Source organism: Stegostoma tigrinum, unplaced genomic scaffold (genome assembly GCF_030684315.1).
Source record: "Stegostoma tigrinum isolate sSteTig4 unplaced genomic scaffold, sSteTig4.hap1 scaffold_66, whole genome shotgun sequence".
NCBI classification, from domain to species: domain Eukaryota; kingdom Metazoa; phylum Chordata; class Chondrichthyes; order Orectolobiformes; family Stegostomatidae; genus Stegostoma; species Stegostoma tigrinum.
This window is the reverse complement of record NW_026728600.1, coordinates 408257-480345: the sequence shown is the minus strand read 5'-3', so window position 1 is coordinate 480345 and position 72089 is coordinate 408257. Positions and strand designations below refer to the sequence as shown.

The following is a 72089-nucleotide window of genomic DNA, read 5'->3' as shown; positions in this document are numbered from 1 at the left end:
ACATTACCTGGGGGCCATGGCAGTGGCGGATCTACTGGTCATTATCCTCGACCTGATACTGAGACACATTCCCATTGTTTATCCGGAACAGTTTGATTTCCTGCGGTACATCCCCGTGTGTAATATCCACGCCGTCCTGCTTTATGCAGCCACTGACTGTTCTGTCTGGTTCACCGTCAATTTCACCTTTGATCGATTTGTGGCCATTTGTTGCCAGAAGCTGAAAAGTAAATATTGCAGTGAGAAAACGGCGGCTGTGGTTCTGGGAACAGTGACTGTGCTGAGCTGTTTAAAGAACATTTTCTGGTATTTTATGCTCACAGCTCACTATTGGCTGCAGAACGTCCCCTGGTTTTGTGAGGGAACAGACGGTGTTTATGACTCTCGTGCCTGGGTCACAATCGAGTTCCTCCACCACATTCTAACCCCGACTCTCCCATTTCTCCTGATTCTGCTGCTCAATGTTTTCACCGTCAGACACATTTTAGTGACCAGCAGAGCCCGCAGGAGACTCCGGGCTCACACCAATGGGGACGGTCAGTGTGACACAGAAATGAGAAATCGAAAAAAATCCATCATTTTACTGTTTGTGATCTCGGCCAATTTCATTCTGTTATGGTCAACGTTAATGGTGTTTTCTATTTGGGCCCGGATGTGGGATTTTGGGTATTGGTCTGTGCATCTACATGACTTTATGCAGGAATTGGGCTTCATGCTGCAGCTCCTCAGTTGCTGCACAAACACCGCGATTTATGCCGTGACCCAGACTAAGTTCAGGCAGCAGCTGAAGAATGTGCTGAAATATCCCTTTACCCAAATTCATCAATCAATCAAATTCGCTCATTAATCAATCCATCCAGGATTCTCTCATTTCAGTTCAATGTTTCAGCAATGAAGCAGCCTGTCACTATGGTAACAGACTGGAGGTAGCGCTGGTCCAAACTCATCTCGCAGGGGGTTACAGGGAAACATTTTGATGTTTCTCTCAATTCAGTGGGCCAGTGAGTAAAGGCACCATTCCACTGACTGTAACTATTACTTCAATATGTAATTGATAAATATATACATTAAAGAGAGCCAAGCAGCAGAGTGAACTGTATTATTGTTGCTGTTCCTCCAGTTTCCAGGTGCCATCGATGTGGCGCTGGAGGAGGCCCAGGATGGGCATGTCGTCTGAGGAGTGGGAGGGAATGTTGAACTCGTTCGCTACGGGGAGGTGCAGTCGTTTGTCACAAACCGAGCGTAGGTACTCCACAAAAAGCGGTCTCTGGGCCTCCGTTTGGTTTCCCTGACATTGAGGAGCCCACATCGGGAACAGCGGATAAAATCAACCACATTTGGGCATGTGCAGGTGAACATCTGTTTAACGTGGACGGTATTTTGGGGCCTGCGATGGGGGTGAGGAGGAAGGTGCAGGGGCAGGTGTAGCACCTCCTGCGGTTGCAGGGAAATGTGCTGGAGTTGGTGGGGTTAGTGGGGGGTGTGGAGCGCACGAAGGAATCGCGGAGACAGCAGTTCCTCAAAAGGTAGATGGGGTGGAGAGGGAAGTATATCCCTCATATCCTCCACACTCCCCACTAGTTCTCATCCCAAGTCCAGCATCAACCCCCAATCACTGTCTCCTTGACCCATCCATCTTCCCTCTCACATATCCGCTCCTCCCACCTACCCGCTCCTCACACCTATCCACTCCCTCCATCTCACTGACCATCCCCACCAACCACACTCACCTCTCCTGGCTTCATCCACCCTCCTTGACCTGTCCGTCTTCTCTCCCACCGTATCCCTCTACTACGTACCTGCTATCACCGCCGCCCACTCTATTTATTTTAGAGCCTCCTTCCCCTTCCCCCATTTCTGAACAAGGGTCCCGACCCGAAACATCAGCATTCCTGTTCCTTTGATGCTGCCCGGCCTGCTGTGTCTCTCCAGCTCCACACTGTGTTATCTCAGACTCCAGCATCAGCAGCTCGTACTATCTCTGAGTGAGTCATCTTCAATGTTCACTGAAGTGATGGAAGGGAAGTGGACAGGGCTCTCAGGCATCACATTCTCAACAATAAGCTGCTCACTGACGCTCACTATCTTCTAATGTTCGCTGTCTTTGTTCGTTCATTGTCCCATTTTGCTTCTCAAATTAGATTTATCACCTTCCTTCCGCAATCTCTGGCAGGAAGGGGGCGTTCACCTACCATCACATCAAACATGAGCTTTCCTCATGGTGGGCCAAACTCCAGGGATGAGACAGAGAGAGAGAGAGAGGGAGAGAGCAAAGGAGGGAGGAGAGAGATGAAGTGAGAGAGCAGGAGAGGCAGAGAGAGAGGGGGCAGAAACAGAATGAGGTGGGGGACAGTGAGAGAGAGAGAAGGATCTGCATCTCATTCCCGACTGGTCCAGCATCTGCAGTTCCCATTATCTCTGATACAATTTTAACCTCACTGCGAAGCCTCTTCCAGGGATACCTAACCTGAAGAAGTTACCCTCCTCCCTCTGGACCAACTCAGGGAATCTCTCTCCCACTGCAATCCATCTTCGGTCCGCCTCCCCATCCCTCCCTATTTATTTCGGAATCCTCTCCCCATCCCCCTTTTCTGAAGAAGGGTCTAGGCCCGATACATCAGCTTTTGTGCTCCTCTGATGCTGCTTGGCCTGCTGTGTCTATCCAGCTCCACACTTTGTTGTCTCTGATCCCGATTGCTCCCTCGTGTTTAAAGTGAAACAATACTACCCCTTGCTGGCCTCCTCATGCCACTGCACAGGGATGGTAGATTGTGGAAGCCAGCAGGGACTCAGTCAAAGAGGGAGAGTCGCCCACAGCAGCGTCAATACACACACACACACACACACACACTTAGACACAGAGACATATGCACATATACGCACAGACATGGAGACATCCAGATACATTTATGCACACGTATGTACATGCAGACCCAGTCATGCAAGGACAGAAACACACAGATAGACACAGCCACACACAAACGCAGAAGCACACACCTCAAACACACAGAAACACAGACACAAAGAAACAAAATGACACATACAGATTCCGTGTGCAGTAGCAGACACAGCCCTGAGATTAACCAGCTTCAAGACAGTTCTTGTGAATCAGATATGGCCGAGCTTTTACAAATGAAATGCCAATGAGAAAGTGGGACAGTGCTGTGATGCCCCTTGGCTACTGTCAGGGAGAAAGTGAATGTGTTTAACAAACACATGAGCATTTGTGCAATGTACATACGCCCAATGGTACAACAGATCCATGTCATCACTTGATGTCCATCTGTGAAACTGATTGATGTTCATTCTCAGAAAATCATTAAAAGTAAACTCGCCAACTGTACTGGTTAATTTCAATCCCACTCACATCTTGTGTTTGTGTGAAAGTATTGTGTTCCCCTGTGGGATAAATCTGGGTTCCCTGGCTGCAGAAAATTCTGTTCCCTTGTCTGAATGAAAGGGCGTTGTAGCTAGTTTGAAACTGCAGCTTTGTCTCTGAGTGGATTTCAGGCCTGGGGAAATGTGTGTGTGTGTCTGTCTCTGTGTGTGTGAGAGAGAGAGAGAGAGAGAGAGAGAGAGAAGGAGTGTGAGAGAAAGGGAGTGACTGTTTTAGGGGGAAGGGAGAGACAGACAGGAGCCATTGGACAGAACATTTGAGTTGTTGCTTTCTCTCACACCACCTCACATCCTGCTTTAATCTCACAAAGAAGCCTCTTACTCTGCTCTGTGCCTGAGAGAGGTACATGTCAGGTAGAGACAGCTGGGAACTGACTGGGATCTGGGAGGACAGAAGGGATTGAGGCACGGGCCTGGGATAGAGACAGAGAGGGAGTAGAGAGCAAAAGAAACCAGCGAGAGAGACAAGACAAAACCCAAAGAAAGGAGCAGAGAGAGAAGAATAAAGCCACGGTGAGAGAGAGAAATTTCATTCAGAGCAAGGAAAAGGGCAAAGAGGTGAGAGTGGGGAATAAATCCAGAGTACAGAGAGAGAAGGACTGACAGAGAGAGAGAGAGAAATCCCAGGGAGAGAACAAGAAAGGACAGATACAGAGAGAAATCGAAGGAGAGGAGAGCAAATAGATACCATGGAGAGTGAGTGATGGAGAGACAGAGAGGGGTGGTCGCAGATAGAATGACCATCAGGCAGGAACAGTAAGATCCCACTGGGCAGAGAGAAAGGTGTGGAGAGAGGTGGACAGGGAAGTTCAGAAATGGGAAAGGCTGAACGTTAAAACAGTTCCTGCAAAAACTGGGGAAAGGGGTGAGAGAGTTGGAGGAGACTTGAGGAGGTGGGGTATTGGTGAACGGGGAGATGTGAAAGATGTGGGGGAGACAGAGATTTATAGAAAGCAGTGGGAGGTACAGGAAGCTGAGAGTATGGAGGCAGAGAGAGAGGGAGATAGTGAAATCTGTGGGATCAGACTGTGCAGCGACATCACATCATCCTGAGATTCAGCTCCCAAATCAAATCCCCTCAGGGGCAGGTGTGGAAAGGCAGAGAGAAATGAAAATTGAATAAATAAATAAAAGCATCAAAAGCACAGAAAGATCCCATTGCTGGTTGGACTTCACAACCTGACATCTTCCCACTCCCCCAGCAGAGCCCCTTATGTTAAACTGAGAGAACGGCGAACAGGAAGGTGTCTCAACCTGTCTCAGGCCTGTACCAGTGTTTCTGTTTGAGGGGAGGGGGAGCAGGAGAAATGTTTACTCCAGAGGCTGGGATTCACACCCCCATCCCCATTCCCAGACTCTGTCTCCCTCTGTCTGTGCCCAAGTTTCAGTCTCTCAGAAATCTCCCAGGGAGAGAGAGATGGAAATTGCTCCCATCAAAGCCAATATATTTTGAAACAAAAATAACGAGGATTGAAACGAGGTCCCATCACTGACTGACTTCCAAAATCTCCCCAATTTCTCAGCACTTCCCCCTGACTTTTAAATCCAGAGAATGGGAACAGATTTCATCTGGATTCAAGGAGCAAATGCTTTCTGACTGCCCCCAGGGTTTAATTTCTGAGAGGCTGGGCAATGACACAGTGGTAGGAGTGACCCCACAGGGCCTGTGTCTCTCCCTCCCTCCGTGTTTAACCTGCCCCCTCCAGCTGGTTCTCTGATATTATGGGGTGGGGGATGTTGAAAAACAAAACCAATACCCCTCCCCCCGGTCTACTCCCATTCACTGGGCTCAGCCCCCGTGTCCATTCTGTCTGGGATTGGTGCTGTTTCTACATGAAATATTAAAAATGAGCTTCCACTGGTACAGTCACCCCTCTCTCTCTCTCTCTCCCTTCTGCCCTGTGCTTTCTCTCTCTGTCCCTATCACTGTCTCCATCTCTGTTGAGCTTTCTCTTGCTCGATAATTGCTCAATGCCTCACTCTCTCCCTATTCCCTCTCTATTTGACAACAATGCCCTCTCCTGCCTCACATTTGCCACATGTTCCCATCTCCCCGCTGTGTCTGGGAGACATTCGCAATGTCACTGTCACATTTTGGAGGGTGAGGGGGTGACGAGAGGTGTTGGGGAGGGGAGTGTCTGACCTTGGGGGGGTAAAAGGAGGGATGATGCACCCTACCCACTATCAGACTGTCAGAAAACTCAGCCTGAGTTCCTGCAGACAGCCTGACGGTGACATGTTGCCAAAGGGGATACACAGCACGATCCCACAGACTACGGTATGCAGGACCTCCAATGGATTCCCTTAACAACCTGCAGGACCCCATCCCCCCACCCCCACAGCGCCCCACAAGGAGAGGAGCTGACATAGGAATGAAGGACATTCTGCACAGCAGGATCCCACCTGCTGTCCCCTGCAATGCCCTTACCCCACACTGAAGAAGCCTGAACGTTTCTGCATCATTTCCACCCACTTTCGGAAGCCCTCCCACCTCACCCGCCCCACCACATCTGAATTTGGAAAGTGTAGCCTCGCTACTGTAAAGAAACAGCTGCAGGCTGTCCCCACACAGCAAGATCCCACAGGCTGCAAAGTGCAAAAAGGGCCTCCCCCACCAGCAAACACTGAACTCTCCCATTTCAACTTGGAGCTGGGCTCGGCCTGAACACTGCAGTAACCTCCTCTCCCCTATCCCCCCACCCCAGATCCTGTACCTATCACCCCCCCCCCACCACACCCACCTCTCCCTCTTTCAGCTGTTTCCCTTTTCCCTCCTTCATCCCCATCCTCCCCTTACCCTACTCAGCTCAGTGAGATCCCACAAGTAGCTCCCTTCAAATATGCCACCCCCTCGAGTGTACCTCGAACATAGCACAGCACAGGCTCTTCGGCCCACGATGTTGTGCCAAACGTTTACCCGAAAACCAAGGCCTATCTAACCTCCAACCCTACCTGAGATTGTCATCCACATGCCTATCTAATAGCCACTCAAATGTCCCTACTGAGGCCGACTCCACTCTCTGCTCCAGAAATGCATTCCATGCCCCAACCACCCTCTGAGTAAAGAACCTCCCTCTGACATCTCCTCTATATCTGCCGCCACTCACTTTAAATCTATGCCCCCTTGTAACAGCTACCTCCACCCTAGGAAAAAGTCTCTGGCTGTCCACACTATCTATATCGCTCATCATTTTGTACACCTCTATCAAGTCACCTCTCATTCTCCTTCGTTCTAAAGAGAAAAGCCCTGGCTCTCTCAACCTTTCCTTGTCAGACTTTCCTTCCATTCCAGGCAACATCCTGGTAAATCTCCTCTGAACCTTTTCCAATGATTCCACATCTTTCCTGTAATGAGGCGACCAGAACTGGACACAATACTCCAGATGTGGCCGGACCAGGCTTTTGTACAGCTGGAGCATAACTTCACGGCTCTTGAACTCAATCCCTCTATTAATGAAAGCTAACACACTATGTGCCTTCTTAACAACTCTATCCACCTGGGTGGCAGCTCTCAGGGAGCTGTGGACATGAAGCCCAAGGTCCCTCTGCTCCTCCACACTGCCAACAATCTTTCTGTTAACCCTTTATTCTGCTTTCAAATTTGTCCTTCCAAAATGAATCACCTCAGACTTTCCAGGGTTCAACACCATCTGTCACTTTTCTGCCCAGCTCTGCATCCTATCAATGTCCCTTTGTAACCTAGAACCGTCCTCCACACTATCCACAACTCAACACCCCTTCATGTCGTCTGTGAACTTAATAATCCACCCTTTCACTCCTTCATCCAAATCATTCACAACAATCACAAATAGAAGAGGACCCAGAACAGGTCCTTGAGGTACACCACTTATAACTGAGCACCATGTTGAATATTTTCCATCCACTACCATTCTTTGTCTTCTAAGGGTCAGCCAATTCTGAATCCAATCTGCCACATTTCCCCCGATCCCATGCCCCCTTACTTTCTGCATGAGCCTACCATGGGGAACCTTATCAAACGCCTTCCTTAAATGTATGCTTCCCAATATGCTCCCCTAAAATGACCCCTGCCAAAAATGACCCCTAGAATTTTGTGGCATGCAATTTTGAGCCATCCTCATTTCACATTCTCCTCTCCTCCATTTTCTGCCTCCTGCCCAAATCTTCTGCCCAACATGTTTCACAGCCTCCACGTTTTGCCCCTTTTTACCTCCCCAGAAATGTGTCCTCCACTTTTTCCCTACCATCACAATATTGTACCCCATCTCCAAATCCTGTGCCTCCCCAAAACAATATTGCACTCCCCCCCTATAAGTAATTTGCCCCGACCTGTCAAATATTGTTCCCTCATATTGTTATTTCCCCCATTTCAGTTACTCTCCACAATATTGCCCCCAAAGCTTGCCCTCCTTCCCAATTTTGGGACTCCCCCACTTTGCACTCCTTCTAATATTGCCCCCTCAACAAATGTTTGCAACCCCTTTCAAAATGCCCCATCTTGAGTTTTACCCCACAAATATTTTGCCCTTCACAAAATGTTTCAACGCTCAGTTTGTAACTGCCACCCCGCCATAGAGCTTCTCTCCCCTCCCAGTTCCTTCGTGACCACAACTCCACTGTATATAAATGGCCCTCTGCATTTCCTTCTGTGGACAATTCCCCCCTCCACATCACCAAGTCGTTGCACCCACCCTGGGGGCAGAGGTCACAGGGCATAGGGCGAGACACTCAGGGGCCTTTTCACTGACTGCCTTACAGTGCAGCAAGATCCTGGTCCCCAGGCAGACCCTGCCCCCCTCATTGAGACAGGTAAGCCCCCACCCTTTCAGTTTAGAGAGAGCAGGCAAGGGTGAAACTCAGGTGGGGCAGGGAACAGGAAGATCAGAGGGTGAGACAAGTGATGGGGAGAGAAGGTCATTGATAGAAAGGGAGGGAGAGAACCTCAGAGGAGAAAAGAGGCACAGACAGGCCAAGGGAGAGACAAGACATGGGGAGTGAGAGGTGGGAATAGACAGAGGGAGGGAGAAGGGTGAGAGACAGGGCGAGAGAGACAGAGCGAGAGAGTGACAGAGAGAGAGAGAGAAGAGGCATAGAGAGACAGAAGAAGAATGAGGTCATGAGGAGGGGGGACAGACAAAGAGAGAGAGGGAGAGAGGAAAACAGGGAGGATCCCACTCCAACAACTATTCACCCCTCTGCTCTCTGGCACAAGGCCCAAATCCACCCTAGGGAGAGAGACAGAGAGATGCAGGCAGTCAGAGTGGCACACCCCCAGGGAGGGAGACAGACCAATGGGCAGGCAGGCAGATGAACCCAGGGAGGGAGGGAAAGTGAGAGAGTGACAGAGAGAAGCGGGGGGAGGGGGAAGGAGAGAAAGATACCAGGGTGTAGGACAGAGACAGAGGGAGATGGAAAGATAGGGAGAGAGAAACAGAGGGACAGAGAGACCCCAGAGAGAGACAGAAGGACAGACAAGCGAGAAAGAAACATGGACCGAGAGACAGTGAAACCTGAGGCTGGGAAAACAGGACACACAGAGAAAGATAGAGGAGAGAGACAGAGGAACAGAAAGGGAGAGAGACAGAGGGAGCCAAAAGATCCCAGGGAGGGAGACATAATGAGGAAACCCAGGGGCAGAGACAGAGCAAGAGAGAATAAAAATACCACAGGGAGAGACAGAAGGGCAGACAGGGAAGAGAGAGAAATCCCATTGAGAACAAGAAAAAGGGCAGAGAGAGAGTGGGAGAGAGGGGGAGAAATAAACTCAGGGAGAGAAACAGAAAGCAACTTAGAGTGAGAGAAAACCCAGGGATAGAATGGAAAAGGACAGGTAGGGAGGGAGAAATCCGAGGGAGAGAACAAGAAAAGACGGACAGAGAGAGAGAGAGAAATCCCAGGGAGAAAATAGGAAAGGATAGGGAGAGAGAGAGAGAGAGAGAGAGAGACAGAGGGACAGAGAGAAATCGAGTGAAAGAAGAGCAGGCAGAGAGATACCATCGAGAGTAGGTAATGGAGAGACAGTGAGGGAGCATGCAGATAGAATGACCGTCAGGCAGGAACAGCAAGATCCCATAGAACAGCGAGAGAGTGAAAGTATAGAGAGAGGTGAATGGGGAAGGTCAGAGTTCAGAAAGATTGAACGATGGAACTGGAAGAGAGCAAATGATTTGAAAAATGGATATCAGAGGGTCGGGGGAGAGCTGATGGGGGAGATTTGAAGGATGTGGCGGAGGTGGAGATTTATAGAAAGCTGTGAGAGATTTAAGAAGCTGTGAATATGGAGGCAGAGGAAGGCAGTGAAATCTGTGGGATCAGACTGTGCAGCAGCCCCATTTTTATCCCTTTGTCTCCCCCAAGCCCCAGCCCAGGTCTCACGCCCTTGTGGTCCAAACTCCAGAGACTGCCTGAACCCCATAATTCATTTCCCCCGTGAGCATGTGAGTGTGGAATTGAACGACAAGGACACGGGATGGTTTATTATAATTCTCTCGGTCTCGCTCTCTCTGGTCCCAGCTCCTGTCTGACGATTCCTCATGGCAGAATGCTTTGATTCTCTCTGTCTCTGCATCATCCCGAGTTTCAGCTCCTGAATAAAATCTCCTTGGGAGTGGAGGTAAGACAGAGAGAAATGAAAATGGACTAATATTTTTAAAAAGCACTGAAAGCACAGCAAAATCTCACCACTTGCTGACTTCAGCAATCTGAGACATTCCCCACCCAGCACAGCAAGATCCCACTGCTGAACATGCCTGAACACCCACAACCTCACACTCTCCTCACCTCACCCCACCCCGCCCTCCCCACCCTAACACCAGCACAGCTCCTGATTTTAAACCCAGAGAACGGGGAACAGGAAGATGTCTCAAACTGCCTCAGGACTGTCCCAGTGTTTCTGTTTGAGGGGAAGGGCAGGAGAGATATTTACTCCAGGGCTGAGATTCACAACCCCTCACACATCCGCCATCCCCACTCCCAGAATCTGTGTGCCTCACTCTGTCTGCAAGCTTCAGTGTCAGATATCTCCCCGCCTGCCCCAGCACAGAGACAGAGAGACAGAGACAGAGGTGCCCTGTTTTTTTGGGAGGGGATGTGGGGGAAGAGAGAGAGAAAAACAGACAGACAGAAATTGATCAAATTAAATGGAAATAAAAACAAACAGAAACAAAGGGAATCCCGCCACTGACTGACCTCCAACATTTCCCCATTTTATCAGCATTTCCCCTGGGTTTGAACCCAGAGAAATGGAAGAGATTTCAACTGAGATCAAGGGGCAGATGCTTTCTGACTGCCCCCAGGGTTTATTTCCTGAGAGGCTGGGCAGAGACTCAGTGGTGGGAGTCACTCCCCGGAGCCTGTGTCTCTGTCCATCTCCATCTCCCCACTCAGAGTTTAACCTGTCCCCACCAGCTTGTTCTCTGACACTCTGGCGAGGCAGTAAAAAAACACGAAGAAATGACCAATGCTCCCCTCTGCCCACTCCCATTAACCAGGCACAAACCTCTTGCCCACTCCACCTGGGATTGGTGCTGTTTCTACATGAAATATTAATGATGAACCTTTCAAAGTGTCCAGTCGCCTGTCTCTCTCCCTCCCCGTCTCTGTCTCTGCCCCTATCCATGGATCCATCTCTGTTGACTGTCTCCTGCTCGAGAATGATCAATGTCCCTCACTCCCCCCATTTCCTCGATGTTTCAGTAGCAATGCCCTCTCCTGCCTCACGTTTGCCATGTGTTCCCATCTCCCCGCTGTGTCTCATGGATATCTGCAATGTCAATGTCACATTTTGGAGGTTGAGGGGGTGATGGGAGATGGGGTGGGTCTCGGCTGAGGTAGTGGGGGTGATAGAGGGACAACACACCCACTCAGTACAGTCACTATCAGGCCATCAGCAGACTCAGCCCAGGGCCCTGTGGATAGCATTGCATCACATGTGAGGGTGACCTACAGGCTGCAGTGGTGCACAGTAAGATCCCACCGGCAGCTGTGTGTGGGACCGCTGAGGGATTCCCTCAACACTTTGTCGGAGCCAGGCCCACCCCCTCCACGGTCTGCAATGTGAAAACAGGCCTCTCCCCCACTGAACCCACCAACAAATATTACACTCCCCCATTTCAACTTGGAGCTGGCTCGGACTGAACACGGTAGTTAACCTCTCACCAGCACCTCCCTAGATCTTGTACCTAGCCCCCCTAAACATGCCCACCTCTACCTGGTTCAGCTGTATTCCTTTTCCCTCCAACACTCCCATCTTCATCCCAACCCCACCCCCACACTCCTTGCTGTGCAGGGTCCCACGAAGAGCAAAATGTGAAAATGGCCACATGTTGATGGAGAAGGTTAAGCTCATTCCGAGCACTGATGTAGAGGGAGTGGGGGTGGGATGTCATACCCTGCAGTTTCTACACCCTTGTAACGCTGAGCCCTTCCCCTGTCCCGGAGCCTGCAGTGACCCCCACTCCCTCACCCCCACCCCTCCCACATATCAGAATAAGGTCCCAGTCAATGGGAACAATTCCCTCCATTCACCCCCAAACCTCGCAGACAGGCCAAGACGGGCCAAGAGGTGGGATTGGGTCATGGGATAGTTGGGGGAGGTCGTGGGATCCTACTCTTCCTTCCCCACATCCTGGCATCCCCATCCTACCCCAAACTCTCCACTAAAATGGCAATAAGTCCCAGCAGAGTTTCTCCCAGATATTCCAAGATGAAATGCAGAAGAGAAAACAGTTTGATGGATGGACAGGAGTATCCAGCTCACCCCTCCCCTCCCCTCCCCTATTGCCTTCAGCTCAGCAATACACTTCATTCAAGTGGTGCCTGTACCTTCCATGTATTGCTTGCTGCCTCATGGCCCCATCTGAAACACAGAAATGACTCACAAAGCTTCATAGGTTTAGGATTCCTGATGTCCCCCCGCCCTCCCCTCTCCCCATCCCCATACACAACACCCAGATGTGGCTAAAATTGGAATGAACGAGCAACCACACAGCAAGATCCCAACACAGTCTCACTGCATTCCAGTAGAAACACATCACAAACACAGTTCGAAACCAGAGGCTGTAAAGGTTGAGACATTCATCCCCCTCCCCTCATGTCTGTGTATCTCTCCGACTTGTCTCTGTCTCATTCTCTCTATCTCAGGCTGCCATCTTACTCAGGTGTTGTGAACAATTTTCTCTGCATCTTAAATATTCAATGACTGGAGACCCCACCCCCGCCTCCCCCAGCCCTTGTATCTATTCCCTGCCTCTTGTACATCCCCACCTCCCCACTCCCACTGCCCTCCGATCTCACTCCCATCCCTGCCTTTCTAAGCTTTTCCTCTCTGTCTCCATCTCCCTTTCCCCCCAACACTGTCTCTGAATTATACCTCTGTGTCTGAAATGTTGTCACCCCTGCCATTTAGTAACCCTGGCCTGTCACACTGCGGCATTGACTGTCTAAAATGGTGGGACGGTCTGGAGAGAGTGGTGGGAGTGGGGAAGCCCTAAACTGAGGAATGGCAATGGAGAGAGGGAAAGGGGGAAGAGATAAAGTAAGAGAGAAAGAAAGAGCCAGAGTATGGTCAGAGAGAAGTGAGGAAGATCCCAGCCTGAGGAAGGTGCGTGGAGAAGGAGATGGACAGAGTGAGACAGAGAGACAAAGAAAATGTAATAGCAAAGGCTCTGTAAACACCATTTGGACACTGGGCATCTTGCTGCAATGTAGGCCACACTGCAGGTAATTTGACACACAGCAAGATCCCACAGGCAGCAGTGTGGCTGCTGACAGATTGTGTGTCTCACTGATGCTGGTTAAGGGTTCAATTCTGGCTCCAGGCTGACAAAGAGGGACCAATCTTGCCATTTACGAAGTTCAACACACTTCTCTCTTTCTTTCTCTGTCTCTCTCCCCTGCCCCTCTGATATCTCTCTCTCACTCTTTCTTTCCCACCTCTTTGTGTGTTGCGTTCTCTCTCTCCCTTCTAAATCTCTGATCTTTCTGTCTTTGTTCCTCTCTCATTTGTTCCCTCTCCCCTCCCCACATCTCTAATCTTTTTTTCTCTCTCTCCCAGGTTTAATCTTGAGCATTGTAATCTTTATCATTCAAAAAGTCTGTGACATTGATATTTGAGGATATTCTGTTTGATAAACGGGGGCACTGTTTCCTAGCATTCTGTGCCAGTAATGCTGCAGGTCATTGATACACAGTGTGATCCTACAGGTCACCCCTTCCTGCTCCAAAATGTGTTGAAATCACAATTTCCATTCAGGCAAGAGGCTATCAGTTTCTTCGGGACTCTTCTTTTTTGAAATAAAAATCACTGCCTCCATCCCAGGATGTAATTTGGTGGATAGCACTTTCTCAAACAAAGTGATTGGAGCTGGGCAGTGAAGAGATAATGGAGACCCCAGTTCTCTCCCCCACAACACGCCCCCTCCCCCAGATCCTGTCTCCTATCCCAGCTCAGGTACAAAGACACATCTTGTCCCTTTATCCCTCGCACCCTCCCACTCACTCTTTTTGTCTATGTCTGTGTTTTTAGTTTATAAACAAACTTTGTATTGCAAATTATTTCTAACTCCCCCATTTTCAAATAATGACGGGTCATGTTGCTGTGCGTGAGATGTTTCTATTTGTTTGACAAAAAATAACAATTAAAGGAAGCTGCAGAGGATTCAGGAATGGAGACAGAGAGAACTGTACAAAACGCGAGTGCGGCATCATTTGGAATATTGCGTGCAATTCTGGTCGCCCCATTACAGGAAGGATGTGGAAGCATTGGAAAAGGTGCAGAGGAGATTTACCAGGATGTTGCCTGGTCTGGAGAGCAGGCCCTATGAAGAATGGCTGAGGGACTTGGGTCTGTTCTCATTGGAGAGAAGGAGGCTAAGAGGGGATTTAATAGAGACATACAACATGATCAGAGGATTAAATAGGGTGGACAGTGAGTCTTTTTCCAAGGATGATGACTTCAGCTTGTACAAGGGGACATAGCGACAAATTGACGGGTGATAAATTTAAGACAGATGTCAGAGGCAGGTTCTTTACTCAGAGAGTGGTAAGGGCATGGAATGCCCTGCCTGCTATTGTAGTGAACTCAGCCACATTAGGGGCATTTAAACAGTCCTTGGATAAGCAAATGGATAATGATGGGAAAGTGTAGGGGGAGGGGCTTATATTAGTTCACAGATCGGCGCAACATCGAGGGCTGAAGGGCCTGTTCTGCGCTGTATTGTTCTATGTTCTATGAAAGACGGAGATGCCCTCGCAGATACTCAGGGGATTGAGGTAAAATGGCCAAACAATGTTTTATTTATGTGATTATCAATTTTTTTCATCCTGGCCTGCACACATCACACATTACTCTGACGTGAGAATGAGTCTGAGGAGAAACTTTCACATTTATGGTTTTAATTTCGTCCTTGGAGAGTCCTGTCTGTCAGACACTCACTGGGAGGAGACTTAATATGTTTGTGTCAAATCCCAAAGTCCCGCTTACTTTAACCCCAGGCTTCAAACTTGTTTTTAAAAGTTACCTGGAGGCTCCTAAAAGAAAACCAGGGTACACCAGAGGAATTCAAATCTTGAGGTAATAAACAAATACACATCACATGGGCCCCGCGGTGTGCAGCCTGTTGAACAGGCCTCTGGCCAATGCCTGCCCCCCCCACCCCTCCTCACTCTGGAGGAAACTTGTGTCCAAGGGAAGGATTACTTTTCCCCTTGTAGCTTCAAAATAAATGGATAGAACAAGAGGGGGAAAATTATTGGAACTGGAAAGGAAGGACATTGTTAAAGAAATCGCACAGCACCATTTGATGTCTCTCCTTCACACAAGCCATCCCTCATCAATGCCAGGCTCTGATCAAATTGAGGAAAACTTTGGGAAATTTCAATCCCAGACCAAGGAGGCAAGGTTAAAAGGAGGAGATTATCGAGACAGTCGCATTGCTGCCGGACAATGAGGCACAGCAAGATCCCACTGCCAGCAATGTGTCAGGAAAAAGATAAACTCAATTTTTGTGATAGCACGTTGGTTAAATGGTAAATAGTTTCTGTATCTCCAGGCACTACCATGATAGATACTTAAGAATGTCAAAAGCCTCTCACTCCCTCCCTCTCCCTTTTCTCCTGCCCCTCTCCCTGTTGCAAGTCTGTCTCTCACTCCCAATGTCAACTTCACATTCACACATTTTTACTCTGACAACAGAACCAGTCTTTTGTGAGATTTCACATTTACAGTTTTAATTTCCTCCCTGGGGAGTCCTGACACATGTTTGTGTCAAATCCCAAGGCCCTGCTTACTTTAACCCCAGGCTTCTAACCCTGGGGCGCAGCCTGTCCAATAAGCCTCAGGACGATATCCCCCTTTGGAGAAAGCCCTTGTTCTATGTCTTGTGGGCCCCAAACACTTCCCCTTTGGCTCTTCAAAAAATAACTGATCCCTTTGGAGAGGAAAAAAAAGAGACAGCATTAGTTGAAAGGCAAAGCAGAGACAGTGCAGCAAGATCCTGGGATTTCCTCTCTGTCACACGGACAATCTCTTGGCAACCTCTGAACACAAACATATCGGGTGATGCGTTGAGTTTCCATGCCAGTCCCTTTGTGAAGCTTTGAAATGGTGGGTTACCCGATTAAAACAGTCACAGCCTGTAACAATGACACTGGGACAAATAATACACAGCAAGATCCCACATGCAGCAGTGTACCAACAGCCAGATAATCTGATGTTCTTTCCCCTCCTGTGATGCTGGCTCAGTTTAATTATTTTCTGTAACCCCAGAAACTGACATACAGTTAATTCACAATCTCAAATGCTCTCCCTGGCTCTCCTGTTTTTCCTGCTCTCTCAATTCTTCAAATCTTTCTCTCACTGTCACATTTTATCATGCTGCCCTCCTCCATAACCCACCTTAAACCTCAGGGTCAGAAAGAGATACGACTGATGCGGGCCCCTCATGGGATGCAGTGGGAACAGGCATCAGGCCACTGTTGTCCCCCTCTGGAAGTAATTCTTTTTGAAAGCTTTCCCGGCCCCAGACATTTTGGATCTTCACATTGCAGCTTCCCAAACCAGAAATTCCTGGGGATAAAACAGAAAAGATTAGTTGAAAGGAGGATCTAGAGCATTTTGCAGTAAAATTACACAACCAGAGGCCAGGCCTATCTACTACCCCACTGCCATGGCATTACAAAACATCACAGCAACATCAAACTACCAAATAAATCATAAGCCGGTAATAAGCCAGAGGCTTAAAAGATTAATAAACACACATACACATGCACAATCTCAACCAAACAGGGAGAGCTGCTCCATCTCGCTTTTGTGCTCCTGAGATGCTGCTTGGCCTGCTGTGTTCATCCAGCTCCACACTTTGTTATCTTGGATTCTCCAGCATCTGCAGTTCCCATTATCACTGATACAATTTCCATCTCACAGTGTGTCAGGATGAATCTGACTCATTCCTCAGTGAGTCGTTTGCAATGTGTCGAGGTGGAGACTGCAATGTCCCTCAGTCTGCTCATAAGGAAGGCCTCTGTGTGATAGAGATGGTAATTTCCAGGATTGGAGTCTTTTGTTGGATTTTCCTGGCCATTGACATGTTAATTCTAGGGCAGCAAAGCTTTACCATTCCTTGTTCTTTGAAACTCTTTTTAAAGCCCTGTTCTCAAAGTGTGGGGCTGGATGAACACAGCAGGCCAAGCAGCAATGCAGCTTGAAAATATTTAACATCAGTCTCATAATAGCACCTGAGAACCTACAGCCCAAGAGACAGGAGCGGAAAGATAGTGGGGATATTTGCTGAGGATCTCTCAAGATTTTCCTGAGTTAGTTTGGCTCCCAGAATCAAACTCTCTTTCTCGCTCTCTTCTGCCCCTGTCTCTCCCTGGCCTGCACTACATACAGCCATTTCTACTTGACTTTCAAAACATTGTTTTTTCTCCTCCTCGAGAATACATCAGTAGACTTTGAGAATTTAAAGCGTTGATCATATTTCTGCCCTTCAAACACCCACAATTCCACCTCTCTGCTCCCAATTTGCCACCAGCACAGGACTGTGGAGAACATGGGAGCACTTTAGATAACAAAATGTGAAGCTGGTTGAACACAGCAGGCCAAGCAGCATCTCAGGAGCACAAAAGCTGACGTTTCGGACCTAGACCCTTCATCGGAAAAGGGGGATGGGGTGGGGGTTCTGGAATAAATAGGGAGAGAGGGGGAGGCGGACCGAAGAAGGACAAAGGAGAAGATGGGTGGAGAGGAGAGCATAGGTGGGGAGGTGGGGAGGGGATTGGTCAGTCCGGGGAGGACGGACAGGTCAAGGAGGCGGGATGAGGTTAGTAGGTGGTAAATGGAGGTGCGGTTTGAAGTGGGAGGAGGGGATAGATGACAGCAAGAACAGGTTAGGGAGGCGGGGACGAGCTGGGCTGGTTTTGGGATGCAGTGGGGGAGGGGACAAGCTGGGCTGGTTTTGGGATGCAGTGAGGTGTAGACTTGAAAGCTTGTGAAGTCCACATAGATACAATTGGGCTGCAGGGTTCCAAAGCGGAATATGAGTTGCTGTTCCTGCAGCCTTCGGGAGGCATCATTGTGGCATTGCAGGATGCAGTGATGGACGTGATGGACTTGATGGACATGTTGTCTAAGGAATGGGAGGGAGAGTTAAAGTGGTTCGCGACTGGGAGGTGCAGTTGTTTATTGCGAACCGAGCGGAGGTGTTCTGCAGAGTGGTCCCCAAGCCTCCCCTTTCCCTGCAACCGCAGAAAGTGCTACACTTGCCCCCACACCTCCTCCCACAACCCCATCCCAGGCCCCAAGATGACTTTCCACATTAAGCAGATGTTCACCTGCACATCTGCCAATGTAGTATACTGTATCCACTGTACCCGGTGTGGCTTCCTCTACATTGGGGAAACCAAGTGGAGGCTTGGGGACCGCTTTGCAGAACACCTCCGCTCAGTTCGCAACAAACAACTGCACCTCCCAGTTGCAAACCATTTCCACTCCCCCTCCCATTCCTCAGACGACATGTCCATCCTGGGCCTCCTGCAGTGCCACAATGATGCCACCTGAAGGTTGCAGGAACAGCAACTCATATTCCACTTGGGAACCCTGCAGCCCAATGGTATCAATGTGGACTTCACAAGCTTCAAAATCTCCATCTCCCCCACCGCATCCCAAAACCAGCCCAGTTCGACCCCTCCCCCCACTGCATCACACAACCAGCCCACCTTGGCCCCGCCTCCCTAACCTGTTCTTCCTGTCATCTATCCCCTCCTCCCACCTCAAGCCGCACCTCCATTTACCTGTGTCAGCAGCTTGGATGAGTGAGTGAATCCCTTCCCACATCAGAGCAAGTAAGTGGCTTTACCCCAGTGTGAATTCACTGGAGTCTCAGCAGGTTAATGATTGAATGAATCCTTCCCCACACACTGAGCAAGTGAGCGGTCTCTCCCCCATATGAATTCACTGGTGTCTCAGCAAGTGGGATGACCGAATGAATCCCTTCCCACATTGAGAACAGTTGAACGGTTTCTCTCCAGTGTGAACCAGCCAGTGTCTCAGCACTGGACGACTGTGTGAATACCTTCCCACACATGATACAAGTGTAGGAGTTTCTCCCCTGTGTGAACTCACCAGTGTCTCATCAGGTTGGATGCCCAAATGAATCCCTTCCCACATTGGGAGCAGCTGAACTGTTTCTCCCCAATGTGAACCAGCTGGTGTCTCAGCAGTGATAATGGGAACAGCAGATGCTGGAGAATCCAAGACAATAAAATGTGAGGCTGGATGAACACAGCAGGCCAAGCAGCATCTCAGGAGCACAAAAGCTGACGTTTCTGGCCTAGACCCTTCATCAGAGAGGAGGATCGGGTGAGGGTTCTGGGATAAATAGGGAGAGAGGGGGAGGCGGACCAAAGATGGAGAGAAAAGAAGATAGGTGGAGGGGAGAGTATAGGTGGGGAGGTAGGGAGGGGATAGGTCAGTCCAGGGAAGACGGACAGGTCAAGGAGGTGGGATGAGGTTAGTAGTTAGGAGATGGAGTTGCGACTTGGGGTGGGAGGAAGGGATGGGTGAGAGGAAGAACAGGTTAGGGAAGCAGACACAGGTTGGACTGGTTTTGGGATGCAGTGGGTGGAGGGGAAGAGCTGGGCCGGTTGTGTGGTGCAGTGGAGGGAGGGAACGAACTGGGCTGGTTTTGGGATGCAGTGGGGGAAGGGGAGATTTTGAAGCTGGTGAGGTCCACATTGATACCATTGGGCTGCAGGGTTCCCAGGCGGAATATGAGTTGCTGTTCCTGCAGCCTTCGGGTGGCATCATTGTGGCACTGCAGGAGACCCATTATGGACTTGTCATCTAAAGAATGGGAGGGGGAGTGGAAATGGTTTGCGACTGGGGGTGCAGTTGTTTATTGCGAACCGAGCGGAGGTGTCCTGCAAAGCGGTCCCCAAGCCTCCGCTTGGTTTCCCCAATATAGAGGAAGCCACACCGGGTACAATGGATGCAGTATACCACATTGGCAGATGTGCAGGTGAACCTCTGCTTAATGTGGAAAGTCATCTTGGGGCCTGGGATAGGGGTGAGGGAGAAGGTGTGGGGGCAAGTGTAGCATTTCCTGCAGTTGCAGGTGAAGGTGCCGGGTGTGGTGGGGTTGGAGGGCAGTGTGGGGCGAACAAGTGAGTCACGGAGAGAGTAGTCTCTCCGCAACGCAGACAAGGGTGGGGATGGAAAAATGTCTTGGGTGGTGGGGTCGGATTGTAGATGGAGGAAGTGTCGGAGGATGATGCGTTGTATCCAGAGGTTGGTGACCCCTATCCCAGGCCCCACGATGACTTTCCATATTAAGCAGAGGTTCACCTGCACATCTGCCAATGTGGTATACTGCATCCACTGTACCCGGTGTGGCTTCCTCTACATTGGGGAAACCAAGCGGAGGCTTGGGGACCACTTTGCAGAACACCTCCGCTCTGTTCTCAATAAACAACTGCACCTCCCAGTCGTGAACCATTTCAACTCTCCCTCCCATTTTTTTTAGATGACATGTCCATCATGGGCCTCCTGCAGTGCCACAATGATGCCACCCGAAGGTTGCAGGAACAGCAACTCATATTCCGTTTGGGAACCCTGCAGCCCAATGGTATCAATGTGGACATCACCAGCTTCAAAATCTCCCCCCAACGCATCCCAAAACCAGCCCAGTTCATCCCCTCCCCCCAATGCACCACACAACCAGCCCAGCTCTTCGCCTCCACCCACTGCATCCCAAAACCAGCCCAGCCTGTCTCTGCCTCCCTAACCTGTTCTTCCTCTCACCCATCCCTTCCTCCCACCCCCAGCCGCACCTCCATCTCCTACCTACTAACCTCATCCCACCTCCTTGACCTGTCCATCTTCCCTGGACTGACCTATCCCCTCCCTACCTCCCCACCTATACTCTCCTCTCCACCTATCTTCTTTTCTCTCCATCTTCGGTCCGCCTCCCCCTCTCTCCCTATTTATTCCAGAACCCTCACCCCATCCCCCTCTCTGATGAAGGGTCTAGGTCCGAAACGTCAGCTTTTGTGCTCCTGAGATGCTGCTGGTCCTGCTGTGTTCATCCAGCCTCACATTTTATTGTCTTGGTGTCTCAGCAGGTTGGATGTCCGTGTGAATCCTTTCCTACATTCAGACCAGGTGAATGGTTTCTTTCCAGTGTGAAATTTTTGATGTGCAAGTAAATGTCTTGACTGAGTGAATCCCTTTCCACATTCAGGACAGGAGAACAGCTTCTTACCAGTGTCACTGTATTGGTGAAGTTCCAATTGGGATGGGCAAACAGTCCCTTTCAGGCACTTCACATTTTTCCACAATCTCCTCCTGGTGTGACTGTGCTCATGTTCTGACATTTTAGGATAAATTCTTGCAGGCCATTGCACATACAGCTTAGGCGTGTTTCTGCCCTGTGTGAATGTCACTGTTTCCCGTTCAAAATCCTTTGATAATTAGGTCCGATAAACAGAATGACTGTCAAAGCTGGATGTATTTTCATCTGAATCCTTTAATTATAAATCAACATTTCCAACAGGAAATAAAAACAGCTATAAGAGAAAGAAAGCAGAATAACACACGCATTTTGTAAAATTGAGAGAAATTCACCCCAATACTTGGGGAGAAAAATTATGATCTAAACTGTTGGATTATCATTAAAACACAACAGTGTTTAACACAGCAAAACCAATCAGTGTTTGCACAAACTATAAATGGGAGGCAGAGCTGGACAATGAGGTATGAAAGTAGCATTATATGTGCCTGCAATTCGATTGTTCCCATTCTCTCCCCAGATGTTTTGATCCCTAAGAACAAGTGCAGAAGCAAAATACTGGGAATCTGAAGATAGAAAATGTTGAAATATTCAGCAGGTTAAGCAGCAGCTGAATTGTTCTTTTAATATATTACTGATCAAAACCTTAGGCTGTATGGTCTGCAATTCTCTCCATATACCTCACTGACTCTGTCTCCTTTTCAAGATTGTTCTTTCAGCAGACATCTTTAAAAAGCTCTTTGCTGATTGACTTTATGTTCCTCAGTGATAGTTTTGTGATGTAATATGTCTGTAAAATGCTGGTGAACTTGGGTGACATATTCATGCCACTTGTGATGTCACTTAGAAACGTATCATTCATCCCTGCACTGTAACAACCCTGAGAAAGAAAGCATCATGTCAGCACCTTCAGCACAGGGGTGGCAGTAATTCATGTGAACACTCTCCCCTGCTCAACAGGATTGACAACATCTGACAGTCTTGCTCTACCTTTGCTTGTCCACATCCAAAAACGGAGCTTTATTGAAAATAAAGACAGTTGGTGCAAATGGATTAAAAGGCCATGTCGAAATAAGTGTCACAAGAACAGTGTAATAAAAACTGATTCGACAATGTTCCTTTAAAATTCCAGTGCTCCCTACAATCTCCCTTCCTTGACAATCACAAAGTGGAAATAGCTGAATCTAGTTGGGATCAATGTTAAACCCATCAGCTTCTTCTCCATCTCCCCTCCAACTTAAACTGCTTCACAAAGAAACAAACTGCCAAGCAGCCCTCATCCCTATCAGATTGCCCAGAGCCTGCAAACTGGTTCTCAGATTGGTAGAAGGAAGGATGAGGAGAAACAAAATTATCTTACTCACAGCAAACACTTAGCCACATTCCAGGGATGGGGGTGACAAAGTTTGGAAATACTCACCAAGACTCCAGTGAAACGACCACAACCAAGAGGAGGAACAAAGTCCCCAACCCAACTCACAGATCTACCTACCAGCTGGCAGCTTCCTGAACCTTCACCCAGCTGCCCGCCACCTCCCTCGGAGTAGAACAGCCCAAGGGGAGTCTCTATGGAACCAGCAGCCAGGGGATTGATGATATCCTGCCTTGTGCTGTGTGGAAAATTGTCCTCACCACCTCACCATTGCAATGTAAATACTGAAATCATTTGCTTGATGGACCTTGGTGGGCATCACTGTTCTGGGCAGATATAGTGCAGTATGGCACCCATCTGTACTGTACCCATTCTCTGAATCTTTTCTTGTTACTCTCTTCTGGTGATTTGCACATTCTGCGGTAGTCTCTGGCTCCCTGTTTATCCTGGTCATTCCTCCCCATTTTCCTGGTCATCATAGCAACACTAGAAAACATGATGAGATAGCACGCACTGCTGATGCTGGAGTCAGAGATAACACGGCGTGGAGCTGGAGGAACACAGCAGGCCAGGCAACATCAGAGAAGCAGGAAAGCTGATGTTTCAGATCAGAACCCTTCTTCAGAAAAATGAAGATGCTGCCTGGCCTGCTGTGTTGGTGCAGCATGGTGGCTCAGTGGTTAGCACTGCTGCCCCATGGTGCCAGGGATCCCATTCCAATTTCACCCTGGGGCGACTGGCTTTGTGGAGTTTCTATGTTCTCCCCTTGTTTGTGTGGGTTTGCTCCAGTTTCTTCCCACAGTCCAAAGATGTGCAGGGTAGATGGATTGGTCCTGCTAAATTGCCCGTAGTGTCCAGGCACGTTTAGGTGAGGTGTGTTCGGCATGGGAAAAGCTAGGGGAGGCACAATGGGATGCTCTTCGGAGGGACAGTGTGGACTTGTTGGGCCGAATGGTCTGTTTCCACACTGTAGGGACTCTATGACCCTGTTATGCTGGACAACATGATACTGTCTGATCTGCTGTGATCTCCAGCATTTGTTGTTTTCAGTACAGACTCCAGCATCTGCAGTAATTGGTCCATACAGCATGTTAGGCCATGCGGCTCCACATGTCTGTTGCACCAATCAATACCCTGTTCCGGTTTTATCTGCATATCCTTTCATCCCTTCAGCCCTCGGAACGATATGTAACTCCTTCTCGGAAAAAAAATCAAAAGTTCTGGGCTCAGCTGCTTCCTGTTGCAACAAATTCCACAGGTTCCTCACTCTCTGGAGAAAACTCCTCCTCTCGGACAAAATGGTTTACGTCTGCTCCTTTTTTTGTATTTATCTCGCTGATTATGTTTACTCTGCATTCCCGATTACTAATGCCCCATTCACACCTCATCCAGACACTTCTTTTGTGTCTTTATTTCTTCATCACCACTCCCCTTGATTTCGCAACATGAAACCTTTTGTCAGTGAAACTCTCCCGCCCTCTCCCCGCTCATTCGCTTTGTTCACCGTCCCCCTCCCCTTGCTCACCGACCTGAACCTTTCACAGTTTCAGTGTCCACGATACAGAAAAAGGCCCTCGACCCATCGAATCGGTGGAGGTTAAATACAGCCCTCCAGCTATTCAAGTACCGTTTCCAGCACTTTGCCCGTAATAGCATCACAATTCAACAGAAATTTGCTGAAAAACTCAGCACGCCTGGCAGCATCTGCGGAGAGAATAGATCGAAGGAAGGGAAACTCGATCCGAAGCCTGAACTCTGGTTTCTCTGCACAGATGCTGCCAGACCTGCGGAACTTTGTCAACAATTTCTGTTTTGTTTCTGATTTACAGCATCCGTAGTTCTTTTGTGTTTAAATACATTTAGATCGTTCTGGAAATGTTATGATCGTTTCTACCTTGACCAGGCTGCCAGGCAGTGAGGTTCAGATTCCCTCCATTATCTGAATGAAAAAAAATCCTCTCATCTCATCAAAATCTCCCGCCGCTGACCATCAATCCATGTCCCCGATACTGATTCCACCACTAAGCAGAAAGATTTGTTCTTGTTTTCTCTATTTCCCTCATAAATTTATACATCTCAATCATGTTCCCCCCTTAGTCTACAACAAAACGGAAGTTGCTGGAAAAGTTCAGCAGGTCTGGCAGCATCTGGGAAGAAGAGATAGCGTTTCGGGTCCGATGACCCTTCCTCGGTCTGTTCTGCTGGAAAGAAACTAACCCCAGTCTGTGAGGGCTGTATGGTCCCTGCTGACAACATTAGAATCTGTCCTGCTGGGCAGAATGATCTGTCATTACCTCAAAAACTAAACCGTCTTCTGTGAACCGAAACCAGCGCCGAGATTGACCACAGCCCCGCATCCGCCAGAGCTCCCTGAGCCGGCAGCGTGTAACTGGGGATTGGGAGAAAGGGGATGAGAGAGGGTTGGCGATCTGATCTAACACACAGTGAGCTACAGTTCACCTACATTACCGGGAAACCGACAGAGTTCTAAACACTCACCAACTCGACTGCAGGGAAACATTCACCAAGGAAAGGCGGAGCAGAGGCTGTTTCTGGACTGAAAAACACCCTCTACCTGTCAATCACAACATTAGTCCCGCCCACTTCACAGAACTTGCAGTTTCCGGAAACTGAACTCAGACCTGCCCAAAAGCGGGGCAGTCCAAGGCGAGTACCACAGGGAGCCTCGCTGTGCTGTCCCCATTCTCTGACCCCGTTACGTGTCTTTATCCCGCGATTCCCAATCCAGTGACTCCCACTTTTCGCTGTTGACCCTGTATCCCGGTATAACCAACAAATTCCCTCCCCATTCCCCTGGTTATCTTGTAGTGTGTGTGTCAGACTGTGTCCCGCTTTGCTGAGTGTCTCTTGCATTTCACTGTTACTCTTTCAGCTTCGAACCATCAGCAGTGTTTTTTCGTTCTATAATCCTATCACACGGATTAAACATTATTAATAATTCAATTCATTGCTCCATATGTGTTTTATAGTTTCCTTGAAATTGTGTTCAATTTTCGAGGGATTTCTCAACTGGGGGAGGATTTAAATGTAATTGCAATGTAACCTGTTCCTCCGATTCGATCACGGCTGCTGGCACTGATGAAATCCTCACCAAACATCAACGGAAGGAAGGTGTGTGGAAGGTGGAAGACAGACGGAGAACAGATATCACGTGGTCAGTTTAGTTATCGATTTCAATGTTCCTCCAGGCTGGAAAGTGACGAAGTGGCGAAAAAAAAGAGATATGCAACCGGACAGCAGAGTGAGATCGAAAAAAACTTATTCGAAATGATGAAACATTAGGGGGTTGATACCCTGCTAATGGAGATAGATCTATTCTGACTTGTACGGAATTCTCGTTCGAATAACTGGGCACTATTATCGACATCTGATTAAAATATGAACTGGAGCAGAACTACGATTGTAATAAACAGAAATAAAGTCAGTTTGACAAGCGAGTCGCTGACCCTCCAACCCTGGCAACATCCACGTCGATGTTTTCTGAGCCCTTTCAAGTTTCACAACATCCTTCCTATAGCAGTGAGACCAGAACTGCACACCGTTCAGTCACGACGGAATGGCACAATTCTGTTCGGATGCATTATGGTCTTGTGATCTGAACACTCAGCAAAACCACCACAGTTTGAACTGACATATCAAACATGGGGAAAGGCATAGCAGCAAAGTAGTAGACTAATGGTCACTGTTTCAGGTCAATCTCTTCAGAATGAACATTTCCCAGCACCAATATAAACTGCCCATTTTCTGCGCACTGAACATTCCTTCAGCCACTCATCCACAATCACTCCCAGCCTGGACTGGCAAATAAGCATTGTCTTTTGTCATCTACACTTTTCAGGCAGGAGCAGGCTTGGCAGCAGAGCTGGGCTGTGAAGCAACAATCAACTTTATTGAGACAGAGTCAGTAGAAGGTGATCTGCTGTCAGGCAAACTGCAGTGATAAATGCAGACAACAACTTACACTCGAAAACAGTCGTACTGTTCCTGTCAGTGACTAAACAGCAGAGTGTTAAAAAGACTTTTGATAATTTTTGCAGCCTTGATCTTCAAAGTGTCTCTCTTGGGCCTTCATCTTCTGATTTTGGTTGTTCTCCACTGCACAGACACAGATCTATTACACAGGGACATGGTTGCAGGGAGCGCAGGACTGGCAGTTAAACATCCAAGGATTCACAACATATCGAAAAGACAGGGAGGTGGGCGGGAGGGGGGGAGGGGTTGCCTTGTTAGTTAAGAATGGAATTAAATCTACGGCACGAAATGACATAGGGTCAGAAGATGTGGAGTCTGTGTGGGTGGAATTGAGGAACCACAAAGGCAAAGAAAAACTATAATGGGAGTTTTGTACAGAACTCCGAACAGTGATTAGGACCAGGGGCGCAAGATGCACCGAGAAATCGATAGGGCATGTCGGAAAGGCAAGGTCACAGTGATCATGGGGGACTTCAATATGCGGGTGGATTGTCTGAATAATGTTGCTGGTGGATCCAAAGAAAGGAAATTCATGGGATGTTTGCAGGATGGCTTTTTGGAACAGCTTGTGATGGACCCCACAAGGGAGCAGGCTATTCTGGACTTAGTGCTATGTAATGAGCCAGACTTTATAAAAGACCTTAAAGTAAGAGAACACTTAGGAGGCAGCGATCATAATATGGTAGAGTTCAGTCTGCAGTTTGAAAGAGAGAAGGCAAAATCGGATGTAATGTTGTTACAGTTAAATAAAGATAATTATAGGGGCAGGAGAGAGGAATTGACGAAAATCGACTGGAAGCACAGCCTAGTGGGGAAGACAGTAGAGCAACAATGGCAGGAGTTTCTGGGTGTAATTGAGGACAGAGTACAGAGGTTCATCCCAAAGAAAAGAAAGATTATCCGGGGTGGGATTAGACAGCCATGGCTGACAAAGGAAGTCAGGAAATATATCAAAGAAAATGAGACAGCCTATAAAGTGGCCAAGAACACTGGGAAATCCGAAGATTGGGAAGGCTCCAAAAACAGACAGAGGATAACAAAGAGAGCAATAAGGAAGGAGAGGATCAAATATGAAGGCAGGCTAGCTAGTAATATTAGAAATGATAGTAAAAGCTTCTTTCAATACATAAGAAACAAACGAGAGGCAAAAGTAGATATTGGGCCGCTCCAAATTGATGCTGGAAGGCTAGTAATGGGAGATCAGGAAATCGCTGAAGAACTTAATATATAATTTGCGTCAGTCTTCACAGTGGAAGACATGAGTAGTATGCCAACAATTAGGGAGAGCCAGGGGGCAGAGTTGAGTATGGTAGGAATTACAAAAGAGAAAGTGCTAGAAAAGCTAAAGGGTCTAAAAATTGATAAATCTCCTGGCCCTGATGGGCTACATCCTAGAGTTCTGAGGGAGGTGGCTGAGGAAATCGCGGAGGCTTTGGTCGTGATCTTTCAAATGTCACTGGAGACAGGGAAAGTCCCAGATAACTGGAAAATTGCTGTTGTAACTCACTTGTTTAAGAAAGGATCAAGGCAAAAGATGGAAAATTCTGGGCCGATTAGCCGAACCTCGGTAGTTGGTAAAATTCTAGAATCCATTGTCAAGGATGAGATATCTAAATTCCTGGAAGTGCAGGGTCAGATTAAAACAAGTCAGCATGGTTTTAGGAAGGGGAGGTCATGCCTGACAAACCTGTTAGAATTCTTTGAAGAGGTAACAAGTATGTTAGACCAGGGAAACCCAGTAGATGTTATCTATGTAGACTTCCAAAAGGCCTTTGATACAGTGCCTCACGGGAGGCTCCTGAGCAAGGTGAGGGCCCATGGTGTTCGAGGTGAGCTCCTGGCTTGGATTGAGGATTGGCTGTCTGACAGAAGGCAAAGAGTTGGGATAAAAGGCTCTTTTTCGGAATGGCAACCGATGACGAGTGGTGTCCCGCAGGGTTCAGTGTTGAGGCCACAGCTCTTCACCTTATATATTAATGATCTGGATGAAGGGACTGGGGGCACTCTGGCGAAGTTTGATGATGATACGAAGATAGGTGGACAGGCAGGTAGTACTGAGGAGGTGGGGAAGCTGCAGAAAGATTTAGACAGTTTAGGACAGTGGTCCAGGAAATGGCTGATGAAATTCAATGTGAGTAAATGTGAGGTTTAGCACTTTGGAAAAAAGAATACAGGCATGGACTATATTCTAAACGGTGAGAAAATTCGCAAATCAGAAGTGCAAAGGGATCTGGGAGTGTTGGTCCAGGATTCTCTAAAGGTTAACTTGCAGGTAGAGTCCATAATTAAGAAAGCAAATGTAATGTTGTCGTTTATCTTGAGAGGGTTGGAATATAAAAGCAGCGATGTGCTTCTGAGGCTTTATAAGGCTCTAGTTAGGCCCCATTTAGAATACTGTGTCCAATTTTGGGCCCCACACCTCAGGAAGGACATACTAGCCCAGGAGCATGTCCAGCGGAGATTCACACGGATGATCTCTGGAATGGTAGGTTTAACGTATGATGAACGGCTAAGGATCCTGGGATTGTACTCATTCGAGTTTAGTCGGTTGAGGGGAGATCTAATAGAAACTTACAAGATAATGGATGGTTTAGAAGGGGTGGACGCTAGGAGGTTGTTTCCATTAGGCGGGGAGACTAGGACCCGTGGGCACAGCCTTAAAATTAGAGGGGGTAAATTTAAAACTGAAATGAGACGACATTTCTTCAGCCAGAGTGTGGTGGGCTTGTGGAATTCATTGCTGCAGAGTGCAGTGGAGGGCGGGACGTTGGAGGCCTTCAAGGCAGAGATCAACTAATTCTTGATCTCAAAAGGAATCAAGGGCTGCGGGGAGAGTGCAGGGAAGTGGTGTTGAAATGTCCATCAGCCATGATTTAAATGGCGGAGTGGACTTGATGGGCTGAATGGCCTTATTTCCACTCCTATGTCTTATGGTCTTACTTTATCCTTGTTCTTATCTGATTAACTCCCCACTGTGCCCAGTCACAGTTCATATAAGCAACACTGACCTTAGTCAACCTCGTGATCTTCTGCATATTCATGCTTGTTCTGTTTTCCTTTTAACTCAGGGCTGCTACATATATAATCCTTTATTTCACCAGCATTTCTCTATTCACTGACAAAAGAACTGCAAGAGCTTTCCTTAACTGTTAGCTGCACAAAACAGTTTCAAATCCGACTTAAAATCCCAGCATGTCTAACTTGGCATCTTTTTAAACTTTTTTTTATGTTTTGTTTATCTACTGTACTGCATGTCCATAAGGACCTCACCAACCTTTACAGATGCACCATACAAAGCATCCTATCGGGTGCATAATGGCCTGGTGCAACAACTGCTCAGCCCAAGGGCATAAGAAACTACAGAAAGTTGTGTGCACAGCACGAATCATCACAGAAGCCAAACTCTTATCCATAGAATAACAGGTGTAGAGCTGGATGAACACAGCAGGCCAAGCAGCATCATAGGAGCTCGAAAGCTGACATTTCGGGCCTAGATCCTTCTTCAGAAATGGGGGAGGGAAAGGGCGTTCTGAAATAAATAGGGAGAGAGGGGGAGGCGGATTGAAGATGGATAGAGGAGATGATAGGTGGAGAGCTGACAGGTCAAAGAGGCGGGGATGGAGCCTGTAAAGGTGAGTATAGGTGGGGAGATAGGGAGGAGATAAGTCAGTCCAGGGAGGATGGACAGGGCAAGGGGGCAGGATGAGGTTAGTAGTTCGGAGATGGGGGTGGGGTTTGAGGTGGGAGGAGGGGATAAGTGGGAGGAAGGACAGGTTAGGGAGGCAGGGACAAGCTGGGCTGGCTTTGGGATGCAGTGGGGGGGAGGGGAGATTTTGAAGCTTGTGAAATCCACATTGACATCATTGGGCTGCAGGGTTCCCAGGCAGAATATGAGATGCTGTTCCTGCAACCTTCGGGTGGCATCGTTGTGGTACTGCAGGAGGCCCAGGATGGATATGTCGTCTGAGGAATGGGAGGGTGAGTTAAAATGGTTCACAACTGGAAGGTGCAGTTGTTTTGTGCGAACCAAGCGTAGGTGTTCTGAAAAGCAGTCTTCAAGCCTCTGCTTGGTTTCCCCAATGTAGAGAAGGCCACAACGGCAACAGCCTCCTTTCCATGGACTTCATTTACACGTCTCGTTGCCACAGAAAGGCTGCCAACATCATCAATGACTCGTCCCATCTCGGTAATGCTCTCATCCAACTTCTTCCATGAGGCAGAAGATAGAACACACCCATGGTGTACCGCAAGGGTCGGTGTTGGGTCCACTGTTGTTTGTCATTTTTGGAAATGACTTGGATGAGGGCGTAGATGGATGGGTTAGTAAATTTGCAGACGACACGAAGGTTGGTCGAGTTGTGGATAGTGACGAAGGATGCTGTAGGTTGCAGAGAGACACAGATAAGCTGCAGAGCTGGGCTGAGAGGTGGCAAATGGAGTTTAATGCAGACAAGTGTGAGGTGATGCACTTTGGAGTAACCGGAAGGCAAAGTACTGGGCTAATGGTAAGACTCTTGGTAGTGTAGATGGACAGAGAGATCTCGGTGTCCATGTACACAGATCCTTGAAAGTTGCCACCCAGGTTGACAGGGCTGTTAAGAAGGCATACAGTGTTTTTAGCTTTTATTAATAGAGGGATCGAGTTCCGGAACCAAGCGGTTATGGTGAAGCTGTACAAAACTCTGGTGCGGCCGCACTTGGAGTATTGTGTACTGTTCTGGTCACCGCATTACAAGAAGGATGTGGAAGCTTTGGAAAGGGTGCGGAGGAGATTTACTAGGATGTTGCCTGGTATAGAGGGAAGGTCTCATGAGGAAAGGCTGAGGGACTTGAGGCTGTTTTCATTAGAGAGAAGAAGGTTGAGAGGTGACTTACTTGAAACATATAAAATAATCAGAGGGTTAGATCGGGTGGATAGGGAGAGCCTTTTTCCGAGGATGGTGACGGCGAGCATGAGGGGGCATAGCTTTAAATTGAGGGGTGAAAGATAAGGACAGCTGTCAGAGGTAGTTTCTTTACTCAGAGAGTAGTAAGGGAATGGAACGCTTTGCCTGCAACGGTAGTAGATTCGCCAACTTTAGGTACATTTAAGTCGTCATTGGATAAGCATATGGACATAAATGAAATAGTGTAGGTTAGATGGGCTTGAGATCAGTATGACAGGTCGGCACAACATCGAGGGCCGAAGGGCCTGTACTGTGCTGTAATGTTCTATGTTCTATCAAGGGGTTGAAGAACAGCTTCTTCTCTGCCATTATTAGACTGATGAATGGATTCTGTCACTCCAAATAGTGTTGATCTTGCTTTGCACACCTCCTGTGCAGGCATAACCTTGCATGCCTTGCTCTGTCTAAGCACACTTTGATCTGTAAATCATTGTTTGCTATGATCTGCCTGTGCCGCTCTCAAAAACACTTCACTGTACTTCGGTACACAAGACAACATAAATCAAAATCAAAACATTCTAATGGCAATCAATGTTAGCTTTTAATAATCTTCAAATTCAATGCTGAAACTCATCTTGTTGCTGACTTCATAAAATTGCAGGATGAAACCAGAGCAAGAGTGACCTGGCCCTCCAGATCGGAGCATGGATAAGGGTTAGAAGTGGTTCCAAAAAGGCATTTCAGGGGACTATTCAAAAAGGAAACTGAAAATTTTGTCAAGTGTCCCACACCCCCGGCCTGTCCAAATTTGTACAGACGCACACTTAATCAATTCCAGTTTGTATTCCGCATGCTGCCTATTGCTTTGACCTAGTGACCCTATAAGTTTCAGCAAAGGTGCAGACAGTCTTCTCAAATCTTTGCTCTCACCGCTCAGATGCTTTTGGTCTTCGCTCAGAGTTTCAGGGTACCACATGGTCCTGGAAAAGACTCCCACTTCTACTTGTGCAGGGGCAGACACAGTTATTGTGGGGCAAAGTGTTGTGACGGGAGATAGAGGTGATATGTTAGGTGCTCCCTTGGTTTTGCAGTGAAAATAGTGAGAAGAGGAGAGATCTTTGTGTGACATTCCTTGCTTCCTGTCTCCTCTTCTGTAGCAGCATCCCATCAACACCTTGACTCTGAGGTAGAGGAGATTACTGACATTTTACAAGCCCATTGATACAAATATTGGTCAGCCTGATTAAGGCAGCAGAAATCTTCTGTACCTCTGCGGTCATGACTTGCAATGGATTGAGTGCAGTGCCATGCCTTAAGCTCCATGAGACAACCGTACTCTCTAATGACAGTCTCTGAAATCTTTGCCATCCTTAAGGCCATATGTGTTTTTTTCACTCCTGCAATTCTCCTTCCCAGACGTTTTTCTGACCCACCCGACTTACAACCCTCCAGGAATGGAGCTGCTGACAACCCAAACTATGGAATTTCCTCCCTAAACCTCTCTCTCTCATTCTTTATGATACATCATAAAAATCGATATCTTTAATCGATGTTTTGCTCATCTGTGAAGCACCTAGAACATAGAACGTAGAACAATACAGCACAGAACAGACCTTTCGGCCCTTGACGTTGCGCCGACCTCTGAACCTATCTAAGCCCCTCGCCCTACACTATCCCATCATTATCCATATGCTTATCCAAGGACTGTTTAAATGCCCCTAATGTGGCTGAGTTAACGACACTGGCAGGCAGGGCGTTCCATACCCTTACCACTCTCTGAGTAAAGAACCTGCCTCTGACATCTGTCTTAAATCTACCACCCGTCAATTTGTAGCTATGTCCCCTTGTACAAGCTGACGTCATCATCCTCGGAAAAAGGCTCTCACTGTCCACCCTATTTAATCCTCTGAACATCTTGTATGTCTCTATTAAATCCCCTCTTAGCTTCCTTCTCTCCATTGAGAACAGACCCAAGTCCCTCAGCTTTTCTTCATAGGGCCTATTCTCCAGACCAGGCAACATCCTGGTAAATCTCCTCTGCACCTTTTCCAATGATTCCACATCCTTCCTGTAATGGGGCAACCAGAACTGCACGCAATATTCCAAATGAGGCCACACTAGCATTTTCTACAGTTGCAGCATGACATCATGGCTCCAGAACCCAGTCCCTCTCCCAATAAAACCTAACACACCGTAAGCCTTCTTAACAGCAGTATCAACCTGGGTGGCAACTTTCAGGGATCGATGTACATGGGCACCAAGATCCCTCTGCACATCCACACTACCAACAATCTTTCCATTTCTGCGTTCCTATTATTCTTCCCAAAGTGAATCACCTCACATTTAATCCATATTAAACTCCATTTTCCAACTTCCAGCCCAATTCTGCAGTTTATCCAAGTCTCCCTGCAACCTGCAACATTCTTCCACACTGTCCACCACTCCACCGACTTTAGTGTCATCTGCAAATTTACTAACCCATCCACCTATGCCTGCGTCCAAGTCATTTATAAAAATGACAAACAGCAGTGGTCCCAAAACAAATCCTTGAGGCACACCACTAGTAACTGGACTCCAGGCTGAATATTTTCCATCAACCACCACTCGTTGTCTTCTTACAGAAAGCCAGTTTCTAATCCAAACTGCTATTTCTCCCTCAATCCTGTGTCTCTGTATTCTCTTCAATAGCCTACCATGTGGAACCTTATCAAAGGCTTTACTGAAGTCCATGTACACCATGTCAACTGCCCTTCCCTCATCCACATGCTTGGTCACCTTCTCAAAAAACTCAATGAGGTTTGTGAGACACAACCTGCCCTTGACGAATCCATGCTGACTATCTCCAATCAAATTGTTGCTTGCTAGATGACTATAAATCCTATCTCTTATAATCCTTCCCAAAATGTTTCCTGCAACTGATGTAAGGCTCACAGGCCTATAATTACCTGGGTCAGCCCCACTGCCCTTCTTGAACAAGGGCACAACATTTGCAATCCTCCAGACCTCTGGTACTGAACCTGTAGACAATGAGGACTCAAAGATCAAGGCCAAATGCTCCGCTACCACCTCCCTAGCTTCCCAGACAATCCTCGGAAAAATCCCATCTGGCCCAGGGGATTTATCTAATTCATACCTTCTAGAATTGATCACACCTCCTCCTTACTAACCTTAATCCTTTCAATTCTAGTAGCCCATAACTCAGTCATCTCCTCTACAATATTCTCCTGTTCCTCAGTGAAAACAGATGAGAAATAATCATTTAGTACCTCTCCAATCTCCACAACTTCCCACTTCTGTCTTTGACTGGCCCTATATCTACCCGAGACATCATCTTATTCGTCACACACCTATAGAACGCTTTAGGGTTCTCCTTTATTCTACCTGCCAATGTCTGCTCTTGTCCCTTCCTTGCTCTTCTTAACTCTCTCTCTCTCTTTAAATCCTTCCTAGCTAATCTGTAACTCTCCATCGCCTCATCTGAACCATCTTGTCTCATCGTCACATAAGCCTCCCTCTTCTGCCTAACAAGAGATACAATTTTTTTCATAAACCACAGCTCCCTTACCTCAATCGCTTCCTCCCTGCCTGACAGGTACATACCTATCAAGGACAGCAATATCTGTTCCTTAAACCTGCTCCACATTTCGATTGTCTCCATCCCTTGCATTTTGCTAACCCATTCTCTGCCTCCTAAGTCTTGCCTAATCGCATTATAATTGCCCTTCCCCCATCTATAACTCTTGCCCTGGAGCATATTCCTAACCCTTTCCATTGCTAAAGTAAACATAACCGAATTATGGTCACTCTGTCCAAAGTGCTCACCTACCACTAAATCAAACACCTGGCCTGGTTCATTACCAAGTACCAGATCCAGTGTGGCCTCCCCTCTTGTCGGCCCTTCAACATACTGAGTCAGGAAACCCTCCTGCACACATTGGACAAAAACTGATGCATCCAACATACTAGAGTTATCGCATTTCCAGTCAATGTTAGGGAAGTTAATGTCTGCCATAGCTAATCTCCCTGTTATTTTCACTCCTGCTCAGAATAGTTTTGCCAATCCTCTCCTCCACATCCCTGGAACTTTCCAGGGGCCTATAAAAAACTCCCAGCAGTGTGACCTCTCCTCTCCTGTTTCTGACCTCAGCCCATAACACCTCAGTAGACGAGTCCTCATCAAGAGTTCTTTCAGCCACCGTTGTACTGTCCTTGGCTAACAAAGCCACACCTCCCCCTCTTTTACCACCTTCCCTGTCCTTAATGAAAGATCTAAACCCTGGAGCTTACAACATCCATTCCTGACCCTGCTCTATCCATGTCTCCGAAACAGCCAAAACATCGAGGAAAATGACAGAGTAAAAGTTTCCATAAAATACAAGCTGTTGTTTTGCCTTACATTAGGAGAATCAGGAGTGGCCCATTTTTTCCCTCATCTCGGGATGAACACTCACCATCACTCACAGAGCTGATGAACAGCAGGAAAAATCTTCACCACTGACTACCTGCACTCACCTATCACCTTCCCACCTACCTTCCCCAGCCCCCACTCTGTTTATGTTTCAGTTCCCGTCCCCTCCCCCATTTCTGAAGAAGGGTCCTGAACCATCAACTTTCCTGCTCCTCTGATGGTGCCTGGCTCGCTGTGTTCCTCCAGCTCCACACTGTGTCATCTGTGACTCCAACACCTGCAGCTATTGCTGTCTCCCTGTGAGCGATGTCAGCTTTGGTTCAATCGGAGCACGGGGCGGGGCCAATGGAAGCGGCCTACCCTCCAACCAATCAGAGCGAGTGAGATGTTTGTCTGTGTGAAAATCACGTGATCGCCCTTGTTCGGGGGCGCAAAATCTCTGCGACTGAAGGTCGGCTGCTTTCGGAAGGTACAGTACACGGGACAAAAAGGAAAGGAGCAAAAACCGGGAGGGAAATAGTTTCGGTATTGACTGAGAGGTTTTAATTGCGGTCGATGCATGTCAGAAAACATACATTTTAACATGCCGGCCCCGTGTTTTGCAGCAAATGGAAGAATTGCTGCGGACCTGAGGCTGCGATAGGCAGAGGTGATTGCCACCATCTTTATTAGGGGCAATGATCTTTGGGACTCATGCCGGATCGCCATATTTATAGGTGGCAACCTGCAGTGGAACGCCAGCGCAGCCTTTCTTTGGGGGGGGCGGGTATATAGAAGCGAAATGTGTTTTTTTTTTCTGGACTTCTTCCCCAGACTGAGACGTGGCGTGTATTTCCTGGGAAGGACTTTTGACGCTGGCGGAGTACTGGCTTCAGGCAGTATAAATTGCTGCAGTTACACGTTAGATACTTAGTGGAGGAGAAATGCCGAAAACGCGTTCAGAACTGCATGTTCAAAAACAGAGTTGGTGGAAAAGCTCAGTAGGTTTGGCAGCATCCGTGAATTAAAAAAATAACGTTTCGGATCCGCTAACCCTTGCTCAGAACTTCATGTTACCTGTTGCACTCTCACTTTCGGAAGTCCTGCTTTAAATATTATGATCTATTAAAGCATATCCGTTTGCCCAGTGTTCATATGATTGGGATCAAATCACTGAACGTGCTCTGAGTCCCCTTGTGCTCCCTGGTCAAATTCATTAATATCTGACTTCCTCCGTCTCTAATAATGGGTGTATTTTCCCTCTGCATCTTTCTGTGTCGGGGAGCAGGGTGATTTGAACAGGAGGATTTATACATAACGAACGGAAACCAAGAGAAATGTTTGCCTTTTCCAAACAATCTTGTGGTGTTTTTTGGATTTCTATCCAGGGCTGACAGTTATTTGTCTCTTATGGATTTGTTTTACAGGGTATTAATTGAGAATAATTTGCAGACCAGGATCCATGCAAGTTCTCCATTAAGCAGAGTGATCAGGATCTGAGTATCATTGACACTTAAATGCGAAAGGGAAGAGGTTTAACCATTCTATCCATGGGAGAATATTCCTGGTAAGGTTGTAACTTGAAAGCAGAATATTCAAATTTTTGGTTTGATCACCCCTGGGATAAGTGTTGAGTTCTATACCCTGCAGCTGAGAAAGGAGATATTGGCCTGAGAGGGGCAGATTTGTCCAAACAACACCTCGTCTCCTTGAAAGAACTGTCATATTTAGTCCCAATCGCCCACTTCATGATTTTAATCTATATATTCTTCATTCTTGAATATCTGCAAACTTCCTTTTAAAATTCCTTATGGGCACAAATTCCAGCACCCCTTCAAGTGGAATCTTCCAGATCCTGACAATTCTTTTGATCCTGAAACTGCTGAAGTCTGTGTGGAGTCCTGAGGGTTATAAATTACTGCATTTAACGTGAAGATGCTGTTCCCTGAGCTCCCATTGAGCTGAATTGAAACAGTATGGGAGGCTGAGATCAGAGTGGGTGTGAGCAGACAATGAAAATGAAAATGAAAAGGCTGCACTGTGAGTGCTGCTTGGCTAAATGAGAGTGCTTTGGAGTTGGGTGAAACAGAAAGAAAGTGAAACTGAAAGATTGAGTGTGATGCTCAGTCTCAGTTTGGGCAGTTCAGAAAGTCTCACCGTCCTAACGGAAACAGTCAATTGATAATTGATACTGGAAAGAATTTTCTTTCAGTTTTTAAAGTATATATTAGCTTATATAAAGTTAGCGACTTTTGATTTTATAATAGTAATGTTTGAAATGAAGGGGAAGGACCTAGCTTCATTAAATTCTCTCTAAGGCAGAAACTGGCTTAATCTGGAGAGAAGTCACAACAGAAGCCCTCAGGTCTGTGTTGTCCTTGTCTAGCACAATAGAACATAGACCCTTGATGTTGTGTCGACCTGGGAAATCAAACTGAAGCCCATTTAACCCACACTATTCCATGATCATCCATATGTTTATCCAATGACCACTTAAATGCCCTTAAACTTGGCGAGTCTACTACTGTTGCAGGCAGGGCATTTCACGCCCTTACTACTCTGAGTAAAGAACCTACCTCTGACATCTGTCCTACAACTATCACCCCTCAATTTAAAGCTATGGCCCCTCGTGCTGGCCACCTCCATCCGAGGAAGAAGGATCTCAGTGTCCGCCCTATCTACTCCTCATATCAGCTTGTATGTCTCTATTAGGTCACCTCTTAACCTTCTTCTAACGAAAACAGCCTCAAGTCCCTCAACTTTTCCTCAAAAGACCTTCCCTCAATACCAGGGAACATCCAGGTAAATCTCCTGTGCACCCTTTCCAATGCTTCCACGTCCTTCTTATAATGTGGCGACCAGAGCTCCAAGTGTGGCCGCACCAGCGTTGTGTACAGCTGCAACATGACTTCATGGCTCTGAAACTCAATCCCTCTACCAATAAAACCTCACACACCATCCACCTTCTTAACAACCCTATCAACCTGGGTGGAAACTTTCAGGGATCTATGCACACGGATCCTGAGATCTCTTTGCTCATCCACACTACCAAGAATCTTACCATTAGCCCAGTACTCTGTATTCCTGTCACTCCTTCCAAAGTGAATCACCTCACACTTTTCCGCGTTAAACTCCGGGATATTACCAGTGTCCCTATTGGCTATTTGTGCAGGAAGTGTATCCGTCTGCAGCTACTGGTTAGCTGTTTTTCAGAGCTGGAGCTGTGGGTGCAGTCAGTATGGAGCATTCATGATACTGAGAAGGTTGTGGTAGCATTCTCAACAGATTGGTCACAAGCAGGTGAAGATTACACAGACAGCAAGGGAATGGGTGGCCATCAGACAAGTAAAAGGCTCAGAAATGAAGTGCTCGAGTCCCTCGTGGTCATCGTCCTCAAACAAATATACTGTTTTGGGTACTGTTTGGTCGGGGGAGGGCTGGTGGTGGTGGGGTGGCCAATCGGGAAGCAGCATCAGTCAAGTTCATGGCACTTGGAGTGACTCTGCTGCGGAGAAGGGGAGGAAAATGATGAATATGACTGTAGAGACAGGGGATTCAATAGTACGGGGCACAGAGAGACATGAATCCGGGATGGTATGTTGCCTCCCTGGTGCCAGGATCAGCGATGACATGGAACAGCTTCAGGACATTCTGGAGTGGGAGGGTGAACATCCGATTGTACCAGTGACATAGGAGGACCTGAAAGCTGAAGATAGGAAGATAAGAGATACATTAAAATACAAGATCTCAAATGTAGTATTGTCAAGCTTACACCCATTGCCACATTGTGGTAGGGAGGAGTTTTGTGTTGTGTTCAGTTGTACAAGCGACCTTTATTCAGAGCTCTGTTACCGCATGTGTGGGAGAGGCCAGAGTCCACTCCAAACCTGGCTTTCACGTGAGGCCTAATTCCCCTCTTAAATACAGCTCAGATTGGAAGAGTGGGCAATGATACTCAAACTTTCCCTGGCTGATTGTAATATTTTTATTCCTTTTGCTAGATGTTATTTACATGCAATATTGTTGTCATTGTTAGCCACACACCCCAAATCAATATATCCAATCCAGTAAGCAAACAATCATGGACAATACTATGTTCAGCCTTAAACCCTCCTATAATCTCCTGAGGTTAGCTAGAAAATGACTTCATCTGTCTTTGGGACCTGACAATGCTTTTGACAGTTATATTCCTCCTCAGACATTTGCCAGCTGCACCATGTTTTTTGCCAAAAAACAAAATAGTAGCTTATCACTGAGAACTTTTCCAAATTCTCTACTAACTGTAGTGTGGATTGTTAGGAATTGTGATAAAGTCTTTTAAACTCAACTCTGATATAAAGTAACTACAATTTTGTAATACAGTTGAAAATTGTGGAAAAATCCCTCTCTCACTTCAGCTTAAGAGACCAAACAAACAGTGTTTCTGACTTGCTGTTGCAGTTTACAACCCCAACGATTTGCATGCTGCAAATGATTTTTAAATTGAAGTTTCATTTTCCACTCGAAGCGCTTTCCATTATTACTTTCTTGTTTTAATAAAAAGCATCTATTCAAATTCCACTGAGGATGAAATTCAGTCACTTTAGAGCTTTACCAAGCCATTAAACAAAACTTGTTTAGATTTCACAAATAACTAAGGCACTAATCATGTCTTCACTTCGGATTTTGCAATCTATCTTTGTCACTCTTCCGTTGATCTTTGCATGTAAGAATTTATTCAAATTATCCATATCTACATTTCAATTGTTTTATCTCTCTGCAGCCCTGACTTCTCTCTTTTATAACCTTTCTTTGCCCCTTCCTATGTTGTTGGTCTTTTACAGGTTGTGTTTACACCATTTATTGCTTTGCCTTCCATAATGATGCAGTGAGCTGCTTTTATTGCTGACAAACATTCGCTCAAGGAATTCAGCTAACCATTTCATGTTAATTGGTTGTTTGCATTTCTGGTTACAATTACCTAAACAGTTCAGAATGCTGTAGGATCAGACTTTTGCTTCTACTTTTTAATTAAGTAACAAACTTGTGATTGTGGCTGGACCAGGCCTTTAAAAACTGCCTCTTATTAAAATGCTTATGTGTTTTGAACTGCCTGTTTACAGAAACCCAAGTAAATTCCCAAATGTTCCTTCTCAACAGGACTCTTTTATGACCCCCACAGGACCTTTTGTGATCTAATCCAGTAACAGTGTGAGCTGCTACAATGCACGTGCTTGTGAAAGCGAGAATAAGAGGACAGATGAGATGAGTGCATGGCTGGAGATATAACTTAAAGCGTTTAGATTCCTGAGGCTTTGAGACTGTTTGTTTCTGGGGAAGGTGGGACATGCACAAGCTTGAACAATTGTCCTGGGCAGAGCTGGGACAGATATTCTTGTTGATGCTTTTGCTAGTTCCACTGGTGAGGATTTAAACTCGTATGACAGGGGAATGGGAACCAAAGTATAGCTTCAGTAGTAAGAGACTCAGATCAGCAAATGGGACGTGAAATTAGTTCATGATGTTGTCGGTGGCTGAAAGATTAAAAGAAAGAAGGATTAATCAAGATCAAAACTCTCTCATCATGCATCAGTCCTGAGATCCCAGGAATTGGTCTGGTGAACCTTCTTTACGATCATTCAGTAGCCAGGCCATCCTTCCTTTGGAAAGGAGAACAAAGGTGCACACGACTCCAGGTGTGGTCTCACCAAGGCCCTTATAGAAAGATATCCCTCTTCCTGTACTCGAATCCTCTCACAATGAAGGGCAAAATATCATTTGCATTCTTCACTACTTGCTGCTGCCTGTTTCCTAAAAGAGAACAGGAGAGAAACATGGAACTAAATGGGGTCAGACACTCGGGTACAATTGTTGAACACACTGTCCCCATTGTATCGGTGCTGGCCATCAAGCACCTATTGAAGCTAGGCCCGTTTTCTGGCACTCGGTGTGTAACCTATATTATGGTGCAATGGATGATCATCTCAACACTTCTTCAAGATTGCAATGGTTCCTGCATCTGTCACCATTTCAGATGCTGTCAGATCTGCTGTGTATCTCCATCTTTTTCTGTTTTTATTTCAGATTTCAGGTATTTTGCTGTGTATTCTCAGCCCTTCAGAAGCATCAGAGGGTATGGGGAGAAAACAGGAATTGGATTCATTTTCTGATGTATAAAATGCCTGCCCTTCATGTCTGTCCAAACTCTATCTCTTTTTTTTGTAGGCAAACGCTGACTGTTTTCCTTCCCTGAAGGACATTAAATGAACCGGTTCAGTTTTACTGATAATCCAGCAGTGCCCCTCGGTGTTGGATCCACAATTGACCAGATTAATTTCAGAGTTTCACAATCTTTGTGTGTATTCTTCTGGTTTCTCTCTCTCTACTTTTCTGTTTGAAATTTTGATTGCATTCAGAGAAATCAAACAAAACCACATCCAGATCTGACACTCAATCTGTTTGTCATAACCTAATTATCTCAGGATTTTGAACATTGAAGGAAGAAGCACTGTTCACCAGGGAGAAATGCGTATTGTCTGTGTGCCGAAGAGTCTGTGAAGATTCATCTGAAATGTCCAAACACCAGCGCAGTCACACTGGGGAGAGACTGTGGAAATGTGGGGATTGTGGGAAAGGATTTATTTACCCATCCCAGCTGGAAATGCACCAACGCAGTCACACTGGGGAGAAACCGTTCATTTGCTCTGATTGTGGGCTGGGATTCACTCAGTCAAACAACCTGCTGAAACACCAACAAGTTCACAGTGGGGAGAGACCGTTTGCCTGCTCTGTGTGTGGGAAAGGATTTGCGCAGACATCTCACCTGCTGAAACACCAGCAAATTCACACAGGAGAGAGGCCATTCACTTGCTCTGTATGTGGGAAAGAATTTGCTTTGTCATCCAGCCTGTTGACACATCAGCGAATTCACAATGGGGACAGACTGTTCACCTGCTTTATTTGTGGGAAAGGATTCGTTTCGTCAACCAACCTGCTGAGACACCAGCAAGTTCACACCAGAGAGAAATCATTCACCTGTTCTGTGTGTGGGAAAGGATTCACTCAGTCATCCTCTCTGCTGGAACACCAGCAAGTTCACACTGGGAAAAGACCATTCATCTGTTCTGAATGTGGGAAAGGATTCACTCGCAATTCCAAACTATTGGTACATCAGCGAGTTCACACTGGAGAGAAACCTTTCACCTGTTCTGAGTGTGGGAAGGGATTTACTCACTCATCCAACCTGCTGACACATCAGCGACTTCATACTGGAGAGAGACCATTCAGCTGTTCGGAGTGTGGAAAAGCATTCACTCAGACAGTTCACCTGCTGACACATCAGTGAATTCACACTGGAGAGAAACCGTTCACATGTTCCGAATGTGGGAAGGGATTTGCTCACTCAACCAACCTGCTGAGACACCAGCGAGTTCACTCTGGGGCCAGACCATTCACTTGTTCTATGTGTGGAAAGGGATTCACTCAATCATGCAAACTGTTAACACACCAGCAAGTTCACCACAACCACATTTGAAGGATTTTGCTTTTAAATCAAGGATTGAACTTGGATCTTTGGGCTGTTTGTACTGGTGTCATTAGTCCCTGCTCAAAACTTGATCTTCTCTTGGGAAATAAGGTAGGGCAGGTGACTGAGAGGTCAGTGGGAGAAATATTTTGGGGCCTATGATCATTGTTGTATTAGTTTTAAAATAGTTATGGAGAAGGATAGACTTGGTCTAAAAGTTAAAGTTTTCAATGGGACTAAGGCCAATTTTGACACTATTATGCCCCTTAAAAGCACAGTAAGACCGCCTATGTATGGGAATGCACAAGATGGATGACATGCAAAACAAGTATTTTACATCGGTATTTACTGTGGAAAAGAATATGAAAGCTAGAGAACTTAGAAATGAATGTGTATCTTGAAAAGTTCCATATTATAGAGGAGGTGGTGCTGGATGCCTTACAGAGCATAAAGGTGGATAAATCCCCAGGACTTCTTCAGGTGTATTCTCCAACTTTGCGGGAAGTTAGGCTTGCGATTGGGCCCCTTGCTCAGATATTTGCACCATTGACAGTCATAGGTGAGCTGTTAGGCTGGAGGTTGGCTATTCCAGTGCCATTGTTTAAGAAAGGTGGTAACATAAAGCCAGGGAACAATAAACTTTTGGTGAGCCTGATGTCAGTTATGTGTAAGTTGTTGGAGGGAAGTCTGAGGGATAGGATTTACATGTATTTGGAAAGCGTGGACTGAATGGGGATAGTCAACATGTCTTTGTCCATAGGAAATTATGTCTTGATTGAGTTTTTTTTGAAGAAGTTACAAAGAAAATTGATGGCAGACTGGTGGATGTTTTCGATATGGATTTCAGTAAGTAAAATTCCGCATGGTAGCCTGATTAACAAGGTGAGATCACATGGAATCCAGGGAGAGCTGGCCATTTGGAAAGGCCTTTGGCCTGCAGTATGCTGCAAGGATTGGTACTTAGTAACTATAACTCCTGCATTCACATCCAAATCATCTTTATAAATGACAGAAATGAGTGGACCCAGCTCTGATCCTTGCAGCACACCACTGGTCACACACCTCCAATCTACAAAGCAACCCTCCACCAGCACTCTGTCTTCTACCTTCAAGTCAGATCTGTTTCCAAATGACTGGTTCTCTCTGTATTCCATGTGATCTGACCTTGCTAATCAGTCTACCATGAGGAACCTTGTCAACTGCCTTACTGACATCCATATAGAACACATCCACTGCTTTGCCCTAATCAATCCTCTTTGTTCCTTCTTCAAAAAAAATCAAGTTAGTGAGACATGATTTCCTACACACACAGCCATGTTGCCTGTCCCGAATCAGTCCTTCCCTTTCCAAATATTTCAAGTACTATCCCTCAGGATTCCCTCCAATGACTTGCCCACCACTAATATCAGGCTCACTGGCCTATAGTTTCCTGGCTTTTCCTTAGCACCTTTCTTAAATAGTGGCATCACATTAGCCAACTTCTGATCCCTCATCTGTGGCTATCGATGATACAAATATCTCAGCAAGGGGCCCAACAATCTCTTGCCTAGTTTCCCTCCGAGTTCTCGGATACACCTGATCAGGTCCCAGGAATTTATCCACTTTTATGCGTTTTAAGCCGTTCAGCATCACTACCTCTGAAATATGGCTAATTTTCAAGATGTTGCTCTTTATTTCCCCACTGTCTATATCTTCCATATCCTTTTCTGTAGTAAATACTGATGCATAATACTTGTTTTATTATATTCCCCATTTCTTGCAATTCCACACAAAGGCGGCATTGCTGCTTTTTAAGGGGCCCTATTCTCTCCCTAGTTATCCTTTTGTTCTTAATCTATTTGTAGAATCCCTCTGGATTTTCCTTAATACTATTTGCCGAAGCTACCTCATGTCCCCTTTTTGCCCTCCTAATTTCCCTCTTAAGTATACCATTGTCATTATACTCTTATAAGGATTCACTCAATCTCTGCTGTCTATACCTGGCATGCCCTTCCTTCCTTTTTCTTGACCAAAACCTTGATTTCTCTAGTCATCCAGAATTCCCTACACCGACCAGCATTGTCCGTCACCCGAACAGGAACATACTGTCCCTGAACACTCATTATCTTTTTTTTTGAAGGCTTCCCACTTCTGAACCTTTCCGTTTTACCTGCAAATATCTGCCCCAATCAACTTTTGAAAGCTCTTGCGTACTACCATTAAAATTGGCCTTCCTCCAATATAGAACTTTAACTTTCAGACCCGGTCTACTCTTTTCCATCACTATTTTAAAACTAATAGTATTATGGTCACTGGCCCCAAAGTCCTCCCCCACTGATACCCTAGTCACCTGTCCTGCTTTATTTGCCAAGAGCAGGTCAAGTTTTGCTCTTTCTCGAGTCGATACATCGCATACTGAATCAGAACATTTTCCTGTACACTCTCAGCAAATTCCTCTCCATTCAAGCCTTTTACACTATGGAATTCCCAATCTGTTTGGAAAACTAAAATCCATTCCATAACCACCCTGTTATTCTTACAGATAACTGAGATCTTCTTTCAAAATTGTTTGTCAGATTCCTGCTGACTATTGGGAGGCATATAGTATAATCCCAATAAAGTGATCGTCCCTTTTCTTATTTCTAAGTTCCACCCAAATAACTTCCCTGGATGTGTTCTCAGCTATATCCTGCCTAAGTAAAGCCATAATGTTATCCTTGCTCAAAAATGCCGCTTTTCACTCCTGTCATGCTTTGCTTCCCCTCCCGCTTTGACTTTCTATCGGATCTATATCTTGGAACATTAATCTGGCAGCCCTGTCCATCCTTGAGCCTTGTCTCTGTAATTGCAATGATAACCCAGTTCCATGTTTCCAACCTTGCCCTGAGTTCATCTGCCTTAGCTGTTAGGCCTCTGGCATTGAAATAAATGGTGTTTAATTTATTCGTCCTTTTGCATTAATCTCAATAACAAATACGTAACGGTAGGGTAGGTTTTGAAAATGATGACGTTTTATTGCTGTATATCAACACATTCACAGTGGGTAAAGACAATCCACCTGCACACTGTGAAAAAGGATTTCCTAGTTCATTAGGACTGGTTTTCATAGAATTCAGAGTATTCCGACAGTATGGAAACAGGCTGTTTGGCCCAAGAATTCACAGAAAACCTCAGAGCATGCCACTCAGACACATGTCCTGGTAACCCACCTAATCTACACATCCCTGAACACTCTGGGCAATTTAGCTTGGCGAATCCACCTAACCAACACATGGGAGGAAACCAGAACACCCAGAGGAAACCCACGCAGCCACAGGGAGAACATGCCAACAGCCACACACTCAGTTGCCCAAGGGTGGAATCAAGTCTGGGTCCCTGGCATTGTGAGCCAGCAGTGCTAACCGCTGAGCCACTGTGGATAACCACCAATGAGTTCCCAAGAATCTGTAGGAATTTTTTATGTTGCTCCTATTATCTGTGTCCACGTCATGTTATCTGGGCATGTTTCTCATGATGTTTGAAAACACCACGTGTTTGGTTACCTAGTTGGGAGAAAAAAAACGATATAAGTTAACTTTTTATTAAAACTACTGTGCATTGAGTCTTCATCTCAAAAGCAGACTAGTTTATTTTGAAAGGCTGTCCATCTGCCCTAACTCCTCCATCCTCACCTCCAAGTGTGAGTAACCTAGGTTTTTACTTTTCACTCAATGACAGTCAGTACAGTTCATATGAGCAATTGGGAACAGGGTCATCCCATAATGCTTGAAACTTAGTGTACTAATGGTACACTATTACAATAATAACCATTACACTTCTTTTCTGAATCTTTTCAAGTTTTACAACACCCTTCCTTTAGCAGGAAGACTAGAATTACACACAGCAGTTACACCTCAACTGGAATGGGACCTGCATCCTTGTGGGAGGTGGGGGTGGGTTTCCAGTACTGTTGAGGGCCTTGTAAATAACTTAGCAGTGGGCTGAAATCCAGAGAGAATGTTCAAAATAATAACAAGGGCCAAAAAGAGAAGAAACGAGAGTCTGGAAGGCATTGTCACAGGCCAGGTTAAGGTATAAGGGAGTTTAAGGGTGAATGGTATTTAATGCTTGGAGTCAGGTGAATAAGGCGGATGATTTGAGGATACAAATTAATGGGGTCATAAAGACATTGCTGTCACTTGGACACGGTTAGCAGCTCAGTATTCCAGGATATAGGGCCTTCATGCAAGGCAGTGGAGTTGGTAAAGGAGGAGGAGATATTGTTATTTTGTTTAGGAAATCTATTACAGCAATAAGGAGGGGCGGCGTCTTTGAAAACTCCACAAATAAATAAGGAGGCAAATTTTGAGAAAGTGTAAAAATAGCAGGATTGAGGTAGCAGGAGCTTTCAACTTCCTCAACATTAATGTAGGCATCGTCGTGTGAAGGATTTATCAGAATTTTAAAAATACATCCAGGGCAGCATTTTTTTCAGCCACTAAGTAGAAGATGCAACAAGGAAGGGGAAGGTCCTGGACTTGACTTTCGGTTACAAAGTTGAGCAAGTGGTTGAAGTTTCAGTGGGATGGCATTTTGCAGGCAGTTATTATAACTTTTCGATTCAGGATTTGTATGGAAAAGGGCAAGGATGGGTCTGAAGTCCCAAACTGCTGAAGTTATGAAGAAAGTAAATGGAATTTTGGCCTTAATTGCGAGGTGTTGGTGTTTGAGGATAAGGACATCTTGTAACAACTGTATTGGATGTTGGTGAAGCCATACTGGTATATTATTTACAGTTTTGGTGCTTGTATTTAAGAAAGGATATACTGGTGTTGAATGCAGTACAAAGAGATTCGCTAAGCTGATTCATGGGATGAAAGGGTTAGCCTGTCAAGAATAGCTGGAGGAAGGGAATTTGCAGAGGGGAAATACCAAGTAATTAAACAGGTCGTGCTCAAAGTTGGGCTCATATTCACAACCCTGCACTTCAACAGCGTATGTTCTAACAACTGAGCTAACTTGGCCTCCCACAGTCAGTGTTCAAATCTTGCTTTATAAGGCGACGAATGGGTTTTTTCACTGACGCCACTGCAGTCCAAGGAAGTAAAAGGTATTTGCTTTAGAAAATCCCAAGGTTCCAATGTATTCTTCTCATTCACATTGCAACCCATTTTCGGTACTTGCTCCAGGATTTAACATTCAAAATTAATTTAGTGATGTTGTTTCCCTCATCTTTAAGCAGCCTGTATGACTCCAGTCACTCGGTTAAATGGTGAATAAATCTGTCTCAATAAACCAATTCTTTTCAGCTACAGTCTAAGAAATGTTCATTTATTTGCTGAGTCTCACACAACATGTTCTTTGTTCTATGTGTCAACAACTTTTGCCAATTCTCATGTTATGGACTGCATTTTTAGCCATTGGTTAAAAAGATTCGAAGGACCAGAGGTTTCTGGTGCAGTTGTATGACTTCCTACTAAGTGGTACAAAGAAATAAACAAGCTTAAAAGATGAGGAAGGAAATGTATTTTTAAGTGAAGACTGTTCAGTTACTGTGTGCTTGTTGCTTAAAATGGATGATTGAAGTCTTCACAGCGCAATGTTTAAACAGACAGACACCAAGACCTTGTGAGCAAGTATTTCAGGCATTTGACACATTGGACAATTTGTGTTTCTAAATTAAATCTCTGTCCAAAAAAAAGTGCTGGATAAATTCAGCGGGGCTCTCAGATAGTTATTGATAGCTGTTTCTGATTCAGGATTGGTACGGAAAAGGACAGAAATGGGTCTAAAGTCCTATGCTGGTGCTGCAAATGATAAAGAAAGAAAATAGAATTTTAACTTTAATTGCTACATAATTGTTAAAAATTGTAACAACTATGTAGGATGTTAGTGAAGCCATTCCTGTGGAGAGAGAAATAGTTCTAAGTTCTTGAAACTAACATGATTTCACTTGTCTCAGACCTACTATGTTTCTATAACACTTTCTGTTAAGAAAAGAACTTTTGGCTGTTTGAGAAGGGAAAAGCTTGAGAAGTGACCTGAGAGAAATTGGAGACTTTGCAGGGATTTGAGGCAAAATTGGTGTTGAGCTTGGGAACCCATTAGAGATTTAAGAAATGGTAATGCTGTCTTGAGGCCTCCTGCTCCATGACTAAAATTTGGTGCAGCGACATTATCGTCAAAGACAATAAGGATGACCACGACTTGTCAATTACTGTGGCTGAACATTCTAAGGAGCTGAATGAAGACTGCAGTCTTTTCATTGATGTGGGTTTGAATCTCACTGCTGCAACTGTCCGTTGAGCAAGTGGCATTTTCTTCTCCACAGGATTTTTACTGTGTGTAAGAAAAGAGGAGACAATACACATATAATTTGCTGCATGAAGAAAAAAATATATACTTGAAGTTCTCTTAAAGTTTTTTTTTCTAGGAGCTACACAGACATGTTTGAGTATACAGGAGGCATAGAAACAAAATAGGTACAACAGGGGTGAGGAAGAACAGTGCGAGAGAGGGAGGGGAAAACCTACATTACCTCATCCTCAGTATTTATCCAGAACAGCATTCGGTGAGAGTAACTACTGTACAGTCCTGTGGAAAGTAGGTCCCATTCTCACTTCAAGGAAAAACTTCTCACGCTGCCTGGCACTATCATGATGCTAAGTTGGATAGTCTTTTAACAAATCTGCTGACTTATTTGTGATGCACTTCGGGCCAATAACACTAGAACTGAGAGAGCAGAGACTTGAATCACTCCAACATTACGGGACAGTTGAGTATGGGGGACCGGTCAGTGTTAGGGCAGATAAATCTAGAGGTAATTAAGAATGGATAGGGTTTCAGCAGCAGATGAGCTGAGACGTGGATGGGGTCAGGTGATGTTACTGAGATGGAAACAGTTGGTTTGGTGATGATGTGGTTGAAAGCTCATCTTAGTGTGAAGTATTTTTTCAGAGTTGTGAACAGCCTGGTTCAGCTTCACACAGTTACTGGACAGAAGGTTGCAGTCAGTGTAGAAGCTGTCTCGCTGGGTAATTGGAGGAAATTTCAGTTCATCCTGCACCGGATTCAGACAAGTCAGGATGATGTGTGACTTGGAGGGGGTCCTCACCGTGATGGTGTTCCATATAGATCTTCCACACTGGACGTTCACAGTAGTGAATTTTAAGGGTTTGTGACATGATGTTAAAGTTCTGATTGAGATGTGGATTTATTCAATACCTGTGTTTCACTTCTTTCGCCACATTCTTTCTTTGTCTGTCCACTCACAAAGAGGTCAGAGTCTTGTGTAAGTCCAGACCAGGTGGTAGGTTCCGTTCCCTGATCGACATTAATGAATCACTGGCTTTTGTGGTCACTTCTTTTTTATAGTACATCATTAATCCAATGGGGTGGCACGGTGGCTCAGTGATTAGCTTTGCAGCCTCACAGCACCAGGGACCCGGGTTCAATTCTAGCCTCGGGCAACTGTATGTGCAGAGTTTTCACGTTCTCCCCGTGTCTGTGTGGGTTTCCTCCAGGTGCTCCGGTTTCCTCCCACAAAGATGTGCAGCCTAGGTGGATTAGTGGATTAGCCATGCTAAATTGCCCGTGGTGTTCAAGGCTGTGTGGGATATAGAGGGATGGGTCTGGGTGGGATGCTTCAAGGGGCAGTGTGGACTTGTTGGGCCAAAGGGCCTGTTTCCACACTGTAGGGAGTCTAGTCTAATCTAATCTAATCAAACTACCAGATTCATTACCAGCTGATATCATAGGCAGCCTGGTGTTTGTGTGGACTCTCTCTTATTTGCATTGTTCTGTTTTAAATTGATTTCACGGAGTATTCAAAGGGAAACTGACACCAGGCACAATCCCAGCGTTTTATGGGCCCCTCAGTTTATTGTAAACAGAACATTATCAGATTTTGAACATGGAAGGAGAAAGCATTATTCACAGTGTGAAACCATACACGTATTGTGTGTGTGGACACCAGTTTTAATTAACTACCAGGACTGACACAATGCAAGCCTTGATTGTGGGGAGGGATTCACTTGGTTAACTACAGTCCTGGCACACACGCTGCTCACACTGACGAGAGACCTTTTAAATGTCCAAACTGTGGGAAGTGCTTTAAATGTTCTGGGCAACTGATGAATCATCAATATGTTCACACTGTTGAGGGACCATTCGTGTGTTTTTTGTAGACATGTGTTCAGATGATCAACTAACCTCAATATATGCCAGCGAGTTCACACTGGAGAGAGGCCATTCATCTGCTCTGAGGGTGGGAAGGGATTCACTCATTTATCTCATTTGCTGACACAGAAGTGAGTTTGTAAGTAGCTGTTGGATGTTTGCATTTTGCTTTCAATCAGTCAGTACTGAACCGTTTCAATGGAATCTGTTTCCACTGGTTTAAATAACTCCAGTTCTCAGTCTTTATATTTAGAATCAGAGTCAAATCAAACAGTTTTCTGTGTGACCTGCAGTATGTTTTTTTTAATGATGTGTCTAATAAAAGTTTGTTCTCATTGAACATCTCTTTCACCCTCCCCCATGTATCCTCCATCCTCACCTGCAACACCTGTGAGGAGCTCAAAGAGCTTCATTTTCTAACTCATGGTGATAATCGATCCACTGCCTCTGCTGCTTCTGATGAGGCCAAGGGGCTCCTAAAGTTTTCCCCTGTCTGAACCCAGAACCTGCATGTTTCTCTGGTTTGTCTCCTACATTGTTATAGCCAGTATGTTATGAGCCCCTCTCAACTGGCTGCCAACCTTTTCTCCGAACTGTCTCCCTTCCTTGTGTGCTTTTTCACCTGCTTGCCCCAACTTCTGAGCCTTCTGTGTTCCTCGTGACTGTCAATTTCGACTTTTCTCCTTGACACCTATCATGTGTTTTTTTTATATCTTATCTTAAATTCTATTTGTCATACAAGCAGCCCTGAATGTTTGTCCTTCCTTTCCTTTTTGAGTGTACTTGAGCCAGCTTCTCTTTGAAAGTAGCCCTTATTATTATTTATACTTTGTCCCATCAACCTGTCACTCCAGTCATTGCTGTCCAGCTTTGACCTTGCTCTGTTGAAGACAATTCTCCATCAACTGAGCTTTCTTATTCTGAACTAATGCTGGTTATTATCTGACATTATTCTGCACCTTCCTACACGTGATCATGGTCTCCTGAATGATCTGCCACTGACACTTGATCTACTTGGCCCCCATCATTCCCAAGAAGTATGATCAAACGAGCACTCTTTCTTTTTGAACTGAATGCACTGTTTTCGGAACTTTGTCGTGCATACAATCCAGGAAAACTTACCCTTGCTGCCTCTTACTCTACCAATATTCCAGTCTGTATTTGAAAAACTGAGGTCTCAAATAACACTATAGAACAGGAACAGTCCCTTTAGCCCACAAGCATCCATTAACACACGATTTTCTAATCATGAAATCTCTTTATTTCCCCTGCACAGTTTGTATCTCTCTATTCCCTGCCAATTCACAAATCCATCAAGATGTCTTTTAAGCATTGTGATTGTACCTGCTTATCCCACTTTCTCTGGCAATGCATTCGCGGCACATACTGTCCTGTGTGTAAAAACTTACTTTTCACACCTCCTTTGCATTCTTCCCTTATACCTTAAACTTATGTCCCCTACACACTGTCATTTCTACTCTAGACTCCACCTATCCATGTCTGTCACAGTTTAGTACATTTCTACCTGATTGCTCCTCAGCCTCTGATGTTTAAATGAAAACAAACCAAATTTATCCAACATCTCCTCATAACTAATATCCTCCAAACAAGGTGACATCCTGGTAACCTGTTTCTGTACCCTTTGCAAAGCTGATCATCCTTGTGGTGGTTTGGTCAGCAGAATTGTACACGACATTGCAGATGTAGCCTCACTGAAGTTCTAGTGAGCTGCAATATGACCAATTTTTATGCACTTTGCCCTGACCATCATCTCCACTACGGTTGCCATTTTCAGGGAACTGTGAACCTGTAGACCTAGATACTGCTCTATGATCGTGCTTCTCAGAATTCTGCCATTTACTGTGCACTTACCTCCTTCATTAGACCTTCCAAAATGTATCACCTCACATTTGTCTGGATTAAATACCACCTGCCATTTTCCCATACAAGTCTCCAGTCAATCTATATCCTGCTGTATCCTCAAGCATTCCTCCTCACTACTCTCAGCTCCACACATCTTTGTCATTCATATATTTACTAATTTGATCACCTACATTCTCCTTCAAATTTTTTTTAATAATAAATATGTTAACAACAGGTGTCTGATTCCTACAGAAAAGCACTGGTCACAGATCTATAGCTACTTTTCATCTTCTATGACAAAGCCAGTTCTGTACCCACCTCATGGTGTAACCTAGGTCACTTAGACTTCTGTATCAGCCTGCCATGATGGGCCTTGTCAAAGGCCTTGCTGAAGTTCATGTGGATAACATGCATCGTGGCTTCCTGCAGAAGAGGCCATGTCTCTCAAACTGGATTGTGTTTTTTTTGAAGAAGTGATGAAGATGATTGATGTAGGCAGCGCAGTGGATGTTGTTTGCATGTACTCTACTGAAGCATTTGACAAGCTCCCTCATGGTAGGTGGGTCCAGGAGATTATGTCACATGAGATCGATCCATGGTGAGTTGCTAAATTGGATTGGGTTAGAGGACAGAGGGTGGGTGGGGATGGTGTTTTTTGACGAGAGATCTGCAACCAGTGATGTTCCACAAGGTTTGTCATTTTTATAAATGATTGGGATGAAAATCTAAGTTGTCTGTTTAATAGGTTTGCTAATGCTGTGAAAATTGGTGCAGCTGACGATAGTGAGGTAGGTTGTCAAAGGACACAGCGGGATGTAGATCAATCGGAAAGTTGGATGGAGAAATGGCAGATGGACTTTAATTCAGAGAAGAGTGAGGAAATGCAGTTTCGGAGGCTAAATGCAGGAGGAAAGTATACAGTAAATGGCAGGACCATTAGGAGCATTGGTATAAAGGGGGATCTTGGGGTCTAATTCCAGATAGCTCCCTGAACACAGTTGGATAAGGTGGTAAAGAAGAAAGTTGAGTGGACCAGTGCACTGTCATCAGTGTAGGGGAGAGTCTTAAAGACAAGCTTTATTTTTGTATTTGTTTTCAGTCTGGATTGAGAGGCGGGCTCACTGCCTGACCAGGTATACAGGTAGACTTCTTCATTTCAGAGGGGAATGTCAAGGCTGAGAAAATGAGGAAGAAAATGTGAAACAAAGTTGGGGTTATGACACAGCCCAGTTTCACTTCATTCTTTACCCTGGACCTATCAGATGTGATGCTGTTAATCTGTGCAAAACAGGGCAGTGAAAGCAGCAGTTGGCCCAAGAAGCTTTGATGAACAAAACTTGTTTGGTCATCTCCTTTGTCAGCTTCCTTTCTATAAATTGATTTTTATGTTTTCCTTTCCACAAGGCATCTGTTTCTTTCTCCAAACACAAATCTTGAATTCAGAATGACTGTTGGTGCTTTTAAAAAGGGACACTTGTCCAAACCATCAGCAATATGTCCAGAGTACCAAACTGCAGCCAATTATAGGTGTGTTAACATCAGTTGAAACAGATCTAATATTGTCAGACTTAATTTTGGTAGCGATAACAGCAGAATTCAATTCTTTCATAAAATACGGAAATCTCTGGCTGGGCCATCATTAGTCACCCTGGAGAAGATGCTGCTGAGTTTCCTCCTTGAACTACTGCAGTATAAAGGTATTGAGGTTCACTTATATATCTCCAGTTGAAGGATTGAGTGAATCGCTTCCCACAAATGGAGCAAATGAATGGCCATTCTCTAGTGTGAACTCGCTGATGAGCAGAGCGAGGATGAACACCTGAAACGACTCCCACAGGAAGTGCAGCTGAACAGCTTTTCTCTGGGATAAACTCGCTGGTGTCTCAGCAAACTGGATGATTGACTGCAGCCCTTCCCACATACAGAGCGTGAACTTGCTGGTGTCGAATGAGGGCAGATGCATGTCTGAACTTCTTTCCATAGGAGGTGCAGCCAAATAGTTTCTGCTCAGTATGAATTTGCTGGTGTGATTGAAGGCCGGATGAATGAGGGAATCTCTTCCCATGCACCGAACAATTGAATGGCTTCTCCCTTCCTCGGTGCGAATCCATTGACGTCACATGAGCCAGGATGTCTGTGTAAATCTCTTCCCACGCTCTGAACAGGTGAACGGTCTCTCCCCAGTGTGAATTCTCTGGTGTGACATGAGTTTGGTTATTTGATTAAATTCCTTCCCACACACAGAACAGGTAAGTGGCTTCTTCCTGATGCGAATTCATTGATGGATTTCCAGCTGGGATGGGTAATATGGGTAATTGAATCTTTTTACTGTAGTTCTCACATTTCCACGGTTTCTCCACAGGACTGTCACCTTTGTATCACTTCAGAATGGTTGATCAACTGAAGCCTCGACAGCACACTGATCGAGCAGAGTATCTCCCTACTGTGAATGGTGTAAATGTTTTTCCAACCTTCTTGATCGATTGGTTCAATTTCTCTCCACAAGAAATATGCTGGAATGCTCCCACATGGGATGTGTAACAGGGTAAATCTTTTATGCAGTCTACTCACTGCAATATTGTCAGCTGAATATTGTGTGTATCACCTACATACAGGTCAAACATTTCTCCTTCCACATTCAGAGGCTGAAGGGACTCAGCTCCTCGTAAATTGCATGAGTCAACCATTCACAGCAGGAAATTTGATTTGTGTTTAATATCTGCAAATACTTCTCTTCTAATATCCTGCAAAAGGAGTTTACAAAAGTCACTTACTGTCATTGCAGCAATAAATTCAGAACAGACATGTCCAGATCCTAAGGAACATTATTCTTCTCTCTTATTTCTCAAATCTGTAAACTCCTGGCTCTACCCTCCTTCCTCTTTCAACTGAAATCCAGATCTATCCCCCTATCTCTGTCCTCCTCCTTCCAGTTTTCTCCCTTTCTTCGTCCTCTTCTCTCTGGATCAAGTTCCCAACTCCAGTCGGCTGACTGAAAATCAAATCAGTGAGTCTGATTCGGGGTTTGAGTCTCCAGTGGCTGTTTGGTGAATCCTCCCCATACACCTCTAGGATTTCCTTCTTAGTTACAGCCTCATCGATTTCTGCCCAAGTGAGACACCGCTTCCCTTTCCGAAAATGGCAGCCAAGTATCTGGGGAGAATTCCCGTCCCCGACCTAACCAAGGTGGCTGTTAGTAATCCTTGGGCCTGATACATTGGGGCCCCAGGCCTCCTCTACGAGATTATAAACTGCCCAGGCCATCACCTCCCGCGGTTTCCATTCCTACCCCGTCTCACAAACTCCTGCCTCGAGAGCAGGACAGGGATTTTGTTGCTTGAGCCTGGAGAGCTTCTCAAATTGAGTCCCCTGCAGCCTGCTGCAATGCCTGCATTGCGCACTGGGCCTGTGTGATTGGCCTGGAGCTGCCGTCAATGTGAAGGTGGGGGGGGGTGGGGGTGCAGATATGAGTGACCAACAAAACAGGGGCGATCGTCTAACCAATCGGAGTGAATGACGGGCAAGAATGTATGTAGCTCTCGCTCATTGGCTGAAACTCATACCAAGCGTCATAGTTCTGAGGCGGACACGACGTATCATACACCCAGTGAACTGAACAACACTGCATGACACCAGGGCAACTGCACCAGGAGTATTCTGTTCAGTATTGTTCTCCTTATCTGAGGAATGATAGTCTGTCTTTGTAGTCACAGTGCTATGGAGATATACCAGACTGATTCCGGGAAGGGGGTTTCTTCATTCAGAGAGGAGTAAATCTGTGGACTTCAACTACCAAAGAAAGTGGTTTAGCAAAATATTGAACGTTGTGAAGAAGGTTTAGATTATTGTTCAGAGGGATAAAGGGATCAAAGGGTGTTGAAAGTGAGAAAGTACTGAGTTGGTGATCAGCAATATCAGCATGAATGGCAGAACAGTCTCAAGGGCGAAAGAGCAATCTGTTCATGAAGAAGGTCTGAGGCTCCGAAAGCTTGTGTTTTCAAATAAACCTGTTGGACTAATAAGCTGGTGTTGTGTGATTTCTGACCTTGTCCACCCTAGTCCAACACCAGCACGTCATGTTCTTATTTTCTAAGACTCTAGATCACTATTCTTAATTTCCCTCCTAGTCATGGATAGGCCCCATTTCTCATTTTATTTTTGTGCCAGATAGGAATGAACAACTGTTGCAGTTCTCCAATATTTTCTTTAAGTGTTTTCACTTGCCTATCCAATTCTATCCCCTTAAGTTATGCTCCCCAATTTATTATGGCCAGCTTGTGTGCCATGCCATCACGGCTTCCTCTTTTTAAATTCAGGATCTTAGTCTCAGAAGCAATTCTGCCACTCTCCAACTTAGAGCCACAGAGTTGTACAGCATGGAAACAGAATCTTTGGTCCAATGCGTCCAAGCTAACCAGGTATCCTAATTAATGTGGTCCCATTTAATACCATTTGGCCCATACCCCTGCAAACTCTTCCTGTTCACGCACCCATCTAGATACCTTTTAAATGTTGTAATTGTACCAGCCTCTACCACTTCCTGTGGTAGCTCATTCCATACATGTACCACCCTCGACATGAAAAGAAAACGTCCCTTAGGTTCCTTTTACACCTTTCTGCTATCAACTTAAAGCTACGTGCTCCAGTTTTGGACTACTAGCCTGGGAAAATGACGTTGACTACTCACCTTAGCCGCGTCTCTCACGATTTTATAAACATTTACAAGGCCACCCCTCAGCCTCCAATATTTCAGGGAAAATAGCCCCAGCTTATTCAGCCTCTCCCTATAGCCCAAACCCTCCAACTCCAGTGAAATCCTTTTAAATCTTTTCTGAACCACTTCAAGTGTCTTTAGTGACAGCAACATTCCAAAATTGGTCTAACCAATATCCTGTATAGTCACAATATGACATTTCAACACCTATAATGCATTGACCAATAAATGCAAGAATACCAAAGTCTTCCTTCACTATCCTATCTAACTCTGGCTCCACCTTAAAGGAACTCTTGAACCTGCACCCCAAAGTCTTTGTTCAGCAATGTTCCCCAGGACCTTACCATTAAGTGCATGACTCCTGGCCTGGTTTGCCTTCCCAAAATGCAACACCTCACATTTATCCAAACTTAACTCCACCTGTTACTCCTCAGCCTGTTGGCCAATCTGATAAAGGCCCTGCTGTACTCTGAGATAACATTCTCACTGCGCACTGCACCAGAAATTTTGGTGTCATCCACAAACTTAATAACCATGCCTCCTATGTTCACATCCAAATCATTTATATAAATGACATCAAAGGATGATGTGACTGCACAAGTGCAGAGATCCAGCAGGATGTTGCTTGGGCTGGAGTGATGGCGTTATGAAGAAAAAGTAGAGAGGCTGTGTTGTTTTCCTGGTGGAAGAGGAGGCTGGGTGGGGACCTGATTGAAGTGAACAAAGCTCTGGAGGGCATAGATTGCTTAGATAGGGATAATCATCTCCGCCTAGTACAGAAATCAATAACCGGGGCGGGGGAAACACTTTTAAAATAAGTAGTTGGAGGTTTTAAGTGGATTTGAGGGAAAACAAATTCTTCCAAAAGGAGGTGAGTGACTATCTGTAAGTCACAGCCTGAAAGTGTCAGAGGGAGGGTTCTGGAGTACTGACCACTTACACATTAGCACTATCCCATCACCTCCTTTCCATTTACCCATTGCCATGTAGTTACAATTTTAATTTTAGATGGGTACCGCTCGAGACTTATTTAAAATAAGTTAACAAAATTGTCTTATTTATAGATTCAGACTTGAAAGATGGAAAAAGTAAATATATATACATTGTCTATGAATAGGAAGGGAATAGAGGGATGTAGATCTTGTAGAGAAGACAGTTTTAATATGGAAGGGCAAAATCTGTCAGCGCAAGCTTGGAGGGCTGAAGTGCCTGCGTCTGTGCTGTATTGTTGTTTTGTACTGCACCCTTCTCCAACTGCCGCATCACAGTAAAATTTGTATTGATTGAGGGTTTTCAATGTCACGGCCGTTACCCAGCAGTCCCCGCGCTGGTAAAGGTCCCTGATTAACATTATAGGCGAGCACTGCGCAGGCGTCGTGCCGTTGAGTTCTTTGGAATGTGTGCGCTGAGAGTGACGGCGACGGGGGAAGATGCTCTGCTCTTTTGTCACATTCGCAGTCAGTAAAGATTGAAAGTGCGAAGGGAGCGATGGACACCACTGTGGCCTGAGAGGGGTTTCTAAACACCTCTGGAAGGCAATGAAAACTGAAAATGAATCTACAGGCCTTTGACCCGGAGATAATGGGAACTGCAGGTGCTGGAGAATCCAAGATAATAAAATGTGAGGCTGGATGAACACAGCAGGACAAGCAGCATCTCAGGAGCACAAAAGCTGACGTTTCGGGCCTAGACCCTTCATCAGAGAGGGGGATGGGGAGAGGGTTCTGGAATAAATAGGGAGAGAGGGGGAGGCGGGCCGAAGATGGAGAGAAAAGAAGATAGGTGGAGAGAGTATAGGTGGGGAGGTAGGGAGGGGATAAGTCAGTCCAGGGAAGACGGACAGTCATGGAGGTGGGATGAGGTTAGTAGGTAGATGGGGGTGCGGCTTGGGGTGGGAGGAAGGGATGGGTGAGAGGAAGAACAGGTTAGGGAGGCAGAGACAGGCTGAACTGGTTTTGGGATGCAGTGGGTGGAGGGAAAGAGCTGGGTTGGTTGTGTGGTGCAGTGGGGGGAGGGGACGAACTGGGCTGGTTTGGGGATGCAGTTGGGGAAGGGGAGATTTTGAAACTGGTGAAGTCCACATTGAAACCATTAGGCTGCAGGGTTCCCAGGCAGAATATGAGTTGCTGTTCCTGCAACCTTCGGGTGGCATCATCGTGGCACTGCAGGAGGCCCATGATGGACATGTCATCTAAAGAATGGGAGGGGGAGTGGAAATGGTTTGCGACTGGGAGGTGCAGTAGTTTGTTGCGAACTGAGCAGAGGTGTTCTGCAAAGCGGTCTCCAAGCCTCCACTTGGTTTCCCCAATGTAGAGGAAGCCACACCGGGTACAGTGGATGCAGTATACCACATTGGCAGATGTGCAGGTGAACCTCTGCTTAATATGGAAAGTCAACTTGGGGCCTGGGATAGGGGTGAGGGAGGAGGTGTGGGGGCAAGTGTAGCATTTCCTGTGGTTGCAGCGGAAGGTGCCGGGTGTGGTGGGGTTGGAGGGGCGTGTGGAGCGGACAAGGGAGTCATGGAGAGAGTGGTCTCTCCAGAATGCAGACAAGCGTGGGGATGGAAAAATGTCTTGGGTGGTGGGGTTGGATTGTAGATGGCGGACGTGTCGGAGGATGATGCGTTGTATGCCGTGGTCGACCCATTGACTCAACGTGTTCCTGCCCCACCGAACTCATCTCCACCTATCTGGACTCCATTTTTTCGCCTTTGGTCGAGGAACTCCCTCCCTACATCTGTGACACCACCCACGCCCTCCACCTCCTCCAGAACTTCCAATTCCCTGGCCCCCAACACCTCATTTTCAGCATGGCCGTCCAGTCCCTATACACCTGTATTCCGCATGCAGATGGCCTCAAGGCCCTCCGCTTCTTCTGCCCCACAGGCCCAACCAGTCCTCCTCGACTGACACCTTCATCAGCCTAGCCAAACTCGCCCTCAACCTCAACAACTTCTCTTTCGATTCCTCCCACTTCCTACAGACAAAGTGGGTGGCCATGGGCACCCGCATGGGCCCCAGCTATGCCTGCCTCTTTGTAGGTTACGTGGAACAGTCCCTCTTCCGAACCTACACAGGCCCCAAACCCCACCTCTTCATCCGGTACATTGATGACTGTATCGGCGCCGCCTCTTGCTCCCCAGAGGAGCTCGAACAGTTCATCCACTTCACCAACACCTTCCACCCCAACCTTCAGTTCACCTGGGCCATCTCAATCACATCCCTCACCTTCCTGGACCTCTCAGTCTCCATCTCAGGCAACCAGCTAGTAACAGATGTCCATTTCAAGCCTACTGACTCCCACAGCTACCTAGAAGACACCTCCTCCCACCCACCCTCCTGCAAAAATTCCATCCCCTATTCCCAATTCCTCCGCCCCCGCCGCATCTGCTCCCACGATAAGACATTCCACTCCCGCACATCCCAGATGTCCAAGTTCTTCAAGGACCGCAACTTTCCCCCCAAAGTGGTCGAGAACGCCCTTGACCGCGTCTCCCGCATTTCCCACAACACATCCCTCACACCCCGCCCCCGCCACAACCGCCCCAAGAGGATCCCCCTCGTTCTCACACACCACCCCACCAACGTCTGGATACAACGCATCATCCTCCGACACGTCTGCCACCTACAATCCGACCCCACCACCCAAGACATTTTTCCATCCCCACCCTTGTCTGCTTTCCGGAGAGACCACTCTCTCCGTGACTCCCTTGCTCGCTCCACACTGCCCTCCAACCCCACCACACCCGGCACCTTCCCCTGCAACTGCAGGAAATGCTACACTTGCCCCCACACCTCCTCCCTCACCCCTATCCCAGGCCTCAAGATGACTTTCCATATTAAGCAGATGTTCACCTGCACATCTGCCAATGTGGTATACTGTATCCATTGTACCCGGTGTGGCTTCCTGTACATTGGGGAAACCAAGCGGAGGCTTGAGGACCACTTTGCAGAACACCTCCGCTCGATTCGCAATAAACAACTGCACCTCCCAGTCGCGAACCATTTCAACTCCCCCTCCCATTCTTTAGATGACATGTCCATCATGGGCCTCCTGCAGTGCCACAATGATGCCACACGAAGGTTGCAGGAACAGCAACTCATATTGCGCTTGGGAACCCTGCAGCCCAATGGTATCAATGTGGACATCACCAGATTCAAAATCTCCCCTTCCCCCACCGCATCCCTAAACCAGCCCAGTTCGACTCCTCCCGCCACTGCACCATGCAACCAGCCCAGCTCTTCCCCTCCACCCTCTGCATCCCAAAACCAGCCCAGCCTGTCTCTGCCTCCCTAACCTGTTCTTCCTCTCACCCATTCCTTCCTCCCACCCCAAGCCGCACCTCTATTTACTACCTACTAACCTCATCCCACCTCCTTGACCTGTCCACTCACTACCACCCCACCTGTACTCTCCTCTCCACCTATCTTTTCTCTCCAGCTTCGGTCCGCCTCCCCCTCTCTCCCTATTTATTCCAGAACCCTCAACCCATCCCCCTCTCTGATGAAGGGTCTAGGCCCGAAACGTCAGCTTTTGTGCTCCTGAGATGCTGCTTGGCCTGCTGTGTTCATCTAGCTTCACACTTATAATCTGTGTCAACAAAACATGGTGTGGATGAGACTTCATCTCACAACCTCGGCAATTCTTACCACGGTCTCTGCATGTCTGATTGCAATATTAACTGATCCCTTACAGTATCACTTCAGGATATGTTAAGAGGAAATATTGGGGACAACAGTCAGTGGTTTGACTCAGACTCGAGCCGAAGCTCATGCTGCCACATTACAAAGAACGGGCCACTACACTGTCACAGCGCCACATAATGAAACGAGCGGGAGCAGGAAATAAGTACAGTGATAGAGGGTTTGTAAGGAGCACCATCAGACCCTCAACAGGAATACTCATCAAACAGTAAACTGTGATGAAGGAACACTGAATGAGGGCACGGAGCTACTCTGTGCCTCCAGTGATGCAATCGGTGAGCGCGCGGTCCTTCTCTGACGGTATAGAGGCGCGTGAAATGCCCAGCCTGTGAGCTCCAACCTCACCCGGGCCAGCTTTTAGTGACACCGACCAGCAGGACAAGGATAAAGAGCATTTTTCAGCATAATAGCCTCTTTTGATAAAGATTGGTTTCTGGGTTTGAGAAATGTCTGGTCCTGGGGAACTGTCCCAGTGGTCAAGGAAAACCCTGCAAATATTCAACTCGCGAAGAAGCATCTATGGAGGTAAGAATGAAGATGGCATTTGAGCGCCACGACCTTTCTCGTATGGCTGGCCCTGAACGTGGTTAAATTCAGGGCAAAGCTGTTTTGCTCATTATACTTTGCGCCCACACATACAGTTCATTGCAATAGTCGAAAATGAATTAGAGTTATCTAATTTTTAACATTGTCCCGCATTTATTTCAGCTTAAAGAAAGCGCTGCTGATAAGAAGAGAGTTAAACTGCAAAACCAATGTGCCTTGTTCCTGTGTTTCTTGGGTGGAGATTACTGAGTACTAAATGGATTCTACATCTTGGTATTGATTACTGTTGCATTTTTAAGGCACTTGATTAAAGCTGGAAACGGATCTCCGAGCAACTGTTCATTCGGGAATATCTTTCCTGTGCAATTTTAAATAAAGTTTGGTCAGTTGCAGTCAGAATTGATCACATGGAAATTTATGCCAGATCTTCCAAAGCCATGAGCTTCTGTTTTACTCAATCTTATACAGCGGCACACGTTCACGAAATTTCGTTACATTTCAAGTCAGAGATTGTTTCTCAACGTTTTCCCTGACCACACCCTACCCCTAATCCCTCAACCACCCACAGACTCTCTCTCTCCCTGAGAATGCACTCCTTGTGCGACTGCAAACGAGTCTTTCAAAATATTTTGGAAACGGTTTTTCGGTGTGACAGGAATTCAGCTCCTATCTTTTATTTTTCGTCAATGGTTTTGAATGTCTGACTTCCAGTTATTGGTTCACTTGAAAGAGGGAACTTCCCCCTTTTTCCTCTCTCCACAACTCAAATCATCTGCAAAATGTCCATGAGGTATTCCTTTCGTTAGTGTGAGCATTTCCAACTTTTCTAACATCCCTCGTGAATAAAATCCTGTCGCGGTAAACCCCATTGGTGTTCTCTGGAATGTTTTAACACCCAAGTAAGCTCCATCATGCCCTTCCTTTTCAAATAATAGAATCACTAGAGTGTGGAAAGTGCCGATCGAGTCTGCCCCGACCCTTGAAAGAACATCCCACCCAGACCTAGCGGTCGCCCTATCTCTGCATTAACTATGGTTTAACCTACACATCCCTGACAGCACAGAGCAATTTAGCAAGGCCAATACACCGAACCTGCCCATCCAACAGCAGTGTAACCACTGAGACACTGTACGATCCTAGTAAACCCTGTCTGTGTCATATCTGATATCTTTACAACCGTGAACCCCAGTAAGCACCATCTGTGCCCTTTCTGATATCTTTATTCCCGGTAACCCAGTTTAGTGAAAGCACGCGGGACCCACGAACCCAAATGCAGAGCAGCGAAACTCTCCTCTGTGCTGTACAATCTCATTAGCGCTGCAGGAAAGGTATTTGCTGTTACTGCACTCAAATCGGGATCGCTTTACCCTGTGCCTCCCTCAGATTTCTGCTTCCAGTAAACACTTCACTCTGGAACAAATCTATCAAATCATTTTAATTTCAACGCAGACAAAAAGCGCAGCTTGCAGAAGGCATGTGTTGGCACTTTCACTGACACTCTGTCTCCCCCGGATGTAGTCCTGCCCAGCACTGAGTCAGACAGCACCGTCCTTCCTCTGACATGTCCCATCGAGAATGGAAGGACAGATAGTAATAACCCACACCTGTAAACGGAGCAGGCAATTTCAAATTCCTAAGAGAGACACAACTCAGAGTCAGAGATCACAGAATCCCTACAATGCAGATGGAGATCTTTCAGCCCACTGCTTCTGCACCTAACACCACTCGAGCTTTCCACTTCTCCACCCTAACCCCACAAACCCACATTTACTACGACGAACCATGACGGGACAATTTACCGAAACTGCACAACTTTGGGGAGAATGCGCAAACTCCATCCAGAGAGTCTCACAAAACTACAGTCGAAACTGTGTTCCCGCCACCACGAGGCAATGCTGAACCACCCTGGAATATGAGGATGGTCTCCTGTGGGGAGTTTAACGCTGCTCTCGCACGTGAGACGCAGGGATACGAACCAGTCCACTACTGCTGTCTTCCACACAGCATAAGCCCCTTCAGTCTATTGCGGCTGCACTGGACAAAACAAGCACTGAACTATCCCAATCCTATTTACCATCACTTGGCTCAGCATCTGCTGGCTGAAACAAGTCTTTCTGAGTATCTATTCAAACCGGCCTGCCTCTTACCTTAAATCTACGGCTCCATGGTGATCGATCAAAGAGAAACAGCACCTTCAGTCTCCCCTGTTCGTATGCCTCATTAGTTTGCATATCTCGATCACCTTCCCTCGCAATCACCCCTGCTCTAAGAAAACAACCCCAGTCTGTCCAATCTCTCTTCGTAACTGAAACTCTTCAGCCCGGGCAATATCCTTGTAAACCCCTTTTGCACCGTTCCCTATAGGAGCACATCTCTACAAGAGGAGAATTGCAGAACTGCACACAATGCTGTCGCTGTAAAGGAATGAACAAATGAAATAAATGATTCAAACAGCTACAGAAACTGTTCCTTTCCAATAAAGATTCTTTTGCTCAAACGTATCCTGTGTCTTTTTCCTGAACCTGATGTCCCAACAATCACTGGTCCATGTCTGTAAAAGATATTCTACTCCCAACTGCGGCAACTAAATGGATCGACTGATTTGAAGGTCCACATGGTGAGACTGGGGCACGCTCACCCAGCAACAATGACCGCAAGAGCAGAGGCTAAATGGTGTGAATATGGCAGTGTGTGATAGATTGTGCAGTGCCTCAGCGAAGTGGGAGAAGGGACGTAAAGGAGAGTTAGTGATTGTGGGAGGGAGAAAAATCTGCGGGAAGAGATGGGTTTGTATTCTGATACATCAAACACAGACATGGGAGAGAGCGGGTGTTTGAGGGAATAAGTTCATCAACTGGGAGAATATTTTCATGCGAATCAATTAATTCCTTATCGAAGGATGATTCACAAGGAGCAACATGGGAAGAACACCCATTGCTACGGCTCAGATCAGAACTGAGGTTGCTCCGGCCACCACTCAGAGTACTCATCACTGTACAAGCAGGGCCACACAGGGAGACACTCTGGAAAAGTGTGACAAGTACAATGGCAGAGGATGTGTCAGGAACAGCTCCATAAATACAACGGGAATACTTGGCGAACAGTGGACTAACATGTGAGAACTCAGAGCGAGCTGAATCTTTAACTTCGATGCCTCCAGAATCCATTAACTGAGACGATATTATTGAAATGTAATTTCAGTAACAATGTAGTTTAACATCGGATACTTCACCAGTTCCCTCACACAAGGAAGTGACCACTGCTGCAGATGGCCATATAATCCCAGTTCCCAGGCCCAGAATCAGACCAAAACAGTGGCGCAGCAGGGGAGGTGGAACCAGAAACGGGGCTGGAAATGAACAAATAGAGAACCTTCTTTCCTGCCTACTATGCCACCAATTTTGGTGTCGTTTGTGAACTTACTATCCATGCCTTCTATCTGTTGTTTCTGGTGTAGATCAATGATTTAGATGTAGCTGTAGTGGCTGTGATTTCGATATTTGCAGATGATGCAACAATTGGTCAGATGGTTAACCATGAGGAAGCAAGCTGTGGGCTGCACGGGGACATTAAATAATTAGGAAGAAAATAAGGAATTCAATCCAGGGAAGTGGCTGGTAATGAAACTGGGAAGGGTAAGTTATGGGAGTGCTCAAAAACAGTAAGGGCACTGAGTGGATTAAAGTAAAGAACAGAGCTTGGAGTGGGCATTCACAGATCCATGAAGGTGGTTGGATGGGAAGATCAGGTGCTTGAGAGAGGGCTTGAGGACTGGCTCTTTTGAGACCATCTAGAGGCTGAACACAAGTTTGGTCACTGCACTAAACAACTGGAAAAAGTGTCATAAGGCAGAAGATGGAGGGCAGAAATAGGCCATTTGGTCCATCAAGCCGACTCCACCACTCAGTGAGATCATCCCTTATACTGCTCCAACTCAGGGTGGAATGTTCCTCACAGGGGAACTTACAGATGGAGTTGTTCTAATGCACTGTCTGCTCTTGCCCATTCAGGCGGTACAGTCCATGGGCTGCGTGACTTACTCTAGTGCATCTTGTAGATGGTGCATTCCGTTGCCACTGTGCCTCGGTGTTGAAGGGAGTTGATATTGAAAGTGCTGAATGCGGTGCCAGTTAAGGGGACTGCCTTTCCTGCACTGTGTCAAGTTTCTTGAGTGTTGCTGGAGCTGCACCCATCCAAGCAAATGGACAGTATCCCATTATACTCCTGCCTTGTGCCTTGCAGGCGATACACAGGCTTCCGGGAGTCAAAATTTGATTTAATCACAAAATTTCGATTCACTTGTAGCAACAAAATTTACATGGCAGGTCCAGTTCTGTTTCTCTCCAACACTCGTCCCCAGGATGTTAGAGTGGAAAATTCAGTGAAGATAAATGAAAATAAAGTCAATGGGATATGAAATCATCAGCCAGCATTCCCACTTCTGCATTATGCAGTCAGGGTGATGAAGGGTAAGGAGTCAGCAGTGTGTAAAAGGGGAATATAAGTGTAATGGAGAGAGACACTGTAGTATATACCATACAGGAGTAAATACACATGGACAAATCACACAGGGTAGGGCTGAGTGAAATATATCTATAATAAGGACATTACTATTGTAGCTCAGGTATTTTATATTATATCCATAACAGGGAACAGTCAGCAGGCACTTCGGCTTCAGAAATCATCTGTATAATTTAAGATAGTCACATAAGTGTTACTCCTAAAAGGAAAGGCATGTGCTGAGAGCATGTGCTGTGTCACAGATAAGCTCTGAGGAAGTCGAAATTACAGAACAGCATCTTACTTATGTCAACCATTTACTACAAAAAAAGTTTATTTTTTACTTCTTCGTGAAGCAAGGGGGCAAGGGATTGGGGTGCGAGGGATGGGGTGCAAGGGATGGGGAGGGAGTGAGCATGGGAGCAAGGGATTGAGATGGACTGAGCTACAGGGTGGGAGCAATTGGTGGGGATGGATTGAGGGACAGCAACGGAGTGAGGGATGGGGAGGGAGTGAGTGAGTGAGGGACAGAGTGAGGGAGCGAGGGATGGGGAGGAACAGACAGGGAGTGAATGAGCAAGGGCAGGGAGTGGGCCAGGCAGGGATGGATTCAGGGGATCAAGGAATGGGGAGGGAGAGACAGGGAGTGGGGGATGGGAAGCGAGGGACAGAGGAGAAAATGAGCGAGGGATGGGGAGGGAGCAAGGAAGGGAATGAGGAAAGTGGAGGCAGGGAGCGAGGGACAGAGATGGAGAGAGGGAGGGAGATAGGGACAGAGAGGGAGCAAAAGCAAGGGAGACAGGGAGGGAGGGAGCAAGGAGGGAGTGAGGGATGGGGCAGGAGGGAGGGAGGGACGGACAGGAAGGGAGAGAGCAAGGGACAGAAAGGGAGGGAGATAGGGACAGAGAGAGAGCGTGAGGGAGGGACTGAGGGACGGTGAAGGAGTGAGGTAAAGGGAGGGAGTGAGGGAGCGAGTGAGGGATGGATGGTGTGAGAGAGCGAGGGACAGAGAGGGAGAGAGTGAGGGATGAGGAGTGAGCAAGGACATGGATGGAGGGAGCAAGGGAGTAAGGGATGGGGAGGGAGGCAGCAAGGGACAGGGAAGGAGTGAGGTAGGGAGCAATGGATGTCGAGGGAGCGAGAGAGTGAGTGAGGGCGGGAAGGGCCATAGCGAGGGTTGGGAGCAAGGGAGAGAGGGACAGGAACGAGGGACAAGGGAGGAAGCCAGGGAAGGGAGCAAGGGATGGGGAGGGAGTGAGGGACATAGAGGGAGAGGGAGGGGAACAGGGAAGGAGAGGGACGGAGCTAGGGATAGGGAGGGATACAGGGAGAAGAGGGAGGGATACGGAGGGATGGAGAGAGTGAGTGAAAGAGGGATGGCAAAGGAGCAAGGGATGGGAGGGAGGGAGCGAGGGGCGGGGAGTGAAGGACCGGGAGGGAGCAATGGAGTGAGGGACGGGGACTGAGGAAGGGAATGCGGGACAGAGACCAAGCAAGGGAGGGAGCAAGGGACTGTGAGGGGAGCAAGGGACGTTGAGAGAGTGAGGGAGTTAGGGACAGCAAGGGAGCGAGGGACAGAGAGGGAGCGAGGGACAGGGAACAAGGGAGGGAGCAATGGGTCGGAGCGAGGGACAGGGAGTGAGTGAGTGAGGTTCCGACAGGAAGGGACGGGGAGGGAGTGAGGGAGTGTGTGAGCATAGGATGGATTGAGTGAGCGAGAGACTGAGAGAGGCAATGAGGGACAGAGAGAGGGATGGAGTCAGGGACAGAGTAAGGGAGCGAGGGACGGTGAGGGAGAGAGAGTTTGAAGGACAGGCAGTGGGAGAGCAAGCGATGGGGTGCGAGGGAACAAGGGATGGTGAGAGAGTGAGGGACTGATTGAGCAAGGGAGTGAGGGACTTGGAGGAAGCGAGTGAGCAAGGGGCTGTTAAGGATGGGGAGGGAAGGATCAAGGGACAGGGATGGAGCAAGGAGCAGTGAGGGAGTGATGGATGGGGACAGAATGAGAGATGGGGAGGGAGCGATTGAGTGATGGACAGAGCCAGGGAGCAAGGGATGATGAGGAAGGGAGGGAGTGAGGGATGGTTAGTGGGTGGGGGTGGAACGAGGGTTGGAGAGGGAGGGAGGGAGGGAACGAGACAGAGAGAAAGAGAGACAGAGGGATCGAGTGGCAGGGAGGGAGTGAGGGATGGGGAAGCAACAAGGAAGCGAGGGACGGGGAGGGTGGAGGAAGTGAGGGAGTGAGGGATGGACCGAGAGAGCAAGGGGCAGGGAGGGAGGGACTAAGGGATGGGGAGTGAGCAAGGGGCAGGGAGGGAGGGAGGGAATGAGGTGCAGGGAATGAGTGAGGTAGGGAGTGATGGACATAGAGGGAGCGAGAGAGGGGGGTGAGCGAGGGAAGGACCATAGCAAGGGCAGGGAGGGAGGGAGAGAGGGGCAGGAGGAGGGATGGGAGAGGAATCTAGGGAAGGGAGCAATGAATGAGGTGGGAGTGAGGGACAGGGAGGGATTGAGGGACATCGAGGGAGGGGGAAGGGGACAGGGAAGGAGAGAGGCTGAGCGGGGATAGGGAGGGATACAGGGAGGGAGCGAAGGACAGGGACAGGGATGGTCGAGGCAGGGGTGGGACAGGAAGGGAGCAAAGAACAGGGAGGGATGGACTGGGAGGGTGTGAGGGATAGGGAGTGAGTGACACGGAGGGGGACCGGAAAAGTCAGGGAGAGAGCGAGGTACAGGGAGGTAGCCAACGTTGGACAGACAGAGAGGGAGCGAGCGGCAGGGAGGGAGCAAAGCACAGGGACAGGGTGGCACAGGGAGGGAGCGAGGGACAGGGACAGGGTGGCACAGGGAGGGAGCGAGGGACAGGGTGGCACAGGGAGGGAGCAAAGCACAGGGACAGGGTGGCACAGGGAGGGAGCAAGGGACAGGGACAGGGTGGCACAGGGAGGGAGCAAAGCACAGGGACAGGGTGGCACAGGGAGGGAGCGAGGGACAGGGACATGGTGGCACAGGGAGGGAGCGAGGGACAGGCACAGGGTGGTGGGCACAGGGAGGGAGCGAGGGACAGGGTGGCACAGGGAGGGAGCAAAGCACAGGGGCAGGGTGGCACAGGAAGGGAGCAAGGGACAGGGACAGGGTGGCACAGGGAGGGAGCAAAGCACAGGGACAGGGTGGCACAGGGAGGGAGCGAGGGACAGGGACAGGGTGGCACAGGGAGGGAGCAAAGCACAGGGACAGGGTGGCACAGGGAGGGAGCGAGGGACAGGGACAGTGTGGCACAGGGAGGGAGCGAGGGACAGGCACAGGGTGGTGGGCACAGGGAGGGAGCGAGGGACAGGGACAGTGTGGCACAGGGAGGGAGCGAGGGACAGGGACAGGGTGGCACAGGGAGGGAGCGAGGGACAGGGACAGGGTGGTACAGGGAGGGAGCGAGGGACAGGGTGGCACAGGGAGGGAGCGAGGGACAGGGACAGGGTGGCACAGGGAGGGAGCGAGGGACAGGGTGGCACAGGGAGGAAGCAAGGGACAGGGACAGGGTGGCACAGAGAGGAAGTGAGGGACAGGGACAGGGCGGCACAGGGAGGGAGCAAGGGACAGGGAGGGAGCAAGGGAACGAGATGGGTGGGGACAGGAAAGGAACAAATGACAGGGAGGAACTGGGAGGGAACGAGGCAGCCAGGGATGTGTAGGAAGCAAGGTAGCGAGGGACAGGGAGGGAGTGAGGGATGGGGAGGGACCGGCGAGGAAGGAGCAAAGGAGAGAAGGACAGGGAGGGAGGGACCGGGAGAGAGGGAACAAGGGACGCGGAGTGAAGAAGTGAGGGAGGGGAGTGGGGTGGGACAGAAGGATGGCGAGTGAGTGAGGGAAAGGTGGACGGAGTGAGGGATAAGGAGGGAGCATGTGATTGGGAGAGAGCGTGTGGGACAGGGATGGTGAAAGGGATGAGGGAGCGAGGGATATGGACTGGGAGGGACAGGGAGCGACGGACATGGTGGGAGTGAGGGACGGGGAGGGGGTGAGGGACGGCGAGGGAGCAATGGGGAGGTAGCGAGGGTGTGAGGAATGGCGAGAGAGCAAGGGACGGGGTTGGAGCAAAGGACGATGAAGGAGCAATGGGGTGGGAACGATGGAGTGAGCGACAAGAAGGGAGGGAGTGACAGGGACGGAGGGAGAGAGCAACAGGGGAAGGGGCTAGGGTACAGGGAGACGGGGCCCAGACAGCCAGATACAGGGCGTGGAGCCAGGGGGTTACAGAGATAAGTGAGGGACTTGAAGGGAAAGAGGAGGACAAGGAAGGGGGCAGAGAGAGAGAGAAAGTGGGTTA

General features: G+C 47.1%; 1 pseudogene; it reads left to right on the top strand.

Moving 5' to 3' along the window:
* The first annotated feature begins 36217 nt into the window (after positions 1 to 36217).
* Positions 36218 to 48575, top strand: LOC132209091 (gastrula zinc finger protein XlCGF7.1-like; annotated as a pseudogene).
* Positions 48576 to 72089: the final 23514 nt, after the last annotated feature.